Raw genomic sequence first — 71606 nt, forward strand, 5'->3', positions numbered from 1 at the left:
AGAGGTGCGTCCAGCTGCATCTCCTATCAGCCCGAGTTAGGGAGTTGGAGCTGGAGCTGGATGAACTACGGATCATTCGGGAGGCAGAGGCAGAGATAGATAGGAGTTATCAGGAGGTAGTCACACCAAAAATCCAAGAAGTAGGCAGATGGGTGACGGTCCAGAGAGGCAGGGGGAGCAGGCAGAGAGAACAGAGCACCCCTGCGGCCATTCCCATTAACAATAAGTATACCGTACTGGATACTGTTGATGGGGATGACCTACCAGGAATGAGTTGTAGTAGTCCTGCCTCTGGCACAGAGGTTGAACCCTCAACTGGAAAGGGACGGAGGGACGAGAAGAGAGCGATAGTTTTAGGGGATTCTATAGTCAGGGGGGCAGATAGGAGATTTTGTGGGGCAGATCGGGAGTCTCGGATGGTATGTTGCCTCCCTGGTGCCAGGGTCCGGGACGTCTCAGATCGGGTGCAGGCTATTCTTGAGAACGAGGGCATGAACCCAGATGTAGTGGTCCATGTAGGGACCAACGATGTAGGTAAGGTGAGTGAGGGGGTCCTGCTTAGAGAGTTCAGGGAGTTAGGAGTGAAGCTGAAAGGCAGGACCTCCAGGGTGACAATCTCGGGATTGCTACCTCTGCCACGTGCGAGTGAGGCGAAGACTAGAATGATTATGCACATCAATACGAAGCTGAGAGCATGGTGCAGGAAGGAAGGGTTCAGGTTTTTGGATAATTGGTCTTTGTTCCAGGGACATTGGCATCTGTTTCGAAGGGATGGTCTACATCTGAACCGGAGGGGTACCAACATTCTTGCAGGAGTGTTTGCTAGTGCTGCTCGGGGAGGTTTAAACTAGATGTGCAGGGGGCAGGGATCCAAATCCAGACGGTTGGTCAGAAGGTGCATGGGGTTAAATGTGTAGAAGGTTTGGATGATCTTGAGAAGGTCATCAAAATTCAGGGTGCAATTTGCCCGATGGAAGTTCAAGGAGCTGGGTTAGGTGCAGTAGACAGTGTTTTAAGCAAAGAGAGGAGGAATAGGCTCAGAATTCTATACTTGGATGCGCGTAGTGTCAGAAATAAGACAGATGAGCTTGAAGCTCAGAAGAAAATGGGGAACTACGATACTGTTTGGATAACGGAGACATGGCTGCAAGGAAATCAGGCCTGGGAATTGAATGTACCAGGGTATACGTGCTTTCGTAGAGACAGAAATATGGGAAGAGGGGGTGGGGTGGCCCTGTTGGTGAGGAATGAGATTCAGTCCTTAGAAAGAGGTGACTTGGGAACAGGGGAAGTAGAGTCTGTGTGGATTGAGCTGAGGAACAGTAAGGGTAAAAAGACCTTAATGGGTGTTGTGTACAGGCCCCCAAACAGTAGCGTGGATATTGGGTACAAGTTGATTAGGGAGTTAACATTGGCATGTGCTAATGCAGTCGTCATGGGAGATTTCAACATGCAGGTGAACTGGGAGAATCAGGTAGGTGCTGGACCCCAGGATAGGGAGTTTGTGGAGTGTCTAAGGGATGTATCTTTGGAACGGCTTGTGCTTGAGCCAACCAGGAACGAGGCTATTTTGGACTTGGTGATGTGTAATGAACAGGAATTGATAAGTGATCTTGAAGTAAAGGAGCCATTAGGAAGTAGTGATCATAACATGATAAGTTTATATCTACAATTTGAGAGGGATAAGGGCAGATCAGGGGTGTCAGTGTTGCAATTAAATAAAGGAGACTACAGAGCCATGAGGGAAGAGATGACCAAAGTTAAATGGGCGGATGCCCTGGCAGGAAAGACAGTGGATCAGCAGTGGCAGATATTCATGGGCAGAATACAAAAGATGCAAAAGCAGTTCATTCCAATGAGAAGGAAGGATTCAAACAGAGGGAAGGGTCCACAGTGGTTGACAAAGGAAGTCAGAGATTGTATAGCATTAAAGAAAAAGAAGTATGACAGGGCTAAGATGAGTGGGAATACAGATGATTGGGAAAGTTTAAAATCTAAAAAGTTTTAAAAACAGCAGATCTTAACTAAAAAAGCAATACGGAGAGAAAAAATCAGGTATGAGCTTAGTCTAGCCAGGAATAGAAAAGGGGATAGCAAAAGTTTATTTAGCTATGTGAAGAGAAAGAAGATAGTTAAGAACAATGTTGGCCCGTTGAAGAATGAATTGGGAGAAGTTGTTATGGGTAACAGGGAAATGGCAACAGAATTTAATGCGTACTTTAGATCTGTCTTCACCAGGGAGGACACAAGCAATCTCCCAGAAGTATGGATGGGCCAGGGTCATAAGATATCAGAGGAATTGAGACAGATTGACATTAGGAAAGAAACTGTGATGAGTAGACTGGTAGGACTGAAGGATAATAAATCCCCGGGTCCGGATGGTCTGCATCCGAGGGTTCTAAAAGAGGTGCCTCAGGAAATTGCGGATGCATTGGTAATCATTTTCCAATGTTCCTTAGATTCAGGATCAGTTCCTGAAGATTGGAGAGTGGCTAATGTTATCCCTCTTTTCAAGAAGCGAGGGAAGGAGAAAACGGAGAACTATCGCCCTGTTAGCCTAACGTCAGTCGTGGGGAAGATGCTTGAGTACATTATTAAGGACGAAATAGTGTCACATCTTGATGGCAGAAATAGGATTAGGCCGAGCCAGCATGGATTTACCAAGGGCAAATCATGCTTGACTAATCTGTTGGAGTTTTTTGAGGGTGTAACAAGGATGTTAGACGAGGGTAAGCTAGTGGATGTAGTGTACCTAGATTTTCAGAAGGCATTCGATAAGGTGCCACATAGGAGATTGGTGAGTAAAATCAGAGCTCATGGCATTGGGGGCAGGGTTTCAACATGGATAGAAAACTGGTTGGCAGATAGAAAGCAAAGGGTAGCAGTGAATGGGTGTTTCTCGGACTGGCTGGAGGTGACAAGTCGGGTACCACTGGGCTCTGTATTGGGACCACAGCTCTTTACGATTTATGTCAATGATTTAGATGAGGGCATTGAAAACTATATCAGCAGGTTTGCTGCCGGTACTAAACTGGGTGGCAGTGTGACATGCGAAGAGGACGTTAGGAGAATACAGAGAGACTTGGATAGGCTGGGTGAGTGGGCAGATATTTGGCAGATGTGATTCAATGTGAATAAATGTGAAGTTATCCACTTTGGAAGCAGGGACAAGAGGGCAGAGTATTGTCTGAACTGTGTAGAGTCAGGTAAGGGAGAAATGCAAAGAGACCTAGGAGTCCTCGTTTACCAGTCAATGGAGGTGAATGAGCAAGTGCACCAGGCAGTGAAGAGGGCAAATGGAATGTTGGCCTTTGTTACAAGGGGAATTGAGTACAAGAGCAAGGATGTCCTTTTGCATTTGTAGAGGGCCCTGGTGAAACCACACCTGGAATATTGTGTACAGTTTTGGTCTCCAGGTTTAAGGAAGGACATTCTGGCAATTGAGGAAGTGCAGCGTAGATTCACTAGGTTGATTCCTGGGATGGCAGGGCTGTCTTACGCAGGGAGATTGTAGAGATTGGGCTTGTACACGCTGGAATTGAGGAGATTGAGAGGGGATCTGATTGAAACGTTTAAGATAATTAAAGGATTTGATAGGATTGAGGCAGGAAATATGTTCCAGATTTTGGGAGAGTCCAGTACCAGAGGGCATGGATTGAGAATAAGAGGTCAGTTATTTAAAACAGAGTTAAGGAAGAGCTTCTTCTCCCAGAGAGTTGTGGAGGTGTGGAATGCACTGCCTCGGAAGACGGTGGAGGCCAATTTTCTGGATGCTTTCAAGAAGGAGCTAGATAGATATCTGATGGATAGGGGAATCAAGGGATATGGGGACAAGGCAGGGACTGGGTATTGATAGTGAATGATCAGCCATGATCTCAGAATGGCGGTGCAGTCTCGAGGGGCCGAATAGTCTACTTCTGCTCCTATTGTCTATTGTCTATTGTCTATAGCACATATTTGTAGTAAACACAAGATGTTGATTGTGGGAGATTTTAATTTTCCACACGTACATTGGAAAGCTCATTCTGTAAAAGGGCTGGATGGTTTAGAGTTTGTGAAATGTGTACAGGATAGTTTTTTGCAACAATACATAGAAGTACCGACTAGAGATGGGGCAGTGTTGGATCACCTGTTAGAGAATGCGATAGGTCAGCTGCCAGATGAATGTGTTGAGGAGCACTTCGTGTCCAGTGATAACAACAGCATTATCTTCAATATAATTATGGAGAAGGACAGGTCTGGACCTAGAGTTGAGATTTTTAATTGGAGAAATGCTATCTTTGAGGAGATGCGAAGGGATTTAGAGAGAGTGGATTGGGTCAATTCGTTAATGGGAAGGATGTAATAGAGAAATGGAGGTCATTTAACGGCGAAATTATGAGGGTACAGAATCCTTATGTTCCTGTTAGGTTGAAACGAAAGGTTAAAGGTTTGAAAGCACCATGGTTTTCAAGGGATATTAGAAATTTGGTTCAGAAAAAGAGGGATGTCTACAATAGATATAGGCAGCATGGAGTAAAGGAATTGCTCGAGGAGTATAAAGAATGTAAGTGGAATCTTAAGAAAGAGATTAGAAAAACTAAAAGAAGATACGAGGTTGGTTTGGCAAATAAGGTGAAAGTAAATCCGAAAGGTTTCTGCAGTTATATTAAAAGCAAGAAGATAGTGAGGGATAAAATTGGCCCCTTAGAGAATCAGAGTGGTCAGCTATGTGTGGAGCCGAGGGAGATGGGAGAGATTTTGAACGATTTCTTCTCTTCTGTATTCACTAAAGAGAAGGATATTTAATTGTGTAAGGTGTGGGAAGCAAGTAAGGAAGTTATGGAACCTATGACAATTAAACAGGTGGAAGTACTGGCGCTTTTAAGAAATTTTAAAGTGGATAAATCTCCGGGTCCTGACAGGATCTTCCCCAGGATCTTGAGGGAAGTTTGTGTACAGATAGCAGGAGCTCTGACGGAGATCTTTCAGATGTCATTAGAAACGGCGATTGTGCCGGAGGATTGGCGTATTGCTCATGTGGTTCCATGGTTCAAAAAGGGTTCTAGAAGTCAGCCTAGCAGTTATAGACCTGTCAGTTTGACATCAGTGGTGGTACATAAATGGAAGGCATTCTTTGAGATAGTATTTCTAATTATCTGGATAGACAGGATCTGATTAGGAGTAGCCAGCATGGATTTGTGCGTGGAAGATCATGTTTGACAACCCTTATTGAATATTTTGAAGAAGTTACGAGGAATGTTGACGAGAGTAAGGCAGTGGATGTAGTATATATATGGACTTCAGCAAGGCCTTTGACAAAGTTCCACATGGAAGGTTAGTTAAGAAGGCTCAGTCGTTAGGTATTAATGCTGGGGTAATAAAATGGATTCAACAGTGGTTAGATGGGAGATGCTAGAGAGTAGTGGTGGATAATTGTTTAACAGGATGGAGGCCTGTGACTAGCGGGGTGCCTCAGGGATCTGTTTTGGGCCCAATGTTGTTTGTAATATACATAAATATTATGGATGATGGGGTGCTAAATTGGATTAGTAAGTATGCCGATGATACTAAGGTAGGAGGTGTTGTGGATAATGAGGTGGGTTTTCAAAGATTGCAGGGAGATTTATGCTGGTTAGAAGAATGGGCTGAACGTTGGCAGATGGAGTTTAGTGCTGAGAAGTGCGAGGTTCTACATTTTGGCAGGAATAATCAAAATAGAACATACAGCGTAAATGGTAGGGCATTGAGGACTGCTGTGGAACAGAGAGATCTAGGGATAACAGTGCATAGTTCCCTGAAGGTGGAGTCTCATGTAGATAGGCTGGGGAAGAAGGCTTTTGTAACGCTGGCCTTGATAAATCAGAGCATTGAGTACAGAAGTTGGGATGTAATGTTAAAATTGTACAAGGCATTGGTAAGGCCAAATTTGGAATATTGTGTGCAGTTCTTGTCACCGAATTATAGGAAAGATAGCAATAAATTAGACAGAGTGCAGAGACGTTTTACTAGGATGTTACCTGGGTTTCAGCACTTAAGTTACAGAGAAAGGTTGAACCAGTTAGGTCTCTATTCATTGGAGCGTAGAAGGTTGAGGGGGGATTTGATAGAGGTATTTAAAATTTTGAGAGGGATAGATAGAGTTGACGTGAATAGGCTGTTTCCATTGAGAGTAGGGGAGGTTCAAACGAGAGGACATGATTTAAGAGTTAGGGGGCAAAGCTGAAACAAGCTGTGGTTACCGGGGATTCCTGGTTTGGGGAACATAAAACTGGTTTTCGGTGCAGGATAGAGATTCCTACATGGTGTTTTCCCTCCCGCGTGCCGGGGTCGCGACCTCTCGGATCGGGTTTTCAGCAATGTCAGGTGAGAGGGTGAGCAGGTGAGTCGGAGGATAATAGAGATTAACACGTGGCTAAGGCGTTGGGGTGGGAATAAAACGCTGCAGATAGGTGGATCACTGGGGTCTCTTCCAAGGAAGGTGAGAACTGTGCATAAGCGAGCGTTTCAATCCAACCGAATTTAATTGTCATTCAACCATACATCAGTAAATATGAATACAGCCGAACGCGTCAGTGCTACTCAGCATAAATAAACACAATGTGAACAATCACACGCGGCACAAAACACACGTAATACTTCTGCGATTGAAAAATAGCAAGTACGCGGTGGAAATCAGTACTTATACGATCACACTGTGTTGACTGTATATACATTTACTTGTACACACATTTTTGCAAATCTGCAATAGGCTACAACAGAGCTTGTCTTCTGCGGAGGGAACACTGGGGGGCAGCACAGACTCCTGTCTTGAGACCGCACCGCACCTCTCCGTGTTGTGCCGCTCCTGCACTTACTCCGCCCGCGAGCAAAACTCTCAGTTTACACCTGAACCTAAGTAGAACTAATATCCCAGCGTGAGTTTCGCCATTAGAAAGGGGGAGTGGTGGGGTTTACACAGGAGTAGGGTTTTGGAACAAGAATCCCATAACTGACAGTGTAGAGGTTGTTGTGACAGATGTTGTTCAGACCTCAGACAAATTCAGGAAGCAAAAGAGTGAGCCTGCTGGGACTCATATTCTGAGCTGCGTCCATCTCCATGCTGGAAGCATTGTACGAAAGGAAGATAACCTCAACGCCTGGAAGAATGGTATTTCAGCCAATAGTGAGACTTGGTTGCAGGAATGGCAGGACCGTTAGTTCAGCATTCCCGATATCTGCTGTTTTAGTCGTACGAGTACGGGGATAATTAAAGTGAAACGGGTGGCGTTAATAGTTGTTGAATATTTCACGACAATGGTCAGTTAGGACAGAATGGAGAACTCGTCCAGTTGAGGCTTTAAGGGTGTAGCTGAGGAATAAGAAATGAATGAACTCGTTCATGGGGCAACATGATCCACCAGCTAACAGTCCTGGGAGTTTAGAGGAACAAACCTGCAAGAGGTCCCAGACTGTTGCAAGAAGCATATCGCTGTGATCTTGGATGATTTTAGCAGGTATTGACTGTGAGTCCCATACTGTGAAAGGACCAGTGGGATAGTTAGTCAAGCGTTTGGAAGAAAGTTGCCTTAATCAGTACGTATTAAGTCCCAACGATGAAGTGCAATACTTGATCTCCGACTGCGGAATGGGACAAGGCAAGAGACAACTTTGCATCTAGTGATGGTGATGCCATTAGAGACAAGGTCGTTATGGAAAAGGATCGGTGTGACGTCGGATTTAGTTTCCGAATTTGAGGAAATAAAGCTTTATTGGGGTCAGGAGTGATCTGCCAAGTGTGGATCCGGCCAGGCTGTTTTCCGCTGTTCATCGCAAGTTGGAGCGGAAGCGCTATTCAGCCTCAGTGTAGAGTGGAAAGGACCGGACTAAGAAACAGATGGAGGCGTTGAAGGAGAAAACGACTTCAGTGAACAAGATTGGTGTGTCGAGGAACTGACCGAGAAAATAGATAGTATTTGGGACGGGGATTGATGTTTTCAAGTTCCCTAATTCATTTCTGGTCGCCCCGTTACAGGAAGAGTGTGGGTGTCTTTGGAGAGGATACAGAAAGGATTCACTACGATGCTGCCACGAATCGATAGCACAATCTGTAAGCAGAGATCAGATTTTTTTTCCTTCTTTGCTCTGGGGCAGCGAAGGCTGAGGGGCGTCAGAACAAAATGGGAATGAGCAATGCATGACCATGCTCATGGGGCTACATTACAGGCCAGGCAACAGTCCACTCGGATAGAGTTTCATGGTGTGATTGTGAAGGGAAGAAATGAAGCTAATGTCGGATCCGGGAGTGTTTGATTTGACGGGGAAGATGGAGCTTCACTCTGTGTCTGTTAGAGGGAACTTATACAGATTAATTAGGAGGATGTGCTTGCTGTCTTATTGGAAAACAGAGTAGATAAATCCCCTCGGGTATTCCCTCGGACCTTGAAGGAAACTAGTTTTGAAATTGCAGTGGCCCGGGCAGAAATATTTAAAATATCGCTAACCCCGGGTCAGGTGCCGGAGGATTGGAGGATAGCTCATGTAGTTCCGTTGTTTAAAAAAGGCTCAAAAAGTAAGCCGGGAAATTATAGGCCGGTAAGTTTGACATCGGTAGTAGGTAAATTATTGGAAGGAATACTAAGAGATAGGATATATAAGTATTTAGAAACAGTCAGCATTGCTTTGTGCGTGGTAGGTCATGTTTAACCAAGCTATTGCAGTTTTTGGAGTAAGTGACCATGAAAGTGGTTGAAGGGAAGGCAGTGGATGTTGTCTACATGGACTTCAGTAAGGCCTTTGTCAAGTTCCCACATGGGAGGTTAGTTAGGAAAATTCAGTCGCTCGGTGGACATGGAGAGGTAGTAAATTGGATTAGACATTGGCTTAATGGAAGAAGCCAGAGAGTGGTAGTGGAGGATTGTTTCTCTGAGTGGAGGCCTGTGACTAGTGGTGTGCCACAGGGATTATTGCTGGGGCCATTGTTATTTGTCATCCATATCAATGATCTGGATGATAATGTGGCAAATTGGATCAGCAAATTTGCTGATGATACAAAGATTGCAGGTGTAGTGGGCAGTGAGGAAGGTTTTCAAAACTTGCAGAGGGATTAAGCCAGTTAGAAGAGAGGGATAAAAGATGGCAGATGGAGTTTAATGCTGATAAGTGTGGGGTGTTAAATGTTGGTAGGACTAATCAAAGTAGGACATACATGGTAAATGGTAGGGCATTGAGATATGCAGTAGAACTGAGTGATGTAGGAATAATGGTGCATATTTCCCTGACGGTGGAATATCATGCGGATAGGTTGGTGAATAAAGCTTTTGGTATGCTTGCCTTTATAAATCAGAGCACTGAGAATAACAGTTAGGATGTAATGTTAAAATTGTACAAGGCATTGGTGAGATTAAATTTGGAGTATTGTGTACAGTTCTTGTCACCGAATTATAGGAAGGATGCCGACAAAATAACAAGAGTACACAGGGGAATTACTAGAATGTTTCCTGAGTTTCAGCACCTAAGTTACAGAGAAAGGTTGAACAAGTTATGCCTTTACTATTTGGAGCGTAGAAGGTTGAGGGGGGACTTGATAGAGGTATTTAAAATAATGAAGGGTTTAGATAGAGTTGACGTGGATAGATTTTTTTTTCCATTGAGAGTATGGGAGATTCAAACAAGAGGACATGAATTCGAAGATAGGGGTCAAAAGGTTAGGGGCAACTCGAGGGGGAATTTCTATACTGAGAGAGTGGTAGCTGTGTGGAACGATCTTCCAGTAGAAATTGTAGAGGCAGGTTCGATTTTGTCATTTAAAAAATGGACAGGTTTATGGACAGGAAAGAAATGAATGTTCATGGGCTGAATGCAGCTCGGTAGGACTTGGTGAAGTAAGCGTTCGGCACGCACAAGAAGGGCCGAGATGGCCTGCTTCCGTGCTGTAATTTGTTTATGGTTTTATGGTTATATATATCGTTACAAAAGTTTGAGCACCCTGCACGGTCAGTACTTAGTCACACCCACTTTGGTAAGTGCCACACTTTTAAACTCTTTCTGTACCCAGCTAAGAGTCTTTCAATTCTTGTTTGGTGGATTCTTCACACATTCTTCCGTGCAAAGGAAGTTTGGCGAGGTTCTTTGCCCGAATTGCATGCACTGTTCTTTTGAGGTCTATCCACAGATTGTCGATAATGTTTAGTTCGGGGGATAGTGAGGGCCACGGCAAAACATTCAGCTTGAAGTAGTCCGTTGTGGAGTTTGAGTTTAGGGTGTGTTTCAGATGATTATCGTGTTGTAGAAGCCGTCTCTTTTCATCTTCAGCATTTTTACAGACGGTGTGATGGTGCTTCCAGAATTTGCTGGTATTTAATTGAATGCATTCTTCCGTCTACCAGTGAAACTTTCCCCACTGGCTGCAAACAAGCCTGATCGATCCACCCCCGTGTTTAACAGTTGGAGAGGCGTTATTTTCATGAAATTCTGCACTTTCTTTTCTCCAAACATACCTTTGACGGCCACAGGACAGAGGGATGTCAATTCACAACAGAGATTGGGAGGTATTAATTTTGCCAAAGACGGGTGAAGCTGTGGAATTCGTTGCTACAGGCGGCCGTGGACGAGAAGCTACTGGACAGAGAGTCATAGATTCCAGACCAGACAGAGCACGCAGAGAACGGAACGAAAGCTGGACATTGGGAATAAGGGTGGATCAACCATGATCAAATGGTGAGCTGGACAAATGGAGCAAATGGCTTAATTCTACCACACTGTGGTATGATGGTATTTGAAATTCCTGAGATACTGGGTATCAGCATCTCAGTGGGTCTACACTGGGCACAACACATTCATGTGACACGAAGAACGCGTCTTGTTCCTGACAGTACAGCCTCAGATATCCAGGTTTCAGCACTCCCATTCCTCGGAGAGTAGTTCGCTGTCACCTTCCCTATAAGTCTCAGACTGCCAATTATTGTCGGCCAGTGTTCCTTCATGGAATGTCTGTCGGTGAAGGCCTCGCGCCGAGCACTCAGTGCTCAACCGTACGGGATCCGTTTCTTGAGCTGGAGAGAGTGGAGGGAGAGATGTACGATGATGTTGCCGGGATTTGAGTGTCTGAGTTCTGGGGAGAAGGCAAGAATATGTGTCTGCATTCCTAGGAGCGTGGGTATGAAGACAGGAGAGGCGCAGTCTGGGATGGGGAACTGAGAGCCAGTGTGGTGAGAGTGTGTGGAAAGTACGGAGAGAGTAGATACAGAGAATGGTGTCCGAGGGGGAGGGTGGTGGATAGGGAATAACTTAGAGAGAACGAAGGGAAAAAGATAAATGGAAGAGAAAGAGGACATTTTCGGGAGCCGGGAGAGTGTGGCAGAAATGGCAGGTGTGGATCAGAGGGGAGAGGGAGAGTTGTGGTGGAGAATAGAAGTACCAGTAGAGGAGTAGACTGGGCTAAGGAGGGGAAAAGAAGTTGGAAAGAAGTGAAAGGATGGATGTTTGAGAGCGGGGTAGATTGAATGGGGAGAGGAGGGGTGAAGTCACTTGATTGAAGTCGACCCGACAGGCTGTTGACAGGGATGTTGGATCTCTTCAGGAATAGCCGGGTATAAATATGTCGACTCCTCGCAGATTAATCTGTATATACCTTTACAACTGTAACGCCGTGAGTGCAGGTTGCACTCTCTGCAGGTGTACCATTTATAGTACATCTTGTACAGAAGAAAGGAGGGCACATTCCTGTCAAAGAGAGTTAGACAATTCCAATAGAGGCAAAACAGATCCAGCAAACAGGAGACCGTCGCCAAACAGATCTTAGTAATCTCCGCTCTCCCCACAGCTCCTAGTCAGCCTCTAAACTAAACTCATGATACCGCGATCTCCCCACAACCACTGGTCAGTCTCTAAACGAATATCATGACACCGCGGGTCAGTTCCCAAATCAATCCCGACAAGCCTGCATCAGTCAACAAGCTACTCCCACTGCCACACTCTCCCCCCATGGCCCTCTGTCAGTCTCCAAACTTACCCCACTCCCAATCAATCCCGACAAGCCTGCATCAGTCAACAAGCTACTCCGACTGACACACTCTACCCCATGGCCCTCTGTCAGTTTCCAAACTTACCCCACTCCCAAACACTTTCCCTCCGGCGTCGTCTCACTCCCACACCACAGAAATATCACTCTCCCAACCTCACCCGTCTCCGCATTTTCCAATCCAGTAAATAACGAATCGGTGGGCGACAGAGGTGGAAACAACATCCTGTGAAAATAAATCCCTTCGATTAATGTGCATGCAGCGCGCTGGGAAATGTTTCACTGCTAATGTAACGGTTTCTCTGTAGCAGCAGTGTGTTTGTGTTACGACGAGAGAAAATGGGGGCATTAGAATGTGCGCCATCCCATGATGGGAGGGGTTTTCTTTCCTGTGAGCCCGAGAGCGAGGGACTCGCGTGTATTTGTTCGGCAGAAGATGGAGAGAGAATGCCAGAACGGGGTAATCGTAGACTGCAGGCCGGACCGGACTTGGAATGGGGTCGGCAGTCGACCTAACCCGGGGGAAATCGATGGAGAACGGACGGACGGGAAAACAGTGAGCTCCAAGGAGCGCATTAGACTGTTTCGTTAAAATGGGCCCTTTTTCTGTTTTTCCTGTACTGACCCTATAGTCAAATGAAGAATGAAAAAGCTCAATCGCTTAGTTGCAAATGGTATACCGCTCGTCGTATCGTGGGATTGATTTGTAACCGGGCAACAAATCAACATAAACGAGATTTCTCACGTTGGCCGGGCCGGAGGGTTACATTGAGCCTGTCTCCATGTATCACCACGGGGAACGTGAAAAGATTGGACACAGATGAAATCACCTAGTGTTTGATCACAGGAATGTGTGCTGGGAAGGTGGGGAGGGAGAATCACTCTTTGACTGACCCCGGGAGTGTGTGATGGGATGGTGTGGAGGGAGATTCACTCTGGGTCTGAGCCCGTTAGTGTATGTTGGGACGGTGTGGAAGGAGATTCCCTCAGTGTCTGACCCAGGGAGTGTAAGATGGGTCGGTATGGAGGGTGATTCACTCTCTGTCTGACCCCGGGAGGGTGTGACGGGATGGTGTGTTAGGAGATTCACTCTGTGTCTGACCCCGGGAGTTTGTGATGGGACGGTGTGGAGGAACATTCACTCAGTATCTGACCCAGGGAGAGTGTGATGGGACGGTATGGAGGGAGATTCACTCAGTGTCTGACCCCGGGAGTGTGTGATGGGACGGTGTGGAGGGAGATTCACTCTGTGTCTAACCCCGGGAGTGTGTGTTGGGACGGTGTGGAGGGAGTTTCACTCTGTGTCTGACCCACGGTGTGTGTGATGGGACGTTGTGGAGGGAGATTCACTCTATGTCTGACCCAAGGAGTGTGTGATGGGACGGTGTGGAGGGAGATTCTCTCTGTGTCTGACCCCGGGAGTGTGTGATGGGAAGATGTCGAGGGATCTTCTCTCTGTGCTTCACGCCCGTATTCCATCCTCCATCCGTCTCGTACTCGGGACCTCAGTGACACGCGTCTAATATTCTAGCCGATTTTAACTGTCTGCGGGGTATAGAAGGGGGACGGTTAGCCAGGAAGGGGGTTAATTTGTGACGAGATCCTGGGCACCCAGACTCTGCCAGTCTGACCTCCCTCAGCCTGGAGCTGAGACGCTACTGTGTCAGTGTGAGGAGCTCCGACCCACTGTTGCAGTGCACAGGGTGCGGGGGGCAGCAGAAACCTCAAACAAACTCAAGTCAGACACCAAGTCAGGAAGTTACAGCGGTTTATTGATTTCATCATGATAAATGCAAATTAAACAGTATGCGAGCTGCTGACTTGCGGGAATAAATAAGCTGTTGTAGCTATGTACTACGTACAGAGTTAGAGACAACGACACGCTGTCGATAAATCTGTTCCAGACTAGTTTATTCAAACTTCGCAGCGCTGGAATTTCATCCCGAGTGCCCGCACTCTCCGGGCGGAAATGCCGTCAGAAGAGCTCAGGAGCGCTGGCTATTTGTGAGCAGGTGCACCTGCGCAGAAAGTGGGTCGCCACACTGTTCCCGACTCGCTCACAGACACTCGCAATTAACTGACCGGCGACACCGGGTGACCGGTAGATTAATCAGTCCCGTCTATCACCGTCACTCTGCATCGGGGAACCGATGATTATAAAATCACACTTCAGGGCCGTGTCCGGGGTCGCTGCGGATCCAAAGCCATTGCTGAGGTATTTGTCAATTTAACATCATTATATCAGCCAGACAGCCGAATGCCCCGTCCTCAGCAGAGGGGGCAAAAGGATTCTCTCCCGGGACACCAGTGTCCCAGACTGAGCCCCGGGCCCCCGGGCTCCTCCCGTCCGGGTAATTCCCCGGGGTGGCACGCGGGAGAGTCTCGGACCCGCACATCCGGCAGAAGCACGTCACTGCGGGAGCGCTTCCGATTTCACCGAGCTCGAGACCGGAGCCAGTTCCGTTAAGACAGTTGGGAATCAGCCCCGGCTCGCGGCCATTAAAGTTAAGGGCGGGAGTTAAAGGAGAGGGGTGGGGAGAGTTAAAGTGGAGAGGCAGGGGGCAGTTAAAGGGGAGGGCGAGTTAATGGGCAGGGGGGAATCGGCTCCATCCCGCGGGCGGGGATGTTCACACATTCAGATGTTCACAGGATCACTGTCAGTCCGAGTCTGACTCCCCGCAGAGGCTCCAGTTCCTGCAGAGATCTCAGTTCCTTCCTCCCGGTCTCACTGAACCGATTGACCCCATTCAGATGTTCACACGGCCACTTCCAGTCCGGGTCTGACTCCCCGCAGAGGCTCCAGTTCCTTTTCCCCGGTCTCACTGAACCGATTCCCCACCAGCCTGAAACAGATTGGAGAATAAAGATGAAATGAACAGATCACACAACAGTGTCAGTAACAGGGGACCGGGGTTAATGTTTCAACAACACTCACAGACAAATATCACCAGAAAACCCGCGGATCCGCTGATATTTTATCACTTTGAACATCAACACAAACACTTACCAGATCAGCTTCAGACTCTGGAGTGTCAGTATGAGGCGGCGGAGAGCGGGGACAGATCGGTCTGTCAGAGAGTTTTCTCTCAGGTCCAGCCACGTCAGTGATGGTTTTGTACTGAGAACGGAGATGAGATCCTCGGCCCCAGAATCTGTGAGACCGACTCTCCACAGCCTGGAGATGAGAGAGAGTGAGGGTGAAGGACACAGAGAGACAGGAGACGGTACAAATCCCCAGTTTTTATCAGTAACACTATTACTGATCACATTAATGTTCAGTTCCAGACACCCAGTGACTGTAAGCACAGGTCTGGTACGTACAACAGTTTCTGTATTTTACACTCCGGGTTCCTCAGAGCCGCAGACACCAGTTTCACTCCTGAATCTCTCAGTTTATTATTACTCAGGTCCAGCTCTGTCAGTGACGGGTTTGTACTGAGAGCGGAGGTGAGATCCTCGGCCCCAGAATCTGTGAGACCGACATTCCTCATCCTGGAGATGAGAGAGAGTGAGGGTGAAGGACACAGAGAGACAGGAGACGGTACAAATCCTCAGTGTTTATCAGTAACACTATTACTGATCACATTAATGTTCAGTGTCAGACACCCAGTGACTGTAAACACAATCTCCCACAGTCTGGTACTTACCACAGTTTCTCTATTTTACACTCCGGGTTCCTCAGAGCCGCAGAGACCAGTTTCACTCTTGAATCTCCCAGTTCATCAAGACTTAGGTACAGCTCCGTCAGTGATCGATTTGTACTGAGACTGGAAACGAAATCCTCGGCCCCAGAATCTGTGAGACCGACATTGTTCGGCCTGGAAATGAGAGAGAGTTAGGGTGAAGGACACAGAGAGACAGGAGACGGTACAGATCCCCAGTGTTTATCAGTAACACAATTACTGATCACATTAATGTTCAGTGTCAGACACCCAGTGACTGTAGACACAATCTCCCACAGTCTGGTACTTACCACAGTTTCTGTGTTTTACACACCGGGTTCCCAAGAGCCAAAAACACCAGTTTCACTCCTGAATATCCCATTTTATCATAATTCAGGTCCAGCTCCGTCAGTGATGGTTTTGTACTGAGAGCGGAGACGAGATACTCGGCACCAGAGTCTGTGAGACCGACATTGTTCAGCCTGGAGATGAGAGAGAGTGAGGGTGAAGGACACAGAGAGACAGGAGACGGTACAGATCCCCAGTGTTTATCAGTAACACTATTACTGATCACATTAATGTTCAGTGTCAGACACCCAGTGACTGTAAACACAACCTCCCACAGTCTGGTACTTACCACAGTTTCTGTATTTTACACTCCGGGTTGCTCAGAGCCGCAGACAACTGTTTCACTCCTGAATCTCCCAGGTCATTCTCCCCGAGTCTAAACACAAACAGAACAAAGTGATTCAAACCGTGGGTCTGAGGGTAATTCTCTCACGCGGATATTTCAGGAAACATTAAACCCTTCCGTAAATCACTGATCGAAGTTCCCATCACTGTCAATGTCCCTCACTGCCCAGTTCCACGGTATTCACCCAATGTCAGTCATTTAGTCTGTTGCTGTGACCCTGTGAACTCCACATATTCTGTCTCATTCTCCGTTGGCTGGAAAAGTGTTACTGACAACAGAGTGTCAGAAGGGGCAGGGTTGAAGTTGATGTGGACCCACAGTGAGGAAGTTTTGTGAATCAGGAAATGGCGATGGGAGATGGAGGAAGAGACCCCACCTGAGGGAACGGATGGAAAGACACAAGAGGAAAGAGATGGGGGAAAGAGTTCCCACAGGAGGAAGGGGGATGGGGAACAGAGATCCCACAGGAGGAAGTGAGATGGGGAAGAAAGATCCCACAGGAGGACGGGGAATGGGGAACAGAGATACCACATGAGGAAGAGGGATGGGGAACAGCGATCCCACAGGAGGACGGGGAATGGGGAACAGAGATCACACAGGAGAAGGTGGGGTGGGGAAGAGAGATCCCACAGGAGGAAGGGGGATGGGGGAGAGTTCCCACAGGAGGAAGTGGGATGGGGAACAGAGATACCACAGGAGGAAGGGGGATGGGGTAGAGTTCCCGCAGAAGGAAGTGGGATGGGGAAGAGAGATCCCACAGGAGGAAGGGGAATGGGGAAGAGAGTTCCCACAGGAGGAAGGGGGATTGGGAAGAGAGTTCACACAGGAAGAAGGGGGATGGGAAGAGTGATCCCACAGGGTGAAAGAGATGGGGTAGAGAGATCCCACAAGTGTAAGGGGATGGAGAAGAGAGATCCCACAGAAGTAAGGAGATGGGGAAGAGATCGCACAGGAGGAAGAGGATAGGGAAGAGAGATCCCACAGGAGGAAGAGGGCTGGGGAACAGAGATTCCACAGGAGGAGGTGGGGTGGGGAACAGAGATCCCACAGGAGGACGGGGAATGGGGAACAGAGATCACACAGGAGGAAGGGGGATGGGGAAGAGAGATCCCACAGGAGGACGGGGGATGGGGAACAGAGATACCACAGGAGGAAGGGGGATGGGGTAGAGTTCCCACAGAAGGAAGTGGGATGGGGAAGAGAGATCCCACAGGAGGAAGGGGGATGGGGAACAGAGATACCACATGAGGACGGGGAATGGGGAACAGAGATACCACAGGAGGAAGGGGGATGGGGTAGAGTTCCCACAGAAGGAAGTGGGATGGGGAAGAGAGATCCCACAGGAGGAAGGGGGATTGGGAAGAGAGTTCACACAGGAAGAAGGGGGATGGGAAGAGTGATCCCACAGGGTGAAAGAGATGGGGTAGAGAGATCCCACGTGTAAGGGGATGGAGAAGAGAGATCCCACAGAAGTAAGGAGATGGGGAAGAGAGATCTCACTGGGGGAAGGGGGATGGGGAAGAGAGATCTCACTGGGGGATGGGGAAGAGAGATCTCACTAGGGGATGGGGAAGCGAGATCCCACAGGAGGATAGGGGATGGGGAAGAGTGATCCCACAGGAGGAAGGGGGATGGGAAATAGATTACACAGGAGGAAGAGGGTGGGGAAAAGAGATTCCACAGGAGGAAGGGGACTGTGAAGACAGATCACACAGGAGCAAGGGGAATGGGAAGACAGATCACACAGCAGAAAGTGGGATGGGGAAAAATCCCACAGGAAGAAGGGGGATGGGGAAGTTGTCCCATATGTGGAAAGCGATCGGGAAGAGAGATCACATAGTAGGAAGGAGAATGGGGAAGGGAGATCCCAAAGGAGCAAGTGAATGAAGATCCCTCAGGAGGAAGGGGGCTGGAGAAGAGAGATCCCACAGGAGGAAGGGGGATGGGGGAGAGATATCCAACAGGAGGAAGGGGGATGGGGAACAGAGATACCACCGGAGGAAGGGGGATGTGGAAGTGAGATCCCACAGCAGGAAGAGGATGGGCAGAAGATATCCCACAGGAGGAAGAGGGGCGGGGAAGAGAGGTCCCAGAGCAGGAAGTGTATATAGAAGAGAGATCCCGCAGTAGGAAGCTGAATCATGCAGAGATATCCAACTGGAGGAAGGAGATCGGGAAAACAGATTTACAGGGGGAAGGGGATGGGAAAGAGAGATCCCCAGGGAGGAAGGGCGATAGGGAAGTGCGATCCAACAGGAGGAAGGGGGATGGGGAAGAGAGATCCCACAGGAGGAACTCAGATGGGGAAGAGAGATCCCACAGGAGGAAGGGGGATGGGGAACAGAGATACCACAGGAGGAAGGGGGATGTGGAAGTGAGTTCCCACAGGAGGAAGGGGAATGGGGAAGAGCGATCCCACAGGAGTAAGGGGGATTGGGAAGAGAGTTCACACAGGAAGATGGGGGATGGGAAGAGTGATCCCACAGGGTGAAAGAGATGGGGAAGAGAGATCCCACAGGAGGAAGGGGGTTGGGGAACAGAGATACCACAGGAGGAAGGGGGATGTGGAAGTGAGATCCCACAGCAGGAAGAGGATGGGCTGGAGATATCCCACTGGAGGAAGAGGGATGGGGAAGAGAGGTCCCAGAGCAGGAAGTGTATATAGAAGAGAGATCCCGCAGTAGGAAGCTGAATCATGAAGAGATATCCAACGGGAGGAAGGAGATTGGGAAATAGATTTACAGGGAGAAGGGGATGGGAAAGAGAGATCCCCCAGGAGGAAGTGTATAGGGAAGTGCGATCCAACAGGAGAAAGGGGGATGGGGAAGGGAGATCCCTCAGGAGGAATGGGGATGGGGAAGAGATAACCCATTCGGAAGCGGAATCAGCAAGAGAGATCCCACAGGAGAAGGGGAAGGCGATAAGAGATCCCACAGGAGCTAGTTGGGAAGAGAGATCACATAGGAGGAAGGGGGATGGGAAAGTGAGTTACCACAGGAGGAAGAGGGACGCGGCAGAGAGATCCCTCTGGAGAAAGGGGGATGGGGAATAAATTTCCGGCAGGAGGAAGTGGATGGGGAAGAGAGATCTCACAGTAGGAAGCAGAATCAGGAAGAGAGATCCAACAGGAGCAAGGGGATGGGGAAGAGAGATCCCACCGAGTTAAGGAGATGAGGAAGAGATCGCACAGCAGGAAGAGGATGGGGAGAGAGATCTCTCTGGGGGATGGGGAAGAGAGATCCCACAGGAGGATGGGGAATGGGGAAGGAAGATCCCACAGGAGGAAGGTGGATGGGGAAGAGAGATCCCACAGGAGGAAGGGGGATTGGGAAGAGAGTTCTCACTGGAAGAAGGGGGATGGGAAGAGAGATCCCACAGGGTGAAAGAGATGGGGTAGAGAGATCCCACAAGTGTAAGGGGATGGAGAAGAGAGATCCCACAGAAGTAAGGAGATGGGGAAGAGATCGCACAGGAGGATAGGGGATGGGAAAATAGATTTCACAGGAGGAAGGGTAGGTGGGGAAAAGAGATTCCACAGGAGGAAGGGGACTGGGAAGACAGATCACACAGGAGGAAGGGCACTGGGAAGACAGATCACACAGCAGAAAGTGGGATGGGGAAAAATCCCACAGGAGGAAGGGGGATGGGGAAGTTTTCCCATATGTGGAAAACGATCGGGAGGAGAGATCCCACAGGAGCAAGTGAATGAAGATCCCTCAGGAGGAAGGGGGCTGGAGAAGAGAGATCCCACAGGAGGAAGGGGGATGGGGGAGAGATATCCCACAGGAGGAAGGGGGATGGGGAACAGAGATACCACAGGAGGAAGGGGGATGTGGAAGTGAGATCCCTCAGCAGGAAGGGGGATGGGGAAGAGAGATCCCACAGGAGGAAGGGGGATGGGGAAGAGAGATCCCACAGAAGGAAGGGGGATGGAGAACAGAGATACCACAGGAGGAAGGGGGATGTGGAAGTGAGATCCCACAGCAGGAAGAGGATGTGCAGGAGATATCCCACAGGAGGAAGAGGGATGGGGAATAGAGGTCCCAGAGCAGGAAGTGTATATGGAAGAGAGATCCCGCAGTAGGAAGCTGAATCATGAAGAGATATCCAACGGGAGGAAGGAGATCGGGAAAATAGATTTACAGGGAGAAGGGGATGGGAAAGAGAGATCCCCCAGGAGGAAGGGTATAGGGAAGTGCGATCCAACAGGAGAAAGGGGGATGGGGAAGAGAGATCCCACAGGAGGAAGGGGGATGGGGAAAAGTGATCACACAGGAGGAAATGGAATGTGGAAAAGTGATCCTACAGGGTGAAAGAGATGGGGAAGGGAGATCCCACTAGAGGAAGGGGGATGGGGAAGAGATAACCCAGTCGGAAGCGTAATCAGCAAGAGAGATCCCACAGGAGAAGGCGAAGGCGATGAGAGATCCCACAGGAGCAAGTTGGGAAGAGAGATCACATCGGAGGAAGGGGGATGGGAAAGTGAGTTACCACAGGAGGAAGAGGGATGCGGCAGAAAGATCCCTCAGGATAAAGGGGGATGGGGAATAAATTTCCGGCAGGAGGAATTGGATGGGGAAGAGAGATCCCACAGTAGGAAGTAGAATCAGGAAGAGAGATCCAACAGGAGCAAGGGGGATGGGGAAGAGAGATCCCGCAGAGTTAAGGAGATGGGGAAGAGATCGCACAGCAGGAAGAGGATGGGCAGAGAGATCTCTCTGGGGGATGGGGAAGAGAGATCCCACAGGAGGATGGGGAATGGGGAAGGGAGATCCCACAGGTGGAAGGGGAATAGGGAAGAGCGATCCCACTGGAGGTAGGGGGATTGGGAAGAGAGTTCACACAGGAAGAAGGGGGATGGGAAGAGTGATCCCACAGGGTGAAAGAGATGGGGTCGAGAGATCCCACAAGTGTAAGGGGATGGAGAAGAGAGATCCCACAGAAGTAAGGAGATGGGGAAGAGATCGCACAGGAGGAAGAGGATAGGGAAGAGAGATCCCACAGGAGGAAGGGGGATGGGGAAGCGAGATCCCACAGGAGGAAGGGGGATGGGAAAATAGATTACACAGGAGGAAGGGGGGTGGGGAAAAGAGATTCCACAGGAGGAAGGGGACTGGGAAGACAGAACACACAGGAGGAAGGGCACTGGGAAGACAGATCACACAGCAGAAAGTGGGATGGGGAAAAATCCCACAGGAGGAAGGGGGATGGGGAAAAATCCCACAGGAGGAAGGGGGATGAGGAAGTTGTCCCATATGTGGAAAGCGATCGGGAAGAGAGATCACAAAGAAGGAAGGAGAATGGGGAAGAGAGATCCCACAGGAGCAAGTGAATGAAGATCCCTCAGGAGGAAGGGGGCTGGAGAAGAGAGATCCCACAGGAGGAAGGGGGATGGGGGATAAATATCCCACAGGAGGAAGGGGGATGGGGAAGAGAGATCCCAGAGGAGGAAGGGGGATGGGGAACAGAGATACCACAGGAGGAAGGGGGATGTGGAACTGAGATCCCACAGCAGGAAGAGGATGGGTAGGAGATATCCCACAGGAGGAAGAGGGATGGAGAAGAGTGGTCCCAGAGCAGGATGTGTATATAGAAGAGAGATCCCACAGTAGGAAGCAGAATCAGGAAGAGAGATCCAACAGGAGGTAGGTGGATCGGAAGTAGAGATACCACAGGGGGATGGGAGTTGGGGAAGAGAGATCCGACAGGAGGAAGGGGGATGTGGAAGTGAGATCCCACAGGAGGAAGGGGGCTGGGAAGACAGGAGGAAGGGGACTGGGTAGACAGATCACACAGCAGAAAGTGGGATGGGGAAAAATCCCACAGGAGGAAGGGGGATGTGGAAAAATCCCACAGGAGGAAGGGGGATGGGGAAGTTGTCCCATATGTGGAAAGCGATCGGGACAAGAGATCCCATAGAAGGAAGGAGAATGGGGAAGAGAGATCCCACAGGAGCAAGTGAATGAAGATCCCTCAGGAGGAAGGGGGCTGGAGAAGAGAGATCCCACAGGAGGAAGGGGGATGGTGAAGAGAGATCCCAGAGGAGGAAGTGGGATGGGGAACAGAGATACCACAGGAGGAAGGGGGATGTGGAAGTGAGATCCCACAGCAGGAAGAGGATGGGGAAGAGAGGTCCCAGAGCAGGAAGTGTATATAGAAGAGAGATCCCGCAGTAGGAAGCTGAACAATGAAGAGATTTCCAACGGGATGAAGGAGATCGGGAAAATAGATTTACAGAGGGAAGGGGATGGGAAAGAGAGTTCCCCCAGGAGGAAGGGGGATAGGGAAGTGCGATCCAACAGGAGGAAGGGGGATGGGGAAGAGAGATCCCACAGGAGGAAGGGGGATGGGGAAGAGAGATCCCACAGGAGGAAGGGGGATGGGAAAATAGATTACACAGGAGGAAGGGGGGTGTGGGGAAAAGAGATTCCACAGGAGGAAGGGGACTGGGAAGACAGACGAAACAGGAGGAAGGGGATTGGGAAGACAGATCACACAGCAGAAAGTGGGATGGGGAAAAATCCCATAGGAGGAAGGGGGATGGGGAAGTTGTCCCATATGTGGAAAGCGATCGGGAAGAGAGATCACATAGAAGGAAGGAGAATGGGGAAGAGAGATCCCACAGGAGCAAGTGAATGAAAATCCCTCAGGAGGAAGGGGTCTGGAGAAGAGAGATCCCACAGGAGGAAGGGGATGGGGGAGAGATATCCCACAGGAGGAAGGGGGATGGGGAACAGAGATACCACAGGAGGAAGGGGAATGTGGAAGTGAGATTCCACAGCAGGAAGGGGGATGGGGAAGAGAGATCCCGCAGGAGGAAGGGGGATGGGGAAGAGAGATCCCACAGGAGGTTGGGGGATGGGGAACAGAGTTACCACAGGAGGAAGGGGGATGTGGAAGTGAGATCCCACAGCAGGAAGGGGGATGGGGAAGAGAGATCCCACAGGAGGAAGGGGGAAGGGGAAGAGAGATCACTCAGGAGGAAGGGGCTGGGAAGTGAGATCCCACAGCAGGACGAGGATGGGAAGGAGATATCCCACAGGAGGAAGAGGGATGGGGAAGAGAGGTCCCTGAGCAGTAAGGGGAATGGGGAAGAGAGTTCCCACAGGAGGAAGGGGGATTGGGAAGAGAGTTCACACTGGAAGAAGGGGGATGGGAGCAGAGATCCCACAGGGTGAAAGAGATGGAGAAGAGAGATCCCACAGAAGTAAGGAGATGGGGAAGAGATCGCACAGGAGGAAGAGGATAGGGAAGAGAGATCCCACAGGAGGAAGTGGGCTGGGGAGAGTGATCTCACTGGGGGATGGGTAAGCGAGATCCCACAGGAGGAAGGGGGATGGGGAGGAGAGATCCCACAGGAGGAAGGGGGATGGGAAAAGAGATTCCACAGGAGGAAGGGGACTGGGAAGACAGATCACACAGGAGGAAGGGGACTGGGAAGACAGATCACACAGGAGGAAGGGGACTGGGAAGACAGATCACACAGGAGGAAGGGGACTGGGAAGACAGATCACACAGCAGAAAGTGGAATGGGGAAAAATCACACAGGAGGAAGGGGGATGGGGAAGTTGTCCCATATGTGGAAAGCGATCGGGAAGAGAGATCACATAGAAGGAAGGAGAATGGGGAAGAGAGATCCCACAGGAGCAAGTGAATGAAGATCCCTAAGGAGGAAGGGGGCTGGAGAAGAGAGATCCCAAAGGAGGAAGGGGGATGGAGGATAAATATCCCACAGGAGGAAGGGGGATGGGGAACAGAGATACCACAGGAGGAAGGGGGATGTGGAAGTGAGATCCCTCAGCAGGAAGGGGGATGGGGAAGGGAGATCCCACTGGAGGAAGGGGGATGGGGAACAGAGATACCACAGGAGGAAGGTGGATGTGGAAGTGAGATCCCGCAGCAGGAAGATGATGGGCAGGTGATATCCCACAGGAGGAAGAGGGATGGGGAAGAGAGGTCCCAGAGCAGGAAGAGCTGAATCATGAAGAGATATCCAACGGGAGGAAGGAGATCGGGAAAATAGGTTTACAGGGGGAAGGGTATGGGAAAGAGAGATCCCCCGGAGGCAGGGTATAGGGAAGTGCGATCCAACAGGAGAAAGGGGGATGCGGAAGAGAGATCCCACAGGAGGAAGGGGGTTGGGGAAAAGTGATCACACAGGAGGAAAGGGAATGCGGAAAATTGATCCTACAGGGTGAAAGAGATGGGGAAGTGAGATCCCACAGGAGGAATGGGGATGGGGAAGAGAGATCCCACAGGAGGAAGGGGGATGGGAAAGAGAGATCCCACTGGAGGAAGGGGGATGGGGAACAAAGATACCACAGGAGAAAGGTGGATGGGGAAGAGAGTTCCCAGAGGAGGAACCGGGATTGGGAAGAGAGTCCACACAGGAAGAAGGGGGATGGGAAGAGTGATCGCACAGGGTGAAAGAGATGGCGTAGAGAGATCCTACAAGTGTAAAGGGATGGAGAAAAGAGATCCCACAGAAGTAAGGAGATCGGGAAGAGATCGCACAGGAGGAAGAGGATAGGGACGAGAGATCCGACAGGAGGATGGGGGCTGGGGAAGCGAGATCGCACTGGGGGATGGGGAAGCGAGATCCCACAGGAGGATAGGGGATGGGGAAGAGAGATCCCACAGGAGGAAGGGGGATGGGAAAATAGATTACACAGGTGGAAGGGGGGTGTGGGGAAAAGATATTCCACAGGAGGAAGGGCACTGGGAAGACAGACGAAACAGGAGGAAGGGGACTGGGAAGACAGATCACACAGCAGAAAGTGGGATGGGGAAAAATCCCATAGGAGGAAGGGGGATGGGGAAGTTGTCCCATATGTGGAAAGCGATCGGGAAGAGAGATCACATAGAAGGAAGGAGAATGGGGAAGAGAGATCCCACAGGAGCAAGTGAATGAAGATCCCTCAGGAGGAAGGGGGCTGGAGAAGAGAGATCCCACAGGAGGAAGGGGGATGGGGGAGAGATATCCCACAGGAGGAAGAGGGATGGGGAACAGAGATACCACCGGAGGAAGGGGGATGTGGAAGTGAGATTCCACAGCAGGAAGGGGGATGGGGAAGAGAGATCCCGCAGGAGGAAGGGGGATGGGGAAGAGAGATCCCACAGGAGGTTGGGGGATGTGGAACAGAGATACCACAGGAGGAAGGGGGATGTGGAAGTGAGATCCCACAGCAGGAAGGGGGATGGGGAAGAGAGATCCCACAGGAGGAAGGGGCATGGGGAAGAGAGATCCCACAGGAGGAAGGGGAATGGGGAACAGAGATACCACAGGAGGAAGGGGGATGTGGAAGTGAGTTCCCACAGCAGGAAGAGGATGGGCAGGAGATATCCCACAGGAGGAAGAGGGATGGGGAAGAGAGGTCCCTGAGCAGGAAGGGGAATGGGGAAGAGAGTTCCCACAGGAGGAAGGGGGATTGGGAAGAGAGTTCACACTGGAAGAAGGGGGATGGGAGGAGAGATCCCACAGGGTGAAAGAGATGGGGTAGAGAGATCCCACAAGTGTAAGAGGATGGAGAAGAGAGATCCCACAGAAGTAAGGAGATGGGGAAGAGATCGCACAGGAGGAAGAGGATAGGGAAGAGAGATCCCACAGGAGGAAGTGGGCTGGGGAAGAGAGATCTCACTGGGGGATGGGTAAGCGAGATCCCACAGGAGGAAGGGGGATGGGGAAGAGAGATCCCACAGGAGGAAGGGGGATGGGAAAAGAGATTCCACAGGAGGAGGGGGACTGGGAAGACAGATCACACAGGAGGAAGGGGACTGGGAAGACAGATCATACAGGAGGAAGGGGAATGGGGAAGTGAGTTCCCACAGGAGGAAGGGGGATTGGGAAGAGTGTTCACACAGGAAGAAGGGGGATGGGAAGAGTGATCCCACAGGGTGAAAGAGATGGGGTCGAGAGATCCCACAAGTGTAAGGGGATGGAGAAGAGAGATCCCACAGAAGTAAGGAGATGGGGAAGAGATCGCACAGGAGGAAGAGGATAGGGAAGAGAGATCCCACAGGAGGAAGGGGGATGGGAAAGAGAGATCCCACTGGAGGAAGGTGGATGGGGAACAGAGATACCACAGGAGGAAGGTGGATGTGGAAGTGAGATCCCGCAGCAGGAAGAGGATGGTCAGGAGATATCAAACAGGAGGAAGAGGGATGGGGAAGAGAGGTCCCAGAGCAGGAAGAGCTGAATCATGAAGAGATATCCAACGGGAGGAAGGAGATCGGGAAAATAGGTTTACAGGGGGAAGGGTATGGGAAAGAGAGATCCCCCAGGAGGAAGGGTATAGGGAAGTGCGATCCAACAGGAGAAAGGGGGATGCGGAAGAGAGATCCCACAGGAGGAAGGGGAATGGGGAAAAGTGATCACACAGGAGGAAAGGGAATGTGGAAAAGTGATCCTACAGGGTGAAAGAGATGGGGAAGTGAGATCCCACAGGAGGAATGGGGATGGGGAAGAGATAACCCAGTCGGAAGCGGAATCAGCAAGAGAGATCCCACAGGAGAAGGGGAAGGCGATGAGAGATCCCACAGGAGCTAGTTGGGAAGAGAGATTACATTGGAGGAAGGGGGATGGGAAAGTGAGTTACCACAGGAGGAAGAGGGATGCGGCAGAGAGATCCCTCAGGAGAAAGGCGGATGGGGAATAAATTTCCGGCAGGTGGAAGTGGAAGGGGAAGAGAGATCCCACAGTAGAAAGCAGAATAAGGAAGAGAGATCCAACAGGAGCAAGGGGGATGGGGAAGAGAGATCCCACAGAGTTAAGGAGATGGGGAAGAGATCGCACAGCAGGAAGAGGATGGGGAGAGAGATCTCTCTGGGGGAGGGGGAAGAGAGATCCCACAGGAGGATGGGGAATGGGGAAGGAAGATCCCACAGGAGGAAGGGGGATGGTGAAGAGAGATCCCAGAGGTGGAAGGGGGATGGGGAACAGAGATACCACAGGAGGAAGGGGGATGTGGAAGTGAGATCCCACAGCAGGAAGAGGATGGGCAGGCGATATCCCACAGGAGGAAGGGGGATGGGGAAGAGAGATCCCACAGAAGGAAGGGGGATGTGGAAAAGTGATCACACAAGAGGAAAGGAAATGTGGAAAAGTGATCCTACAGGGTGAAAGAGATGGGGAAGGGAAATCCCACAGGAGGAATGGGGATGGGGAAGAGAGATCCCACAGTAGAAAGCAGAATAAGGAAGAGAGATCCAACAGGAGCAAGGGGGATGGGGAAGAGAGATCCCACAGAGTTAAGGAGATGGGGAAGAGATCGCACAGCAGGAAGAGGATGGGGAGAGAGATCTCTCTGGGGGAGGGGGAAGAGAGATCCCACAGGAGGATGGGGAATGGGGAAGGAAGATCCCACAGGAGGAAGGGGGATGGTGAAGAGAGATCCCAGAGGTGGAAGGGGGATGGGGAACAGAGATACCACAGGAGGAAGGGGGATGTGGAAGTGAGATCCCACAGCAGGAAGAGGATGGGCAGGCGATATCCCACAGGAGGAAGGGGGATGGGGAAGAGAGATCCCACAGGAGGAAGGGGGATGTGGAAAAGTGATCACACAAGAGGAAAGGAAATGTGGAAAAGTGATCCTACAGGGTGAAAGAGATGGGGAAGGGAAATCCCACAGGAGGAATGGGGATGGGGAAGAGATAACCCAGTCGGAAGCGGAATCAGCAAGAGAGATCCCACAGAGATAAGGAGATGGGGAAGAGATCGCACAGCAGGAAGAGGATGGGGAAGAGAGATCTCTCTGTGGGATGGGGAAGAGAGATCCCACAGGAAGATGGGGGATGGGGAAGAGAGTTCACACAGGAAGAAGGGGGCTGGGGAAGAGAGATCTCACTCGGGGCTGGAGAAGAGAGATCCCACAGGAGGAAAGGGAATGGTGAAGAGAGATCCCAGAGGAGGAAGGGGGATGGGGAACAGAGATACCACAGGAGGAAGGGGGATGTGGAAGTGAGATCCCACAGCAGGAAGAGGATGGGCAGGCGATATCCCACAGGAGGAAGAGGGATGGGGAAGAGAGGTCCCAGAGAAGGAAGTGTATATAGAAGAGAGATCCCGCAGTAGGAAGCTGAACAATGAAGAGATATCCAACGGGAGGAAGGAGATTGGGAAAATAGATTTACAGGGGGAAGGGGATGGGAAAGAGAGTTCCCCCAGGAGGAAGAGAGATAGGGAAGTGCGATCCAACAGGAGGAAGGAGGATGGGGAAGAGAGATCCCACAGGAGGAAGGGGGATGGGGAAAAGTGATCACACAGGAGGAAAGGGAATGTGGAAAAGTGATCCTACAGGGTGAAAGAGATGGGGAAGGGAGATCCCACAGGAGGAATGGGGATGGGGAAGAGATAACCCAGTCGGAAGCGGAATCAGCCAGAGAGATCCCACAGGAGAAGGGGAATGCGATGAGAGATCCCACAGGAGCAAGTTGGGAAGAGAGATCACATAGGAGGAAGGGGGATGGGAAAGTGAGTTACCACAGGAGGAAGAGGGATGCGGCAGAGAGATCCCTCAGGAGAAAGGGGGATGGGGAATAAATTTCCGGCAGGAGGAAGTGGATGTGGAAGAGCGATCCCACAGTAGGAAGCAGAATCAGGAAGAGAGATCCTACAGGAGCAAGGGGGATGGGGAGGAGATATCCCACAGAGATAAGGAGATGGGGAAGAGATCGCACAGCAGGAAGAGGATGGGGAAGAGAGATCTCTCTGTGGGATGGGGAAAAGAAATTCCACCGGAGGAATGGGGAACAGAGTTACCACAGGAGGAAGGGGATGAAGAAGAGAGATCCCTCAGGAGGAAGGGGCTGGGAAGTGAGATCCCACAGCAGGAAGAGGATGGGAAGGAGATATCCCACAGAAGGAAGAGTATTGGGGAAGAGATGTCCCAGAGCAGGAAGTGGATATGGAAGAGGGATCCCGCATTAGGAAGCTGAATCAAGAAGAAATATCCAACGGGAGGACGGAGATCGGGAAATAGGTTTACAGGGGGAAGGGGATGGGGAAGAGAGGACCCACAGGAGTATGCGGGATGGGGAAGAGAGATCCCACAGGAGGATGCGGGGATTGGGAAAAGAGATACCACAGTTATGGAGGGATGGGGAAAGAGAGATCCCACAGGTTGAAGGGGGATAGGGAAGAGCGATCCTACGGGAAGAAGGGGAATGAGAAGGAGAGTTCCCATAGGAGCAAGGTGGATGGAGAAGAGAGATCCCACAGGACGAAAGGGGCTGGGGAAAAGAGATCCCGAAGGAGGAAGTGGGATGGGGAAAAGAGATCCCACAGGAGGAAGGCAGATGGGAAGGGAGATCCCACAGTTGGAAGCAGAATCAGGAAGAAAGATCCAACAGGAGGTAGGGGGATGGGAACGAGAGATACCACAGGAGCATGGAGGATGGGGAACAGAGATCCTGCAGGACGAAAATAATGGGGAAGAGGCGACCCACAGTAGGAATTGGATGGGGAAGAGAGATCCCGCAGCAGGAAGCAGAATCAGGAAGAGAGATCCAACAGGAGGTAGGTGGATCGGAAGTAGAGATACCACAGGGGGATGGGAGATGGGGAAGAGAGATCCCACAGGAGGAAGGGGGCTGGGGAAGAGAGATCTCACTGGGGGATGGGGAAGCGAGATCCCACAGGAGGAAGGGGGATGGGAAAATAGATTACACAGGAGGAAGGGGGGTGGGGAAAAGAGATTCCACAGGAGGAAGGGGACTGGGAAGACAGAACACACAGGAGGAAGGGGACTGGGAAGACAGATCACACAGCAGAAAGTGGGATTGAGAAAAATCCCACAGGAGGAAGGGGGATGGGGAAGTTGTCCCATATGTGGAAAGCGATCGGGGAGAGAGATCACATAGAAGGAAGGAGAATGGGGAAGAGAGATCCCACAGGAGCAAGTGAATAAAGATCCCTCAGGAGGAAGGGGGCTGGAGAATAGAGATCCCACAGGAGGAAGGGGGATGGTGAAGAGAGATCCCAGAGGTGGAAGGGCGATGGGGAACAGAGATACCACAGGAGGAAGGGGGATGTGGAAGTGAGATCCCACAGCAGGAAGAGGATGGGCAGGAGATATCCCACAGGAGGAAGAGGGATGGGGAAGAGAGGTCCCAGAGCAGGAAGTGTATATAGAAGAGAGATCCCGCAGTAGGAAGCTGAATCATGCAGAGATATCCAACTGGAGGAAGGAGATCGGGAAAACAGATTTACAGGGGGAAGGGGATGGGAAAGAGAGGTCCCAGAGCAGGAAGAGCTGAATCATGAAGAGATATCCAACGGGAGGAAGGAGATCGGGAAAATAGATTTACAGGGGGAAGGGGATGGGAAAGAGAGTTCCCCCAGGAGGAAGGGGGATAGGGAAGTGCGATCCAACAGGAGGAAGGAGGATGGGGAAGAGAGATCCCACAGGAGGAAGGGGGATGGGGAAAAGTGATCACACAGGAGGAAAGGGAATGTGGAAAAGTGATCCTACAGGGTGAAAGAGATGGGGAAGGGAGATCCCACAGGAGGAATGGGGATGGGGAAGAGATAACCCAGTCGGAAGCGGAATCAGCCAGAGAGATCCCACAGGAGAAGGGGAATGCGATGAGAGATCCCACAGGAGCTAGTTGGGAAGAGAGATTACATAGGAGGAAGGGGGATGGGAAAGTGAGTTACCACAGGAGGAAGAGGGATGCGGCAGAGAGATCCCTCAGGAGAAAGAGGGGTGGGGAATAAATTTCCGGCAGGAGGAAGTGGATGGGGAAGAGAGATCCCACAGTAGGAAGCAGAATCAGGAAGAGAGATCCAACAGGAGCAAGGGGGATGGGGAAGAGAGATCCCACAGAGATAAGGAGATGGGGAAGAGATCGCACAGCAGGAAGAGGATGGGGAAGAGAGAACTCTCTGGGGGATGGGGAAAAGAAATTCCACAGGAGGAAGGGGGATGGGGAACAGAGTTACCACAGGAGGAAGGGGATGAAGAAGAGAGATCCCTCAGTGGGAAGGGGCTGGGAAGTGAGATCCCACAGCAGGAAGAGGATGGGTAGGAGATATCCCACAGGAGGAAGAGTATTGGGGAAGAGATGTCCCAGAGCAGGAAGTGGATATGGAAGAGGGATCCCGCATTAGGAAGCTGAATCAAGAAGAAATATCCAACGGGAGGACGGAGATCGGGAAAATAGATTTACAGGGGGAAGGGGATGGGGAAGAGAGGACCCACAGGAGTATGCGGGATGGGGAAGAGAGATCCCACAGGAGGATGCGGGAATGGGGAAAAGAGATACCACAGTTATGGAGGGATGGGGAAAGAGAGATCCCACAGGTTGAAGGGGGATAGGGAAGAGAGATCCTACGGGAAGAAGGGGAATGAGAAGGAGAGTTCCAATAGGAGCAAGGTGGATGTAGAAGAGAGATCCCACAGGACGAAAGGGGCTGGGGAAAAGAGATCCCGCAGGAGGAAGTGGGATGGGGAAGAGGCGACCCACAGTAGGAATTGGATGGGGAAGAGAGATCCCGCAGCAGGAAGCAGAATCAGGAAGAGAGATCCAACAGGAGGTAGGTGGATCGGAAGTAGAGATACCACAGGAGGATGGGAGATGGGGAAGAGAGATCCCAAAGGAGAATGGGGTTGGGGAAGCGAGATCCCACAGGACGATGGGGGATGGGGAAGGGAGATCCCACAGCAGGAAGGGGGATGGTGAAGAAACATCCCACAGGAGTGAGGGGGATGTTATAGAGTGATCATACGGGAAGAAGTGGAATGGAAATGAGAGATCCCACAGGAGGAAGGTGGATGGGGAATTTCAACATGCAGGTGAACTGGGAGAAACAGTTTAGTGCTGGACCCCAGGATACTGAGTTAGTAGAGTCCCTACGGGATGCATTCTTGGAATAGCTTTTACGAACAGGGACAAGGCTAATCTGTATTTAGGCTTGTGTAATGAACAGGATTTGATAAGCGATCTTGAAGTTAACGAGCCATCAGGAGGTAGTGACCATAACATGATATGTTTTTATCTGCAGATTGAGAATGATAAGGGCAGCTCAGAGGTGTCAGTGTTGCAGTTGAACAGGGGAAACTATGTAGCCATGAGAGAGGACGTATAGCCTAGACTAGCAGAAAAGACAGTGGAACAGCAATTGCAGGTATTCTCAGGAATAATGCACAAGGTGCAAAATCAGTTCATCCTCAGAGAAGGAAGAATTCAAAGGGGGAAAGGAGCCACAGTGGTTGACAAAGGAAGTCTGAGACTGCATAGCATTAAAAAAAGGAAGTATGACAGAGCTAAGGTGAGTGGGAGGACAGATGATTGGGAAGTTTTTAAGGAAAAACAGAACTTAACTAAAAATGCAATACGGGGAGAAAAAAAAGAGGCAAGCTAGCCAGGAATATAAAGGAAGATAGCAAAAGCTTTTTTTAGATATGTGAAGAGAAAGAAGATAGTTAAGAACAATGTTGGGCCCTTGAAGAATGAATTGGGTGAAATTATTATGGGGAACAGAGAAATGGTGGAAGAATTTAATGAGTACTTTATATCTGTTTTCACTAAGGAAGACACAAGCAATCTCCCAGATGTATGGATGGGCCAAGGACATAGGGTAACAGGGGAAAGGAAGCAGATTGACCTTAGGAAGGAAACAGTGATGAGTAGACTGATGGGACTGAAGGCTGACAAATCCCCAGGTCCAGATGGTCTGCATCCTAGGGTACTAAAGGAGGTGGCCCTGGAAATTGTGGATGCATTGGTAATCATTTTTCAATGTTCCTTAGATTCAGGATCAGTTCCCGAGGATTGGAGAATAGCTGATGTTATCCAACTTTTTCAGAAAGGAGGGAGGGAGTAAACAGAGAACTATCGACCTGTCAGCCTGACATCAGTGGTGGGGAAGATGCTAGAGTCCATTATTAAGGATGAAATAGTGGCATATCTAGATAGCTGTGATAGGATTGGGCTGAGCCAGCATGGATTTACCAAAGGTAAATCATGCTTGACTAATCTGTTGGAGTTTTTCGGGGATGTGACCAGGATGTTAGACGGGTGAGATCCAGTGGATGTAGTGTACCTCGATTTTCAGAAGGCATTTGATAAGGTCCCACATCTGTGATTGGTTGGGTAAAATCAAAGCTCAGGGCATCGGGGTGGGGGGGGGAAGACATTGACATGGATAGAAAACTGGTTGGCAGATAGAAAGCAAAAGGTAACAGTTTCTCAGAATGGCAGGTGGTGACTGGTGGCGTGCATTTCAGACCCCCACAACTCTCTGGGTATTAGGACCACAGCTGTTTACAATTTACATCAACGATTTAGATGAAGGCATTGAGAATAACATCAGCAAATTTGCTGATGATATTAAGCTGGGTGGCAGTGTGACTTGTGATGAGGATGTTAGGAGAGTTCAGAGTGACTTTGATAAGCTGAGTGAGTGGGCAGATAATTGGCAGATGACGTTCAATGTGAATAAGTGTGAGGTTATCCACTTTGGGAGTAAGAACAGGAAGGCAGATTTTTATCTGAATGGTGTAGAGTTGGGTAAGGGAGAAATACAAAGAGATCTAGGAGTCCTTGTTCATCATTCACTGAAGGTGAATGAGCAAGTACGGCAGGCAGTGCAGAAGGCTAATGGAATGTTGGCCTTTATTACAAAGGGAATTGAGTACAAGAGCAAGGAAATCCTCTTGCATTTGTACAGAGCCCTGGTGAGACCACACCTGGAGTATTGTGGACCGTTTTGGTCTCCAGGGTTAAGGAAGGACATCCTGGCTGCAGAGGAAGTGCAGCGTAGATTAACGAGGTTAATTCCTGGGATGTCTGGACTGTCTTACACAGAGAGGTTAGAGAGACTGGGCTTGTACACACTGGAATTAAGGAGATTGAGAGGGGATCTGATTGAAACATGATTATTATGGGATTGGACAAGATAGAGGCAGGAAATATGTTCCAGATGCTGGAAGAGTCCAGTACCAGAGGGCATGGTTTGTGAATAAGGGGTAGGTAATTTCGGACAGAGATAAGGACAGATTTCTCCCAGAGAGTTGTGGGGGTCTGGAATGCACTGCCTCGGAAGGTAGTGGAGGCCAATTCTCTGGATGTTTTCAAGAAGGAGCTAAATAGGTAACTTATGGATTGGTGAATCAAGTGATATGGGGACAAGGCAGGAACCGGGTATTGATAGTGGATGATCAGCCATGATCTCAAAATGGCAGTGCAAGGTCGAAGGGCCGAATGATCCACTTCTGCACCTATTGTCTATTGTCCCACAGGAGGAAGGGGGATGGGGAACAGAGATACCAAAGGAGGAATGGGATGGGGAAGAGAGATCCCACAGGAGGAAGGGGATGGGGAAGAGAGATCCCACAGAAGGAAGGAGGATCGGGAAGAGAGATCCCACGGGAAGAAGGAGGACGGGGAAGAGAGATCCCACAGGAGGATGGGGGATGTGGAAGAGAGATCTCATAGGACGAAAGAGATGGGGAAGAGGGAACCCACAGCAGGAAGCAGAAACAGTAAGAGAGATCCCACAGGAGGTAGGAGGATGGGAAGGAGAGATACCACAGGAGGAAGGGGATCCGGAAGAGAGATCCCAGAGGAGGATGGGAGATGGGGAAGAGAGATCCCACAAGCGGAAGGGGATGGGGAAGAGAGTTCCCACAGGAGGAAGTGGATGGGGAAGCGAGATCCCAAAGGAGGACGGGAGATGGGGAAGAGAGATCCCACAGAAGGAAGGGGGATGGTGAAGAGAGATCCCACAGGAGGAAGGGGATGGGGAAGAGAGATCCCATAGAATGACGGGGGATGGGGAAGAGAGATCCCTCAGGAGGATGGAGATGGGGAAGAGTGATCCTACGGGAAGAAGTGGAATGGAAATGAGAGATCACACAGGCGGAAGGCGGGTGGGGAATTTCAACATACAGGTGAACTGGGAGAAACAGTTTGGTGCTGGACCCCAGGATAGGGAGTTTGTAGAGTGCCTACCGGATGCATTCTTGGATCAGCTTGTACAAGAGCCGACCAGGAACAAGGCTATTCTGGATTTATTCTTGTGTAATGAACAGGATTTTAAGCGATCTTGAAGTAAAGGAGCCATTAGGAGGTAGTGACCATAACATGATATGTTTTTATCTGCAGTTTGTGAAGGATAAGGGCAGCTCGGAGGTGTCAGTGTTGCAGATGAACAAGGGAAACTATGAAGCCATGTGGGAGGAGCTGGCCAAAGTTGACTGGACGGATATCCTAGCAGAAAAGACAGTGGAACATCAATGGCAGGTATTCTTGGGAATAATGCACAAGGTGCAAAATAAGTTCATCCCCCAGAGAAGGGAGGATTCAAAGGGGGAAAAGGGACCACAGTTGTTGACAAAGGAAGTCAGAGATTGCATAGCTTTAAAAAAGAAGAAGTATGACAGAGCTAAGGTGAGTGTGAGGACAGATGATTGGGAACAACAGAACTTAACTAAAAAGACAATACGGGGAGAAAAAAAATGAGGTACGGATGCAAGCTAGCCAGGAATGTAAAGGAAGATAGCAAAAGCTTTTTTAGGTATGGGAAGAGAGAGAAGATATTTCAGAACAACGTTAGGCCCTTGAAGAATGAATTGGGTGAAATCGTTATGGGAAACAGAGAAATGGCAGAATAATTTAATGAGTACTTTAGATCTGTTTTCACTAAGGAAGGCACAAGCAATCTCCGAGATATATGGGTGGGCAAAGGACATAGCGTAACAGGGGAAATGAAACAGATTGACATTGGGAACGAAACGGTGATGCGTACCCTGATGGTACTGAAGGCTAACGAATCCCCAGGTCCAGATGGTCTGCATCCTAGTGTACTAAAGGAGGTGGCCCTGGAAATTGCAGATGCATTGGTAATTATTTTCCGATATTCCTTCGATTCAGGATCAGTTCCTGAGGATTGAAAATGGCTAATGTTATCCCACTTTTTAAGAAAGGAGTCAGGGAGAAAGCAGCACTGTCGAACTGTCAGCCTGACATCGGTGGTGGGGAAGATGCTAGAGTCGGTTATTAAGGATGAAATAGTGGCATATCTAGATAGCAGTTATAGGATTGGGCCGAGCCAGCATGGATTTACCAAGGGTAAATCATGCTTGACTAATCTGTTGGAGTTTTTCGAGGATGTAACTAGGAAGTTAGACTGTTGAGTTCCAGTGGATGTAGTGTACCTCGACTTTCAGAAGGCATTTGATAATGTCCCACATAAGAGATTGGTGGGTAAAATCAAAGCTCAGGGCATCGGGGGGAAGACATTGACATGGATAGAAAACTAGTTGGCAGATAGAAAGCAATGGGGAGCGGTGAATGGGTGTTTTTCGGAATGGCAGGTGGTGACTAGTGGGCTGACACAGGGCTCGGTATTGAGACTACAATTTATATCAACAATTTAGATGCAGGCATTGAGAATAACATCAGCAAATTTGCTGATGATAGTAAGCTGGGTGGCAGTGTGACATGTGATGAGGATGTTAGGAGAATTCAGGGTGACTTGGATAGGCTGGGTGAGTTGGCAGATACTTGGCAGAAGACTTTTAATGTGAATAAGTGTGAAGTTATCCACTTTTGGAGTAAGAACAGGAAGGCAGATTATTATCTGAACGGTGTTGAGTTACGGAAGGGATAAATGCAAACAGATCTAGGAGTCCATGTTCATCAGTCACTGAAGGTGAAAGAGCAGGTGCAGCAGGCAGTGCAGAAGGCTAATGGAATGTTGGCCTTTATTACAACGGGAATTGAGAACAAGAGCAAGGAAATCCTCTTGCATTTGTACAGAGCCCTGGTGAGACCACACCTGGAGTATTGTGTACAGTTTTGGTCTCCAGGGTTAAGAGGAAGTGCAGCGTAGATTCACAAGGTTAATTCTTGGGATATCTGGACAGTCTTATGCAGAGAGGTTAGAGAGACTGGGCTTGTACACACTGGAATTAAGGAAATTGAGAGGGAATCTGATTGAAACATATAAGATTATAAAGTGATTGGACAAAATAAGGCAGGCAATATGTTCCTGATGTTGGGAGAGTCCAGTACCAGAGGGCATGGTTTGAGAATAAGGGGTAGGTCATTTAGGACAGAGCTAAGCAAAAACTTCTCCCAGAAAGTTGTGGGGGTCTGGAGTGGAGACCAATTCTCTGGATGCTTTCAAGATGGAGCTTCATAGGTATCTTATGGGTAGGGGAATCAAGGGATATGGGGACAAGGCAGGAACCATTTATTGATAGTGGATGATCAACCATGATCACAAAATGGCGATGCAGGCTCGAAGGGCCGAATAGTCTACTTCTGCACCTATTATCTATTGTCTATTGTTCCACAGGAGGAAGTGGGATGGGGAAGAGAGATCCCTCACGAGTAAATGGGATGGGGAAGAAATCTCCGGCAGGAGGAAGTGGATTGGGAAGATCCCACAGTAGGAAACAGAATCAGAAAGATAGATCCAACAGGAGGTAGGGGGATGGGGACGAGAGTTACCACAGGAGGGATCCGGAAGATCATTCCCACTGAAGGAAGGGAGATGGGGAAGAGAGATCCCACAGGAGGTAGGGGGATGGGAAAGAGAGATCCCACAGGAGTATTGGGGATGTGGAAGAGAGCTCCTACAGGAGGAAGGTGTATAGGGAACAGAGAGCCCACAGGAGAAAGGGGGATGGGGAAAAGAGATCCTGAAGGAGGAAGGGGGACTGGGAAGACAGATCCCACAGCAGCAAGGGGTATAGGGAATAAACATCCCACTGGAAGGAGGGAATGAGAAATGAGATTTCGCACGAAGAAATGGGACGGGGAAAAGAGATCCCAGTTGGGGGCAAGGGGTAGAGAGATCCCACAGGAATGTGGATAGGAAAGTTAGATCCTACGTGAGGAAGGGGAATGGGAAGGCAACATCCCACAGGAGGACGTGGATGGTGAATAGATCCCACAGGACGAAAGAAATGGGGAAGAGAGATCCCACAGGCGGAAGGAGAAAGGGGAAGAGAGATACCACAGGAAGAAGTGGATGGGGATGAGAGATCCCACAGGAGGATGGGGATGGGGAAAAGTGATCTCACAGGAGGAATGGGGATGGGGAAGAGGGATCCCACACGAGGAAGGCGGATGGGGAAGAGAGATCCTACAGGAGGAAGAGGATGGGAAAGCGACATCCGACAGAAGGAAGAGGGATGGGGAAGAGAGATCCCACAGGAGGATATAGAAGAGAGATCTAACGGGAGGAAGGAGATCGGGATAAGAAATCTACATGGGGAAGCGGATGGGGAAGAGGGATCCCACAGGAAGAAAGGAATGGGGAAGACATATCCCACAGGAGGAAGGAGATCGTGAAAAGACATCCCTCAGGAGGAAGGTAAATGGGGAAGAGACATCCCACAAGAGGAAGTGGGATGTGGAAAGGTGATCCCGCAGTAGGAAATGATATGGGTAAAAGAGATACCACAGTTATGGGGGGATTGGGAACAGAGTTCCCACAGGTCGAAGGGGGATAGAAAAGAGAGATCCTACGGAAGAAAGGGAATGAGAAGGGAGATCGCACAGGAGGAAGGCGGATGAAGAAGGGAGATCCTAAATGAGGAATGGGGATGGGGAAGAGAGATCCCGCAGTACGAAGCTGAATCAGGAAGAGAGATACCACAGGAGGAAGGGGATCCGGAAGAGCATTCCCACTGAAGGAAGGGAGATGGGGAAGAGAGATCCCACAGGAGGTAGGGGGATGTGGAAGAGAGATCCCACAGGAGGATTGGAAATGGGAAAGAGAGCCACAGGAGGAAGGGGTTGGGAAGAGAGATACCACAGCAGGAACGTGGGTGTGGAAGAGACATCTGACAAGAGGGAGGATAATGGCTGAGAGAAATCCAACAGGTAAAAGGTGGATGGGGAATAGTGATCCCACAGGATGAAGGGGGGGTGGGGGCGGGTGGCATTTGTCACAATACATCTCAATCTGATTTACTGCAGTTTACCCAAATCCGTTTACTTTGAAACAGCTCAATGGAACAGTTTCACAGTTCTGAGTGAGAGATAAATCAAGTTACCTCAACTCCTGGCACTTGTGCAGCCCGGGTCCCAGCCGCTGGATTCCTTCACACTGAATGTTGCATTCCTCCAGGTCGAGGTGTTTGATTGTATTACAGAGTCCGATGACATGAGACAGGACCGCGCAGTCAATCGGGGTCAGTGTCATTCCACGGAATGAAAGTGTGTCCATGGATTCCAGTGCGGCCTGAGCCAGTCCACGATTCTGAGACTCAAACAGGTAGTGCAATGTGTTCAGGAGTCTCCTTCTCCCAATGTCATCAGTGTTTCCACTCTGGCGTTTAACCTTGTTCTTCAACCAGTCAATCACCCGACAGGTTGTTTGATGAGGAAATGGACCCAGAAACTCCTCCAGGCCCCGAGTTGTCATTGGGTTGGAGAGACCAGCAACAAAGCGGAGAAATACCTCAAATCGTCCATCTGTCATGATGTGGGCTTCAGGGAGGAATTTCAGGATATCGCCAGGATGTGGATTCAGGAATTGTGCGACTGCAGCTACAAACTCTTGGATGGTGAGGTGTGGGAATGTGTACACCACGCTCTGGGCAGAATCCTCTCTCTCCAAAAGCTCCACCAGGAACCCGGACAGGAACTGGGAAGGCTGCAGACTGTACTTGATCAAATCTCCATCTGTAAACACAATCTTCCTCTCAGACACTCCTCTGTAGGCCATCTGACCCAGCCTGAGAAACACATCACGGGGTCTCTCAATCTCACGGCCATGATTTTTGAGGATGTTGTAAATATAGTAGGAATACAGTTGGGTGATGGTCTTGGGAACTCTCTGCGGGTCCCTGACTCTTTGTGTGAAGAAGGGGCCCAGTGCCAGAGCGAGGATCCAGCAGTAAGAAGGGTTGTAGCTCATAGTGTACAGGATCTCATTCTCCTGCACGTGTTTGAAAACTGCTTCCGCCACCGTCTGATCTTCAAAATACCTGCTGAAATAGTCCTTCCGTTCCTCACCAACAAATCCCAGAATTTCAGTCCAAACACTGATCTCAGCCTTTTCCAACAAATGTAATGCAGTGGGACGGGTGGTCACCAGCACTGAACACCCTGGGAGCAGCTTGCCCTGGATTAAACTGTACACTATGTCAGACACTTCACACCACCACTCGGGATCTGGGCACTGGTGCTTGGGTTCTGTGTCTCTCCGACTGTCCGCAAAATCGATTCTGTGTTTGAATTCATCCAAACCATCGAAAATAAACAGCAATTCCTCTGGTTTCCTCCAGACCTCGCTCAGGATATTCCCAAAGTAAGGATATTGATCCAGAATCAGTTCCCTCAGGTTTATTCTGCAGTTAATGGAGTTTAAATCTCGGAATTTGAAACAGAAGACAAAGTGGAATTGTCGGTATATTTTCCCCGTGGCCCAGTCGTAAACAATCTTTTGTATCAGTGTCGTTTTCCCGATCCCCGGGACTCCGGCCATTGCTACAGAACAACCCGAAGTTAATCGTGTGAAGAATCTTTTCATTTTGTCCCGAAAGCTACGTGAGTAACTATTATGAAATAGATCAGCAATGTGAATTTTCTCCAGCTCTCTGCGGAGATGTTTCTGTCTCCACTCCTCGTGGTCTCTGCCTCTTGCCAGCAGCTCGTGTTCCACCAGTGTCCGATCTCGAACAGTAGAAATGACCGTGAGCTCAGCGTATCGATCAACCAGCTGGAAAACCTTCACCTTCTCCCTCATCAGGATTGTGTTCACTCTCAGTGTTTCAGTCTGTGTCCGCAAAGTCTCCTTGTGTTTCTTTTGAACATCTGAGGACGGACAGAAGTAGGTGATCAAAACCTGATCTGATGAACACGGAACACCCACTTATTTCCCCTAATTAAAAAAATGTTAAGGGCAATGTTTGGGTGAAATCGGGAAATCAGAGATAAGAGTGTGTGAAAATGAACGATGTCCCAGAAACGTCTCTGAACTCATTCAGATCCGCTTTTCAAGTTTGCAGATTCCCCGGTGTTCCAGCGAGCACCAAGTGGACACGTGATTCTGGTGAGGAGAATGTTTTGTGGATTTGATGGTTTCACTGCTTTGACTGCTCAGCTTATGCTGAACTCTGCAACACTGCAGAGTCTCTGCGCCTATTCACCAGGGCACCACCGCTCAGAACAAGAGGGCCTGTAAGGGGTGGGAAGTTCAAGGTGGATATCAGAGGAAGGTTTTTCACTCAGAGAGTGGTTGGTGCGTGGAATGCGCTGACTGAGGCAGATACACAAGTGAATTTTAAGAGACTACCTGACAGATATATGGAGTAATTTAAGGTGGGGGGTAATATGGAAGGCACGGTTTAAATGTCGGCTCAATATTATTGGCCGAAGGGCCAGACAGTTCTATACTTTTCTATGTTCTATATTCTATGCTTCTTTTTGACTGACGGGAAGGTCTGTTCACCAAACTCATTGATTTCTCCACGTGCACATCCGAAGATCCGGACCGTAAAAAGTGTTCTGAAAAAAAGCAAATGGTTATACGTCCGCCAGCCACAGCTCAAGGAGTGTATACTGAACTCTGATAGTCTCAAAACATGCCTCCAAATACAGGTATTCAGGCTCTCAGTGTCATGGCCCTGACCGTGAAATCGGCATTCCAGTTCACGGTTCGGTCCAAGTTCCTTATTCCAGTTTTTCCGAGTTCCCCAGTTTCTGTTGAGGCAGCTGAATCTCATTTGGGCTGGCCTCATGAATAGCTTCAGGATTCAGCCTCTGGCTGCCTGATTGATCCTGTCCAATCCCCCTGCCTGTTTCCCTTCCCTTCACCTTCCGCCTGGAGACCTGCCTTGCCTCGCCTCGCCTCGCCTGGAGCCTTGCCTCGCCTTGCCAGTGTCTGCAGCCTCGCCCTGTTTTCAACTCTCTGACTATGTCCACACCTTCGCTCGTTAGGTTCGGCCGATTTGACTCTACCTATGGTGGGGAAATTCCTCTCTATGTTCACGCCTTCACTCGGTAGGTTCGGCCGATTTGCCGCTACCTAGCCTTGGGGACTGTCGCGTCATGTTCAGGGTTCAGTGTAAATAGTTTCGGCCCTGCGCCCGTACCCAAGCAGGGGTCCCTTCTCTGTGTTCCGTATTATGAGTCCCGGATCTACGTCCTGTACCCAAGGAGGGGACCTGCTCAGTGTTCTGTGTTATGAGTCCTGGCCCTACGTCCTGTACCCAAGGAGGGGACCTGCTCTGTGTTCTGGGTAATGAGTCCCGGCCCTACGTCCTGTGCCCAAGGAGGGGTCCCGGCTCTGTATTCTGTGTGATGAGTCCCGGCCGTACGTCCTGTTCCCAAGGAGGGGACCTGCTCTGTGTTTTGTGTGATGAATCTCGGCCCTACGTCCTGTACTCAAGGAGGGGTCCTGCTCTGTGTTCTGTGTGATGAGTCCCGGCCTCGGTCCTGTGCCCAAGGAGGGGACATGTTCTGTGTTGTGTGTGATGAGTCCCGGCCCTACATTCTTTACCCAAGGAGGGGACCTGCTCTTGTGTTCAGTGTTATGAGTCCCGGCCCTACGTCCCGTACCCAAGGAGGGGACCTGCTCTGTGTTCTGTGTTATGAATCCCGGCCCTACGTCCTGTACCCAAGGAGCGGACCTGCTTTGTGTTCTGTGTGATGAGTCCTGGTCCTACGTCCTGTACCGAAAGAGGGGACCTGCTCTGTGTTTTATGTTATGAGTCCCGGCCGAACGTCCTGTTCCCAAGGAGGGGACCTGCTCTGTGTTTTGTGTGATGAGACGTCCTGTGCTCATGGAGGTATCCCGGCTCTGTGTTCCATGTTCCTGTCTCTTCCACCACCCAGCCTCTAGGTTCTTGTCATGTCCATGTGCCTCGCTCAACACAGGAGTACCTTGGCTTGCCCGGTGCTGGGACTCCCTTGTCCTTTGCTGGGGTTCCCTTGTTCAGGAGTCTCATGCCCAGTCCTGTTGTCTCTCCCTCGACCAAGGTTCTGGGTTCTCGTCCCGTCATCTGCCTCGCTCAGCACAAGAGTACCTTGGCCAGTTCTATGCTAGGATTCCCCCGTCCTGTGCTAAGTTTCCCTTGTCCCGTCCAAGAGTCTCTGGTCCCGTCCTGTGCCTCTCCTCGTCCTGTAGCCTCGGCCTGCCCTCGCCTTGTTCTGGAGTCCGATCCCGAGTCAAGACCCAGGTTCTGGGTCCTTGTCCAGTCTCTGGCTCAGAGTCCAAGGGCAGGCTCCTAGTTCCCAGTTCCATGTCCTGGTTCCGCTATCCTCGTCAAGTCCTAGCCCAGGCTCCTAGTTCCCAGTTCCATGTCCTGGTTCCGCTATCCTCGTCAAGTCCTAGCCCAGGCTCCTAGTTCCCAGTTCCATGTCCTGGTTCCGCTATCCTCGTCAAGTCCTAGCCCAGGCCCGGAATCCTTGACTCGTCCGGGGCCTGTGTCATATCCAGCGTCCTTTCCTCCCCATTTTCCTTGCTTCATTCTCACGCCTAGTCCTGTTCCTGGTAGTTCAGTGTCTGTGTCTTGCTTTTGGGACTACTCCCAATGCCCCCCCGTATGACACTCAGAGTGAAATAAAGACTTTGAAATATCATTTCCATCGTTTACCTTTCAGATGCTTGGGTACTTCAGATAAACCCCGCTCAGTGTCCATGTAGGCGAACTGGCCATCACCTGTTCAAACAGATTAACCTGCATGAGGTCTGTTCTGTGAAATACTGGAAATTCATCAGTATTTACATCTGCAACACACAGTGTATTGTTCGCCCTACCACGTTCCCGTATTTCATTCAGTATTCTTCTCAGCTTCGGTAAATGGTGATGTAGTTTCACAAAGGATTCCCACATCACCTTCCGGGTCCCCGAGCCCTTCTCCATCACCAGATCCAGGAGGAGTTTGGAAGCGCCCGCTCGATTTGCCTTCTCCGCCAGCTCAGTCACGCACTGTAATGAACAATGGGGGAACATATTGAGTAGCGGAGGGATGGGTACAAATCTACCCGGAAGATGGACTGACCCACCACATTCTACTCACTACAGATCACTCACAACCATTGAAGTGTCCATAGCGGGGTAAAGATTTTAAAAGGTGGGAGTGGGGTCAGTCAGGAGTTCCTGCACGCCACAGACGGCGGGGTAACTATCCACATCACGAGTTTTAAGCGGAGCACACCTGGTCTGATTGAGCCAGAATTCAACCGGGGAGTTGAGGTTTTGTGTCAGGGAGGGTTCAGAGCTGAGATGCGGAGGTTGTAGGTAGATTTTGGGTAATATTTTACCTCTTTTTCATTATTAGAACAGTGGGAATGCCAGACAGAATAGTCGAATGCTCTTCCTACAGGGCGCAGCAAGACAGGGGTAGCCTGACAACTGCTCCTTCAGGCATTTCCTCCAGCTGCGGCTTCTTACCGAATGTGCTGAGGAATTTTAGCTCAAACTGGATGAACGCGGCATCACTCGGGAGGCTGACAGATTGACTGACAGACTGTTCAGGGACGGAGATATACCCAAGGCGCAGTCCGTAGGTAATTGTGTAAATGTCAGGAGGGGGGCAGGGGATAGGCAACCACTACCGAAAACTCCTCTGTAACAGGTGTACAGCTTTCTGCTTCGGGGTGTTGCCTAGAAGAGGAAAGCCACTGCGATTATCCCTCTGGCACAGAGTTTGGTTTTGCGACTCAGAAGGGATGAGAAGTGGTGAGCTGCACTGACAGGGGGAGATCATTGGTCAGGAGAACAGGCTGGAGATTCTCTTTACGAGAAGGAGACTGTTGAATGGTGTCTTGCCAACGTCAGGGATATCTTTCGTCAACTCTGACACATTCTTAAGGGCAGTATGAGCTGCCAGAGGTCCTGGTCCACGTTGGTACCAATGACAAGAGTAGGAAATGTGATGAGGTCCTGCAAACTCCAGGGCTGTGTTCGCACGATTGATTTCTCGCACGATTGCGAGTGAAATCTGAAATAGGACGATAATACTGTCTAACGTGTGGCTGAACATGGAGGGCTACAGATGTTTAGATGATTGGGTTCTCTTTCGAGGAAGATGGGACAAGTGATAGTTTTGCACCTGAACTGGATGGGGACTGATAGCCTTGTGGAAAAGGTTGTTAGCACTGAATAGGGATGGGAGAGATGTTAAGCTAGAGTTGCAGGGGGATGAAGAACCAGAATGGATAATGGAGCGGCTGTGTAGGAAATATGTTGCTAAGCCATCTTACAGAGTCAGGACACTAAAGGATGAACATGGTGAAACTAATGTTCCTAGTTGCGTATTATTTCAATCCAAGGTTTACTGTAGGAAAGGCAGATGAGCTTAGAGCGTGGATCAGCACACTGAATTCCAAAATTGCAACCATTGATGTGATTTGTTAGGAAGAGGTGCAGGTCTGACTGTTCAGCATTCCAGCTTTCCTTTGCGTTAGACATGATTCAACAGAGCAGGAGGAATTAAAGAAGGAATTGAAAGATTCTTTGCTGGCTACAGAAAGAGTTTATAAGCTGTGATACTTGCCAAAGGGGGTGTTACTAAGTACTGACCATGCAGGGTGCCAAATTTTGCATGTATCTGCATGCATGTATGTATTCAGGATATACACAGAGTATTTAGAGTGAGGCAAAATTGCAGTTAAATCATCGACGCTATATAAATTACAGATGAGGAGGTGTTTGCTGTTTTGAGGTAGATTAGGGTGGACAAAACCCCAGGGTTTTCCTTCGCATCTTTTCTGAGGCTAGTGCAGAGAGTGCAGGAGCTCCAGCAAAGAAATGTAAAACGTCCGATGCGAAAGTGTTGAGTGCTAGATAATGTTCTGCTGTTTGAGAAAGCTGTAGGAATAAGCCAGGGAATTTCAGGTTGGTGAGTCTGACACCAGTGGTGGTAAAGTTATTGGTAGTTATTCTAAGAGACTCGATATAAGTATTTGGATGGGCAAGGATTGATTAGGAATTGTCAATACTGATATGTACCTGGTAGATCCTGTTTAACCAATCTTAGATATTCTCGGGTAAATTACCAAGCAAGTAATGAACTCAGTGGATGTTGTCTACGTGAACTGCAGCAAGACCTTTGACAAGTCCATCATAGGAGCCTGGTCAGTACGATTAACTCGCTTGGCATTGATGACATGACAGTAAGTTAGTTTACATATTGGGTTTGTGAGAGAAGCTAAGACAGGTAGTGGAAATTTGCTTTCTGACTGGAGGCTTATGAGTAAGTGTTGTGCTTCGGGGACCTGTGCTGTGTCTGATGTTGTCTGTCATTTATATCATACATCAACACTGTATGATAATGTGGTAAAGAGGGTCAGCAAACCTGTGGATGACACCATAGTAGGGACAGCGAGGAAGGTTATCAAAGCTTCCAGCGAGACTTAGAATATCTGGAAAAGGGTGGATTAAAATTGTCAGTTAGAATCTAATGAGGACAAGTGTGAGGTGTTGCATTTTTTGTGGAAAAAGCACGATAGCACGAATACATTTATTGGTAGGGCTTTGAGCAGTTTGGTAAAACCAAGGTATCAGGGATTAGAGATCCAAAATTTCTTGATACTGTTGTCAAAAGTAGATAGCGTTGTAAAACTTTAAGGGCGTGGGTCTTCATAAATCAAAGTTTTGAATACAGAAATTAGATTAGAGGCATGTTTATTAGAGTTGTTAGGGAGATTTTAAAATAATTTGTCGGGGAGTTGGGAACCAGAGTGTTAGGGTTGAGAATGGGGAAAACATAGACGATAGAAAGGATAGGCAGGAGGTAAGGATAGTAACAGCCTGTGGCTTGAGTTACAGGATAATAGACGCGTTGTGCCTTTAACACAGAGAACAACTAAGGCTCGACTGAAAGTGTTATACTTGAATGCACACAACTACAAAAAATATAATAGACGATCTTGAAATTCAGCTAAATATTTGCAAGTATGACATTCTGGCCATTCCTGAAACTTGAATAAAATATGGCTGCAATTTGGAGCTGAAAGTCCAAGAATATATGGTATATCGGAAAGATTGGATAGTAGGTAGAGGGGGTTGTGTGGACCTGTGTACATGAAAGCATATTGAATCATTAGAATGTGTTGAGATAGGATCGGACAGTGTAGAAACTCAGTGGGTTGAGTTAAGAAATAGCAAGGGGAAAAGGACCCTAATGACAGTTGTATACAGGCCTCCAAACAGCAGCCTGGATGTGGATTAGAAATTACAGCAGGAGATAGAAAAGACGTTGTCAAAGGTCAACGTCATGATAATCGTTGGAGATTTTAAATGATAGTGGATTGGAAACACCAATCCACTATTGGACATCAAAAGAGGTCATTTGTAGTTTTTCTGAGACATGGCTTTTTTAGAACTGCTTGCTGTTGAGTCCACTTGGGGATCGGGAATTTGGAAGATTTTAAAAGCTTGCAGAAGAAAACTAGAAAACTAAAAAAGAACATTTGGCAGGAAAATATGAATTATGAAAGGAAGCTGGGGACTAACGTCAAAGAAGATACCTAAAGTTTTTTTTTAGTATATAACGTGTAATGAGAGTTGTGGGTGGATATGGGACCAATAGAAAATGACTTTGTAACTATTGCAGTGAGACACGCAGAGATGGCAGAGGAACTGAATGTGTATTTTGCATCAGTCTTCACAGTAGAAGAAGTCCGCAGTATACCGGACATTCAAGAGTGTCAGGGAAGTGAAGAATGTGTAGTTTAAATTACGACTGGGAAGGTGCTCAGGAAGCTTAATTGTCTGAGAATGGATAAATCTCTTGGACCTGATGGAATGCACCCTCAGGTTCTGAAGGAATTAGCCGGTGACATTGAGGAGACTTTGACAATGGTTTGTCAATAGTCGATAGATTCTGGCATTGTCCACGATGACTGGAAAATTGCAACTGTTTAAGAAGGGTGGGCGAAAGCAGAAAGGATACTATAGACCTGTTAGCCTGACATCAGTTTTTGGAATAGATTGCTGGTGAACCACAAAAGGTTCACACTTCACTGCCAGGCTCCATGAGGGGTCCAGTGTCAGCAGACAGCTGGGAATTGGCAGGGAGGAGCAGACAGCAAATTCTGATCTTCTGTGCACGTGTGGTAATGTTGAGAAAGCGGTTTGGATTGAAATTGCCGGCTGTCTCCTGTGGAATGTCGAGTTCGGTATGGTCTGGCTGGCAATAGGTGAATGCACTCCAGTATCAGAAAGACGACTGGAAAGCTGTTTATTTGTAATTCTGTGTTAGCTTTAGATGCTTGGAATATTTTCAGTGATACCGATTTTGCTCTTTTCAATGATAATAGTACATGTGGTGGTAGTTACAAACTCACAGTGGAACAGTCACAAGGATCAGAAAGTAACGGAACAAAGAGGCATGTTGGGATATTAACCAACAAAACGGATCTGCAGTTTAACAGAGACGAGATTCAACTCTGCCTGGTTCAATTGATGATGGGGTTTAAGCTGGACCCGAGAAATGAGCTGACAAATTAATCACTATATATTTGATTTGTGAAAAAGCCCGAGGTTTATCAGGAGAATACAGGCTAATGAATGGCCCTTCAGGTCGAGCATTAGGCGCATGATGTGATGTCAGACAGCGAGGTGTAAAGTGGTTCTCTGTTCACTTGCAAAGTCCGTCAAGAGTCACACACTAATGTCACCTGTCAATCATTGTCTGCATCCTAACCTGTCCAAAACTGAAAGTGTTTGGAAAATTGGTCAGGGGATTGTAGTGGTGAATTTAGGCTCAGTGTATCTGCAAACGAAAACACTTTTCTTGATGTTGACCAGAAACATTGTGGGATGTTCATAGCCCAGAGGTGCCGTTACACCGGTTCAGTCGGTCTGATAAATTCAGTAGAATCTAAACTCAGTGTACTTCCCTCTCACTTACGTGATACTCTGGCCCGGTGAAGTGATCATCGCCCATTAACATGAATCCGACTCCCTCCACACCCTCCTCAATCGCCTGCTCCAGTCGCTCCTTGTAGAATCTCGTCAACCGGAAAAGTTGGTGATCCTCACAATTTGACAGGAAGGCGGAGAAGGCCGAGTTCAGATCTGTAGTCAGTCACAGAACATGAAATAGTAGATGTACACGATGCCAATTTAAACCAGTCCCTTCTTCAGGAACATGGTCAATATCCCTCCGTTCCCGGCCTACGCATGAGTTCAAACGTTTCTTCGATGCTGCCGAGAGTCCGTTTCTAGTCCCTCCCTCATTCCAGAAACTGATCTATTTCTAAGGACAACATGCTTCCTAGATCCCTTTTGAACTTTCCCTTCTAACCTTAATCCTATTCGCTCGGGTATTTAACATTTGCCCTGAGTTACAGACTAGCTACCTTAGCTATGCCTATCATGAGTTCACACATTTCTCTGAGGAAAGGTCTCAGTGTCCACCGGTCCGGAGAAAGCAACCCAAGTTTGTTCGACCTCTTCTGGAAGCCAATATTCTGTAATCATTGCTACACACATCTGCATTCTCTCCAGACACTCCACATGATTCTCGCGATGTGTTTATCAGATCAGTGCACAATATCGAATGTTTTTCTTAACCAAAATTCTTCCAGATACAACACAATTTTCAAAAATGCATACTCACACCTCCCACTTGCCGTTGCACGCTGCCAATTGTGTTGCCAATTTCAGGAAACTAAGCACATCCATCACAAGACCCGTCCGTACATCAATCTTGCTAACGGTCCCAGCAAACACTGTGCACGTTACTCGCGAACGAGTAACCTCCCAAAGTTCAACTCCTCATATTTGCCCTAATTCATTTTACCTGGTGACTGTCTGTTCATATTTATAATTGGATGCTGAACATTTCGACAACAGTCTCAAATTTACAAGACAGCGCCAACTTCTGTAAATCGACGAATCAGTCCACCCATGTGATTATGTAATCGTTTTGCGTAATGCATAGTTTATTACTAATTTATATACATCAGACACAACGCATGGCGAAGCAGTGACCCTTGCGGACACGACTAGTCAGAGACCTTCACCCAAAAGAATGCTCCTCTAGTCCTGACTCTACTTTATGTCAGCGAGACATCTTTGAAATCAATATACAAAGTCTCTGCTTAACATTCCTGAACCGGAAATCTCGATTGTTGATATCCCTCTTGAGATGCGGCCTCACCTGCTGTCCGTCCAGCATTGTGTGTGTTGCCTTCTCTACTTACTCTCTTGTTTCAATTTTATCCCGTTCACCATATATTGGTAGCTCACTCAGATTCCCTGTTTAAAATTTATCCTGCTCGCTGTCTCCTGCACCTAGCCCATTCTCCCACAATATACCGTTCTTTAACTCGGCCACAGAAAGCAGACTGCGGGAAACAGCCCGCACCTCCACTGTCCGACAACCCAAAAATCCGGGGAGAATTCAGCATTTCCCTTCCCAAAGAGAAAACAACATCTGTTTCTCTCACTGGCTGTCGGAGGCGTTTCCCACATCAGGGCGTCCCAAATACTGACAGGAATTCCATCTGCTCCCTGGACTGTTACATTGCCCGCTGGTGTATTGCTGTCTGAGTGTTACCCACACCCGCCTTATTCAAGAGCTCCTTCTCCTTTCAGTCAGGTGAAGATTTGCCCGGAGTTATTCGGCTATTTCCGTTGTTAGGTCCCTGCGCTGGACCTGATGAATTGTTCCATCGCTCAAGGCCGCTTTACCAGTGCGATCAAAGACACCGTTTGCTATCACTGTTTGTGCCCCTTTAGCGCCCACGTTTATTACTCTGAATTATTGATGATTCGACTAGACGTGTACCATGATGACAGAGTTTTAACGAGAAAGAGCCCAGTGAGCATACCTGTGTCCATTTTGAATCTGACTGACGTTGCTTGCTTGCCGTCTGCTTGTCCGCCTTCCGGGTGGAAGGAAGTACCACCTGCTGGCTATTATCTGCAGCAGAAATAAACCAGAGTGAGTCGGTTCCTCTGCCCTTCATAATTTAAAACACTTCTCTAAGGTCGCTGCTCAGTTTCCTACATTCCAGGAAGTAAGGACATAGAGTGGCATCCTCTCCCCAGCACTGAGGCCTTCCGGCCCTGACAGCACACTCACAAATCAGCCCTGCACTGCTTCCACTTTCATCAGGGAGTAAGGACATAGAGTGGCATCCTCTCCCCAGCACTGAGGCCTTCTGGCCCTGACAACACACTCACAAATCAGCCCTGCACAGCTTCCACTTTCATCAGGGAGTAAGGACATAGAGTGGCATCCTCTCCCCAGCACTGAGGCCTTCTGGCCCTGACAACACACTCACAAATCAGCCCTGCACAGCTTCCACTTTCATCAGGGAGTAAGGACATAGAGTGGCATCCTCTCCCCAGCACTGAGGCCTTCCGGTCCTGACAACACACTCACAAATCAGCCCTGCACAGCTTCCACTTTCATCAGGGAGTAAGGACATAGAGTGGCATCCTCTCCCCAGCACTGAGGCCTTCTGGCCCGGACAACACACTCACAAATCAGCCCTGCACTGCTTCCACTTTCATCAAGCCTTTTCAAACGGGGTGGCTGGAACTATAATTTGTATTGCGAACACAGTCTCACCAACGACTTATAAAACGGCCCGATTGTGGTTAACAGAACTCTTTGCAGTTGGAACTACCCGGTTTCAATTTCTGAAAGTTTTTGAGAGTTTGCAGTTTCTCACCGCGATCGTATGGTTATCCTCCGGATGATCCAGTTTCACCCGAGTCTTAAGACGTGCCGGTGGGCAGCTCGTAAATTGTCCTACGACAAGGTTAAATCAGGGGACTTACTGGGCTGATGTTATCTCACAGAAAATAATGTCCCAACTCCTGCACTCAGGGCCCTGACTGCTGAAGGACAGCGTGGCAAGCACCGCTTCACAGCCCAGTTTCGCCGCAGTGAGTGAACTCATCTGTCCCTCTGGTCTCTGGCAATCTCAGACCATGAGCCGCTTGTTGCAATATTCAGAATGAAACTGAAGACCAGAATAGTGTTAGAAATATAGCAATATAGAAACCATAAATCATTAAATAACAGTAAGTGGGATCAGTCCAGGAGTAGCCTATGGGCTCAGGGTGCCTGACACTCCGAGGGAGGAATTGTAAAACTGCCGGATGAAACATTAACAGCCTCAGACATGCGGGTGATGCGACTCCAATGGCTGAAAGTGAGAAGGATCTGCGGAAGCTTCTAATGAGCGTGAGAGAAGAAAGTGGGAAAGTTGACTTGTTCCTCAATACACCGGCCAGCCCTGTCAACTTCGTGGTAATAAATGGAAAGGAAGTAGAAGCAGTAACAGATTTTGTCGGTTCAAAGATTTGTATAGATGGTAACTGCAGCCACGAAATTAAAAAAAAACAAACAAAAAAAAAAAAAAAGCTCTTGTTTCCGGACAGGGCAGCAATGGGAAAATTAGATAAAATTCTAAAGCGCAGGGACATGACATCGTTTACGAAGAACCGTAGAGTCGGGTCTATGGTATTTCCAGTTGCGATGTATGGCTGTGAGAGCTGGACTGTTAGTGAGGCTGATTATAAAACAATCGACGACTTTGAAACTGGATGCTGAAGGAAAGTGTTAAGAGTGCATCCGACAGCAAGAAGATCGGACAAGCCAATGCTTGAAGAAGTAGAGCCAGACAGCTGACGAGGAGGCTTGAAAATCTCCAGTGGGTTGGCCACGTGTGGTGCGCGCGAGGGCAGTGGGCGGGGCGGTGAGCTGGAGCGCGCGAGGGCAGTGGGCGGGGCGGTGAGCTGGTGCGCGCGAGGGCAGTGGGCGGGGCGGTGAGCTGGAGCGCGCGAGGGCAGTGGGCGGGGCGGTGAGCTGGTGCGCGCGAGGGCAGGGGGCGGGGCGGTGAGCTGGTGCGCGCGAGGGCAGGGGGCGGGGCGGTGAGCTGGTGTGCGCGAGGGCAGGGGGCGGGGCGGTGAGCTGGTGCGCGCGAGGGCAGTGGGCGGGGCGCTGAGCTGGTGCGCGCGAGGGCAGTGGGCGGGGCGGTGAGCTGGTGCGCGTGAGGGCAGTGGGCGGGGCGGTGAGCTGGTGCGCGAGGGCAGTGGGCGGGGCGCTGAGCTGGTGCGGCAGATGTGGAGGCTGCAGAGTCAGGGATGGGGAACGGGGAGCGCGTCCCTCGGTCCCGTACTGTGCTGGCCAGCTCACTGAATGAGTCAGAAGTTCGACACCTTAATACAGCTGGGGCACACGTTTAACACACAAAGCTGAACGCAAATCATTAAATCAAGCAAACCTCTTGTGTTCAGATCAACTATATAAATAACATAATATCTCCTTTCACATGCTAGTAAGCTCACATTAATTGAATTGTCAGAGTTTTTTCAGTCAACGCAACAAAACCCATAATTGGACTACCCGTCTAATCGAAACTGCCGTGTAGATAATGAGAACACGGCTGAACTGATCTAAAATGTCATTACGTATTCCCCCATGCGGATCCCTGCATCACTTCAAGACCGTCTTTGCTTCCACTGGCCATTGTGGAGAAGAGGTCAAAACACCCTCAATCGACACAGGAGCAATAGATGTATTGGTCTGAAATAGGAAATTCCGGAAACAGAGACGGTGCTTGCAGTTTGCATCTCGCACCCTTGCATTGAAACTGTTGGGCGCTGACCGGTGGTAAATGTCACTCGTGCAAACAGAAAACAGTAGGAACACAAAGAGCACCAGCAGCAGAAGTAGCGTAAAAAAAAAACAAATATCTCCTTGTTCGCTGATCCAAAGCACAGACAACTAGTTAGTTGGAAATAAATATGAAAAAAAAATCGGAAGTTGAATTATTCTCACCTTAATTCCCCAAGAACATTCTGACAGTGTGGGTACTGTGGGCCGTTTCTAGAAATACCCCGCCGTACGCCGCACACGGAACTTTCGTAACCATGGCAACACACAGAATGCTGGAAGGAACTCAGCAGGTCAGGCAGCATCTCTGGATAGGTGTAAACAGACCCTTAATCAGGACTGGAGTGGAAAGGGTAAGGGGGCAGATGATTGACTGATTCGGAAGGTGGGGCTTGTTGTTCTGTGAGACTCGGTGCTCAGGGTCTGTGTGTAACCGGCTGCCTGTCTGTGCACGTTCCTCAGAACAGGGAGCGGCCGTTCCGCTGAAATCCAATCCAACCGGTTCGACAAGACACTGTGGTTCAGATGTGAAGGCAGTTTAATATTGTATTTAACCAATGGCGCGATGTAAAGAACACGACCTGGGGCCTCCAAGGTGACTGGACTGTCTCTCCACAGATGCTGCCTGGCCTGCAGAGTTCCTCCAGCATTGTGTGTGTGTTGCTCGGATTTCCAGCATCTGCTGTTTTCTCTTGTTCGAGAGAGATCGGTGACGGGTCGCTGTCCCGGGGGATATTTCATATGTTTCTACCAGGGTGAAAGGTTCCTTCTGCTCGCACTCAGTTGCACCCAGCACGCTTCTCTTCATCCATCTGGACAATGGACTCGATAGCACGAACACGTCAGGACTCCCTTTTCCCATGAAGTTCACTCCCGATCCCGAACAGAGCCGAGCCTCGCTGAATTGTTGTGCAGAATCATAGACACCACTTACCTCTGATATCGTAACCGGTTGGTGATCAGTGTGGTCCCGGGAAAACAGTCTGATATCGGGGTGTGACGTCAATGGGCCTGGAACCGGTTTGTTCTCCCTGTCCGGAGAGTTGAGTCGATGCTGCTGCTCCCGTGGCCGCTCGGCTGTGAACCCATGGACAGGGCCGGGTGAGCCGGGGTAGAGCGGGACTGCCGCGGTCCGGGTCACACTAACTCTCACCGGCTCAGGACGGGTCTGACAGCAGGAGGAGGCGGGAGTGGGATCAATGAGGCAACCCTAAAGAGGAAAACAAACAGGCTGCGTTAACCTTTCTGTCCGGATTTCCGCGTTGATCGCTGCTTTTTCTTTCATCGCAACAAGTGGGGCAGAGTTTCTCTGTTTAACCCAGCCAGTCCCAGTCTAAAAATTTGATCCAGCCCGGGTTCTGGGAGGGTTTGAATTTCCGCCCCCTGTGTGTAAACAGGACTTCCCGGTGTAGGTATTTTCAGCTCCAACGTCACTCAGCTGTTCAGGTGCGGGGAGCCGCCTTTCTGCTGAAATTAATCCAAACACCTCCGACCATATATATTCACACTCAACTGTAACAAATCTGGACAAAGATTTCCTCAGCGCCTCTCGATTCAGGGGAATTGATAAACATAAGGTGCTGGAAACTCGCGGCAAACAGGGCAACAACTGTAACTGTTAATGTTGCGAGTTCGGGGCCCTGTGTAAATCATGTCAGAGATCATCTCGCTCTTCCCTGCAACAGAAAGGGTTAAGTACGATATTGAAGTGACTTTCTTTGCGCCTGCCTGAGGGTGTTTTTTTTTCAGACCCGGTTGCATTTGATTTCTGGAGTGGGGCCGCTCCCTGTTCTGAGGAATGTGCGTGAACAGGCAACAGCTCACACACAGGCCCTGAGCACCGAGTTTCACAGAACAACAACCCGAACCTTCAAATCAATCCATAATCTGTCCTCTTCCCCCTCCATTTCCAATTTCACTGATGGGTCTCTGCTTGAAGCATTGACATTGTCCAGTTCCATTGATGCTGATCCCTATATCCCCAGGATCGGCGTTCTCTGTAACTCTGCTGATCCAGTTGACCACAATATCGTCCGGATTGTTGGTTTTGCTGGCAAAGAACAGCCGAGCTGATCCCTGCAGCACTCCATTGTACTCAGGCCTCCAGTCAGAGAGGCGACCATCAACGACCACATCGCGGCTTCCCCCACCAAACCACTGTTTAGTTCAATTTACTGCCTTATTTTGAGTGTCCAGCAACTGAATCCTGTTCCCAAGTTGAACTTTGCAAATGTCCACTTAGGTAACATGCACTGTCTTGTCTTTTATAAGAACGCTGAGGCTCGACCTACCAGGCACAACGCCAACCTGACCATCCCGAATCAGTCAAATTCTACCCAAATAATCACAGATCTGGTCCCTTAGAATAGCTTTCAATTACTGTCCAACTACTTATATCAGGATTCCCGGCCTCGAATTTCCTGGTTTATAATTGGAGGTTTTCTGAATCAGTGGAACAACATTATCTATCTTCCGGTCTTCCGCTACCTCACATGTCGCCATGGATGATTTGAAGATCTCTGCTCGGGCCCTGCAATTTCTGCACTTGCCTCCAGAGCATGCAGGAGAGGTCTGGACTGCAATCTCTCAGCAAATCTGCTCCACTGAATCCCACAGACTGTTGGATTGTCTGTAATATAGCCCCATTAATGTGGTCATATCTTTCTTATTCCACAGTTCTGCCCATGAAGTCTTTCCTGACTGAGCACTGCCGGGACATTTTCCCGTCACCCCTCCCCCATTTAATCCCACATGCACTGTCGCATCTAAAACAATGGAAACCCAGAGCAGCCATTCCTGCTCCTCCTGCAACCAAGCCTCACGAATGGCTACAATGTCACCACTCCACGTGTTGATCCATGCCCTGAGCCCATCTGCCTTTCCTTCAATGCTTCTGGCACTGAAATGTACGCAGCTCGGAACATCAGTCGCACCGTGGTTAACCTGCGATTCCTGACTTTGTCTGTGGTCCTAACAACTCAACTCTCTTACTCCCACTCTCACCCCACAATCCTCAGCTTCTCTCCCTAACTCACACGTCACTCCATGTTCACTCCTATCCCTCACACTCTCCCTTGAGCTCACATATTCTCTTCCTCTCTCCTCTCTATCTCCCCCTCTCACCCATTTCTTTCAATCTCCAAGCCTCACTATCCTTCTCACTCAACTAGTCACCAACCGTCCACTCCATTTCTCTCCCTTTATCTCTCCCCTCTCAAGCTCTCTCTCCCATCTCTCTATCTCCCTCTACCCCCCCCTTTCTCTCTAAACCTGCCCCCTCTGTTTCTCTTTCCCTGCTGTCTGCCCTTACACTCATTTTCATCTACAGCTGCCTGTTGATCCTGTTCACACCTCACTCTGCTCCGGCCCCTCACCCTCACCTCGACAGCACTGAAAAGATTCGAAGAATCCGTAACTGGGAACGCGCAGGTTCCAGCTCGGAGGTGATGACCTTCACATTAAGGGATGTAGTCACGATTGGGAGAGCATGGACTGATTTATTTACAAGACCTTTGGAGATTATTTTAACCCAACTGCAGATTATGCGAGTCTGAGGTAAACACAAACAGCAAACATGGCAACAACTGTAAATGGTAACGTCACGGATTCGAGACCCTAGGAAATGTTCTTTAAATTATGCTAAAGTTTCTAACACTCTACGCTGCAGCTGAAATGGTTAAATACGATATATAAAGTGACCTTGTTCACACCCGAAGCAGAGAGAATTGTCAAACTGAATAGATTTGATTTTAGCAAAGAGCCCTTCCCTGTTCTAAGAAATGTGCCCGGACCAGCAGAGCCGGAACGCAGACCCTGAGCTCAGAACAACAACCCGCATCATCCAAATCAATGATCTGGATTCTTCCCCCTTTCTTTCCAATTCCACAGAGGCAGCTCGGCCCGAAACATCAAATTATTATTCAGTTTCATAGATGCTACTTGACCTGCTGAGTTCCTCCAGCATCTTGAGTGTGTTCCATGGGTACGAAAGATCGGCGAGAGGGAGCGTGTGGTGCAGAGGGACGGGCAGCGTGGAATGACTTCAAGCATATCTGCACTGTTGGAGTATTCTTGGGGAATTAGGTGTGAATAATTAAACTTTTGATATTTATTCTGTGCCATCTTTTAATCAGACTGTTGTCTGCATTATGGATCGGAGATTAGGGAGTCAAAGAGTCATAGAACAGTACAGCATAGAAACAGCGCTTCAGCCGAGGAATTTAAACTGCCTAATCTCACCGGTCTGAGTGTGGGCCACAGTCCACCATACCCCTACCCACCAAACGATCGCTTCAACAGCGACATCGTGTGCGCATGCACTATCTTTGCTGGCCGCTCCTTCCATAACCGTCTGAGCCAAGAAGTTTCCGCTCATGTTCCTCTTAAACTTTTCATCTTTCCGCCTTCACCCATGACTTCTGGTTGCAGTCCCTGTGGAAAAAGCTTGCTTGGGCTTACCCTCCCCATATGCCTCATGGTTTCAATAATATCCTCTCAATCTGTCTTTTAACTCAGGTCGCCCAGACCCGGCAACATCCGAATAACTACAGTGTGATGTAGATTGTTGCTTTCGATGACGTAGAACTGATCTCTGCAGCTCACAGTCACAGGGCTCCAGTCAGAGAGGGAACCAGATGCTGCTACTCTCCGGTTTCTCCCACCAAGACAATCTATCACCCAGTTTGTTGAATGCCGTGTGACTGGACCGTCTTGAGAGTCCGCCCATGCGGGACCTTGGCAATTCCCTTCTAAAGTCTATTACGACTATCTCCACCTCCTTGACTTCATCAACTTTTGTTGTAGCACCCTCAAAAATATCTATAAGATTGCAGAGGCAAGACCAAGCACATACGACGCCATGCTGTCTATCCATAATCAGTCAATGTCTATCAAATAATTCATATGTCCTATCCCTTAGAATAGCTCCCAATATCTTTCCCAATACTGATATCAGACTGACATCCCTTTACCATTCTCACAGAGCTTTAGACCTTTTCTGAAACAGATGATCCTTTCTAATCCACATCGGATCCAGGACTTCACGACTTATACACACTCTGTATCCTTGTCCCGAGTAAATTACAGAGGCAGGAAATCCATTTCTTCCATTTCCTCATCTCCCAAATCTCCTTTGGCTCCATGTATGGTTTACTGTTCTAATCCTTCAGAGGACCAATGTTATCCCTTCCAATCCTTTTGTTCTGATCTGTATAATCCGTTAGAACTGGCCTTCACTCAAAGCGTTCATTTAGCACACTTGATTTCTTTCTAATTGTTACGTGGCAATCCGTACACTCAATCATTACCTATCTGCACATAACTACTCTGGTGCGTATGGTAAAATCTGTGGGACTGTATGGGTATGGTAAAATATTGTGGTAAAATCATCCTTTTATAGCGTAACCAGAGACTCTACATCTCTCTCAAAAAGAAAGTTTCCTCAAACCACTTATCTTTTATTCTGATAAGCACATATATACTTCATACTCTCAAAATTTCACCTTTGACTGTCTCCCGCTTATTAGAACGCCTTTGCCGGAAAAAGGCCTGTTCTTTCCACATGGTCATTTCTGATGCCATCAACATTTTCCTTTCCAAATTCTAATCTCAACCCACGCAGATACACCTTTCCATATTTGCTTTGAATCTGGTGGCATTGTGATCACGAGATGCATAGAGTACCCCTACACTCCCCTCTCTTCTTGCCGCCCACCTCACTCATTCCTCTCTCCTATCCTTCCCAGTCACTCACCATTCTTGCTTCACTGCAGTTCTCTCTCACCCCTCCCAATCGCCCGCCTTGTCCACAACTCTTCCTCTCCCTCACCCGACCCTCCTCTTACCCCTCTCCAACTTCTACACACTCATCCTGCCCCTCCTCCTCCTGCTCACTCCATCAAACCGCACTCTTCTCCTTTCCATCAGCCTCTCCCTCCCCCTTACCCTCAAGGTTACAGGAAACATTTAAAAAATACTGTCAACGGTAACTGGGAACATAGCCAAGTTAATGTTGCAGTAAGAAATGCCACGAACTAATTATTTGAAGGAATCCTGAAAATATTTGTAGAATACTTGCAGATGATGCGAGACCGAGGGGAACGTAAAATGCTGGAAACTCGCAGCAAACACTCGCAACACGGTAACGGATGACGTTGCGGGTTCGAGACCCCAGGTTCTTAAGACAAATTAATGGTTCTATCCGCCTTCCCTGCAGCAGAAATTGTTAAATACATTATAAAAGTGAATGCTTTCACACCTGAATGACAGTGAATTGTGGAACCGGTTGGACTTGGTTTCAGCAGAAAGGCCGCTCCCTGTACCGAGGTCCAGCGGATGAAAACACACAGACCCTGAGCTCCGAGTTTCACAGAACAACCACCCGCATCTTCAAAATCAGTCCATGTTCTGCCCTCTTTACTCTTCCTTTCCAGTTCCCGACTGAAAGGTCTTGGGCCGAAAGTTCGACTGATTTATTAGTTTCAAAGATGCTACCGTTCCTGTTGAGTTCCTCTACAATTTTGTGTGTTACCATGGTTGCGAAGATCAGCATGTGGTGTAGCAAGAAGTGGCAGATTGAAAAGACTTCAGAACATATACTAGTTCTTAGAATATTATTGGGGAATATAAGCCGTGAAAAGTTAAATTTCTGCTAATTATTTCTGATCTTTGTTTAATCAACCCGTTTTCTCTGCTTTGAATCAGAGATCAAGGAGACATAGGAACGTAGACGGGACTTGAGAAACTGAGTTACAGAGAAAGGAGGAATAAGTTAGGACTTTATTCCCTGGGGCGTAGGAGAAAGAGGGGTGATTTGATAGAGGTGTATAAAATTATGATGGGTGTAGATAGAGTGAATGCAAGCAGGCTTTTTTCCACTGAGGCCAGGTGAGAAAAAGGAACAGAGGTCGTTGGTTAAGGGTGAAGGAGCAAAAGTTTAAAGGGAATAAGGGGGGCTTCTGCACACAGAAAGTGGTGGGACTGTGGAATGAGCTGCCAGATGAAGTGGTGAATGCAGGCTCACTTTTGACATTTAAGAAAAACCTGGACGGGTAAATGGATGAAAGGTGTTTGGAGGGATATGGCCCAGGTGCAGATCAGTGCGACTAGGCAACAATGAATCGGCACAGCTAAGAAGAGCCAAAAGGCCTGTTTCTGTGCTGGAATCTTCGATGTTTCTATGGTTCTATGGTATTCGGCTCAGCCATTTAAACTGCCTAATTGCTTGAAGCTGTACTGGGCCAAAGCCTTTCGTTCCACTTCCATCCAAGCTATCTCTTAATGTTGAAATCGAACTCGCATGTACATGTGCAGCTGGCAGCTCGTTCCACACTCTCACAACCCGCTTAGTGAAGATGGTTCCTCTCATGCTCTCCTTAACCTTTTCACCTTTTCATCTTCAACCCATAACCCATGACCTCTTGCTTGTAGCTCCAGACAACCTCAGTGGAAACCGAAAGCTTGTATTTATGCTATCAACACCCCTCATTTTGACTACATCTGTGAGATCTTCTTCATTCAAAGGAATGCAATTCGAATCTATTCAAGAAATGCTGAAATACACTATTAAAGTGGTTTTGTTCAGAGTCGAATGAGAGTAAATCGTCGAACTGTCTGGATTTGGTTTCGGCAGAAATGCCGCTCCCCGTTCTGAAGAATGCGCAGGGCCAGACAGCTACTGACACACATACCTGCGCCCCGATTCTCACAGAAAAACAACCCGCATGTTCCAAATCAATCCATCATCTGGCCTCTTCCCAGATCGGCGAGGGGGAGCGGTTGGAGCAGTGGCCGGGGCAGTTTGTAACCACCTCAAAACATACCCGAGAATATCAGCCAATTTTCGTTTTGAATTTAGCTTGAATAATTCAACTTCTGATATTTACTCTGTCCTTTGTGTGATCAACCTGTGGTCTGTTGTGAATCAGTGACCAAGGAATCAACGAGTCAGAGTTAAAGAGTCTGAGAAATGTACAGCACAGAATTAGACCCTTCGGCTGAGCTCTTTAAACTGCCCACTCCCATCGACCTGTACCGGGACCATACCGACCATACCCCTGCCTTCTAAACTATCTCTTAAACGTCGAGATCGAGCTCGCATAAACCACTCGTTCTGGAAGCTCATTCCATACTCTCATCACCCTCTGAGTGAAAAAAGTTTCACATTGTCCGACATTATGTCTGCACCTTAGACCTTAACCAAACACGCCTGGTTGTAGTCCAACCCAATATTAGCGGACCAGACCTGTCTTTTACGCATATTTACTTTGAGTCTAATGGCATTCGGATCACTGACTGGAAAGTGTTCCCCTACGCAAACGTCTCTCATCGGATCTCCCTCGTTTCCTAAAAACAGATCAGGTTTTGCACAATCTCACGTTTGTGACTTCCAGGTACTGATGTACTAAACTAACCGGAACACATTCGACAAACTCTACTCTCCCCAGACATTTTACAGTGTGGGATTCCCAGTCAAAATCTGGGAAGTTAAAATCACCTTTCATCACCTTTTGTTTCTTTCAACAGATTGGGAACTCCACTAATCCAGTCCTCGAAAACCTTCGGACAGGGAACACCTCACTAGGCGAGTTCTCCAGTGATCTGGCCGTCCGGTTCGCATTCCCCGGGTTGTTAAAATTACACCCCCCCATACCTTGTGTGCAGCACTAACATACTTTGCCGCTGGAACATTAGTCTCCTTTCAGTTCAGATACAAGCCGTCTTTTTTGTCCCAGTCCCACCGTCACTGAACCTATTCCAAGATATAACAAATGACTCCTCTGTATAATCCTCTATTTTACTTCCATTCATGTGTCGCCAAACTCCCGTAATCTTTCAGCCAAGTACACCAGCTCTGGCAGCATGAGCGAAGCCCAGAGCATTCTCTGTGTAAGCAAAAGGAAAAGAAAAGCCTTACATCGGACATCCCCTCTACAATTTCCTCCAGTTACCTTAATGTTATATCCCTCATATTATCCATTCATGTCAGGCATGGTTTAATGGCCGGACGAGCGGCCTGTACTGTGCTGTATTGTCCTATCTTCTATGATCATAACACCCTGCAAAAACCTCCGTCACCTGACTTGTTTCATGTCCTGGTAGGAGATTAAGCGTTGTCCTCTCTCATTGGGACTTCTACGTACTTATTACGGGTCCTTCCCTGAACATGTTTGACAAACTCTGTCCCACTGGTCCGTTTTCAGTATGGGACTCAGTCAACAGGTGGAAAGCTGAAATCACCTCCTAACATAATCTTACTTTTCCTGCAACAGCCAGCGATTTCTCGACAGATTTTTTTCCTGTTCATCCAGCGGACTGTTGTCAGGTCTATAATGTAGCCCAATGATTACGGTCATACATTTCTTATTCTTCATTTTCAGCGATAAAGCCTCACTTTGACGAGTTCTCTTGTCTGTTCTGACTGTGCCCTGCGGTGTCATTTTCTCAGCCCTGTAATGTCGCCCCTCCTCCTGTTATTCCTTCCGCTTTCTCTCGTCTAAAACGAGGGAATCCCGAAATATTGTGATTTCCTGCTTGCTCCTCCTGCACACAATTCTCAATAATGTCTACAATGTCATAATTCAATGTATTGATTCATTTCCTGAGCTCAACTGCCTATCTTTAAAGCTTCCTGTCTTTAAATATCCGCAGGTCAGGACACCAGTCGCATCATGCTCAAACTTCTGAGGCGGCCTCACTAGGGCGGGTAGTGCTGTTGTTATTTAATTCAATTGCAAAATCCCTGATCTCACTTTGCAGAATCACCTTCGCATGCATACCGATTTCACGGGTACCAATATGGAACAGGACCTCATGCTGCTCACTCACCCACATGAGAATCATAGAGAATGAATGGTGCGCTGAGAAAACAGGACGGATGGGGAGGAGAGTACAGGCCATAGAAATGGGTCAGATTCAGCCTTTGGAGCAGAACGTGTAAGGTGCCATTTTCCTGGTCCCTATCTCTGAATGGACTGTTTGAAAGCCGAAATCCACTGACCCTTGATTCGGAGTCAGAGACAGACCGAGAATCACTCCATACAATCCCACCACACTTCCCTGTAACATACACTGAGTAACACTCCCTCCGCAACGATCCATCACACACTGCCGGGATTAGACGCAGAGTGCAGCGCCCTCCACACTGTACCAGCTCTCACTCCGGGGTCATACACAGAATGAAGCTCCGTCCACGCCGTCGCATCACCAACTTCCAGGGTCAGATAAACAGCAACGTAACCCAAATATTATCCCATCACACTCCCGGGGTCAGACATGTGAAGTACCTCCCGCACCATCGCAGCACACTCTACGAGAATCAGAAAAAAGTACGAAACCCTCTCCCTCCTCCGTCTCCCCACTCACCAATGCCCAAATTTACGGCTTTCCAGCAGCCTTGAAATGTGTGTGTCTCTCCGAGATGGTGTGTGTGTTTGTGTGAGCGGATTGTGTGCTGCCTTTAGAGGAAGGAAGGGGAGGAGAGAGGAGGCCAGGGAAAGGGTGGTGAAAATGCAAACACTGATGCAAGTGGTGTGGAACAACGTGATCGGCCTGCGCATGCGCATGCAGAGTTGTGGAGAGGTTCAGATCCTGGCGATCGATAGCCAAGGTACGGGGGGAGGTGAAACAACAGCGATCATCTCCCCCTCATACTCCGCACAATTGCCTGTGTCGCAGGGTGCGAGGAGAGTGGGAAGGCGACGTAGATGGGAAGCATTTAGCGGGTGGAGTGTATCAGGGAAGGGGCGGGGCGTATGGGTACGTAACCGATGATGGAGACGGCGAAGTGTGCAGAAGAGGGTGTGGATCACGTATACGGGTTTGCTTGTAGGCAAGGGACGCGTGATGGAGACGGGAGTGGTGTACTGCAGTCTGTGTGCCGGTGACCGGGAATGGTGTAGGAGTAGGGTGACGGAGTCCGGGAGTGGTTTCGGACAGGGAGGGTGTTATGCATACGGGGAGGACTGTACTCGAGTTACAGTGCAGGGCCTGACTCTGTGTTGGTATCGTTGAGTGGTGAGATCCTGCTGTGGTGCAGAGCCTGTCAGTGTGTCAGTGTCACGATGAGGGGCGTGTTCACGTCAGATGTGGGTTGTGGCAGTGACACCGAAACACTTTCAGTGTTCCATTGAAGAACGTCTCCCTATCACAGTGAGGGTTGTGTGTTTCGTTCATAGCTTATGCAAACGGTATTGCCCCACTTGCAATCTAGACTCACTAATATCTGCCGTGTCAGGCTTAGAGGCGTTGACCCCTGACCTGAGCGCAACGGCCCTTCGACCAAAACATCCTGCATTGAAACGCACGCAACTCAGAACATGAGTCCCAGCAGGCTCAACCTTTTGCTTCTTGACTGTTGCTGAGACTTCTGTAAACAACCACTCAACTATCTGTAATGGCGTTCTTGTTTACATGTCCCTGCAACTCTAGTTTATACGCACCACTCTCCCTTCTAATAGGAAAACTTACCGCTGGGATATTAGTTCGATTCCAGTTCAGGTGCAAACTGAGAAAATTGTTCATGAGAGATGAAATGAAGGAGCTGAATAAGGTGGGGGAGGAGTGGCGCGGCCTCCAGGCAGGAGTCTGTGCTCCCCCCAGTGTTCGCTCGGCAGAATAAAATCTGTTTTGTGAACAAATGTAGAATGCAGTGTCATTAGAAATGCCCAGGGTGTCTCAAGCTGCATAAATGTGTGTGTGTGTGTTTGTGTGTGCGTGCGTGTGTGTGTGTGTGTGTGTGTGTGTGTGTGTGTGTGTGTGTGTGTGTGTGTGTGTGTGTGTGTGTGTGTGTGTTTCTAAATTTCTAATTTGGGGCACCCCTGCACATACATAAGTTTGGATACAGAGTCCCTTTTCCCTCCAATACACTGGTGACGTTAACGACCGCATACCATCGAGGAATCTCGTACTCGTCCACAGTACCGCTTTTCCGTTCCCCAAAGAAAGAGAACCCTATCGATAGAGTTCGCCATATTTCACCCGCTTCACTGCAGAGCCACAGAACCATAGTCAGTGCCGGAGACCTGACCCGTGAGCCTTTCCCCTGATTGGTCATTTGCACCTCTCTCCTGCCATCCAGATGTATCCAAGGGGGTTAGTTATTATGGAGCGGGTTTTGCCACAAGGGCTCTCTGCACTGTTTCTGGCTGTTTAACCCCTTTCACCTGCCTGTCTGTCACCCAGTTTCCTGTATCCTACACCCTGGTTGAAAATAACTCTTTATAAGTCCTCCCTATCAGCCCCTCAGCTTCCCGAATGATTCCCGAGTTCATCCCGTTCCAGTTCCATCCCTGTTACGCCGATCGTCACGGCGAGATGCGTGTGGGTGTCACGGGTTGGAGTCGCTTAGCGTCCGGTCGGGGTTGTGTCCATGTCACGGTGAGGTGTGTGTAGGTGTCACAGTGACAACTGTGTGTCTCGCTCACTGCCGATGCTGTTTGTGAAGTTCTTGTACTCCTTTTTGAAGAATCTATCATCAGAGTCGGTGATATAACGCACCCCATTATCTGCCCAGTCGATTAGTTTAAATCTGTCTTTTGCCCCTCTTGCAGAGCAGTGAACGAAAGTCACCTAACAGATCAGACCCTTCGGCCTACAATGCTGTGATATACCAATCGAGTAAATCACTTCTAACTGCACAACAACCATCTCCCTGCATTCCCTTAACATTAACGTCCCTGTCAAAGAGGCATGAAGCCCTCTCTCCCTGAGTTTGTCAATGATTCTCATGCGACCAGTAAAGCCGCCCCTCGACTTTGAATACTTCCTGCTTCATCACGACTAATACACCCGATACCGGGAATGTTGAGCGGACGTTCCAGCCAGCTCTGGAAAGCCGTCTCACTGATGTCTACCCTATCATAATTCCAGCCATTGACCCCTGCCTTTCCTACAATACTTCCTGCAGAGAAACGGGGGCAGCTCAGAACATGACTAACTGCAGGCTCAATCTTTGCCTTCCTCACTTTGTCTGTGGTCTTAACCCCATCTGTCTCAACAAACACTCCACTATTTGTTTCGGCATTCTATTTTTCATCCCCCTGCATCTCTGATTCAATCCCCACCCCTCCTCCTCTTTAACGACAGAACTTCCCAATGGAACATGAGTTCCAGTCCAGTCCAGGTGGAAACAGTGAGATTTGCTCGGAGGTGGAGAAAATGAAGGGGCTGCGCCACGTGGGGGCGCTGTGGCGCAGCCTCCGGGCAGGTGTATGTGCCGCCCTCTAGTGTTCGCACGGCAGAAGACAACCTTTATTGGTCTCTAATCCAGACTTCGGTCGCATTCAGTGGACCCCGGAACTCAAGCTGCGTTGTGGCCTAGATTAAGCCTCATATATTATAGTTGTTTTTCCACCTTGGTTCTGGAGTAACGCTTTTTCGTCCGGCTGCTTTTATGCCTATTCAAGTAAGACTGAATGAAAATTCAACTAGGATTATATTGAAACAGGCCTCATACACTGGTCACACTTTCCTTAGAAGAGAACCCAATGTTCCAACTATCAGAAGCCCTCATTCATACCTCGACACTTTAGCCCCGTGTTAGTAGGTGTTGCCTTCCTATTTCTGGCCACATCAGCACGTACCGAACTTCGCCTGCTCACCCTCCCACTTAATATTGCTGAAGTCCCGCTCAGTGTGGTAGTGTCCCCGACACCTCGGGAGGCAAAATACCATTCAGTAATCCCTCCATCACACACAGAACTAATTTTCTCATTCCCTAACAAATGGTCCCCTCTCATCACACCTCTCCTCATCTCGCCCTCCCCTTCCCTTCTGAACCAAAGTCCAAAACCAGTGCCAGAGACCTGACCTGAGATACTTCCCTCTACTTGGTCATTTGACCCCACCCCGCATCCAAAAGTATACAAGTTGTTTTACCTGTTATTGAGGAGGTTGCCCACAGGGGGCACTCTACTCTACTGTTTAACACTTTTCATCATCCTGACTGTCACCCAGTTTCCTGTCATCTGTACATTAGGTTTAACTTCCTCGCAATATGTCCTCCCTGTCATCCCCTCAGCTTCCCGAATGATCCCGAATTCATCCAGTTACAGTTCCAACGCCTTAACGCCGAATCTGAGAAGCTGCATCAGAATGAACTTCTCACAGGTGAAGTGTTCAGAGACTCTGAGATCTCCCGGCCGTCCCACGTCCTGAAATAGGAGCATTCAACTCTCCTGCCAGGCATGGCCTACTGCTCTAATTGAAGGAAACAATAAATAAACTGAAAACAAATACATCAACATTGTGTCCTGTCTCATGTGTTTTAGTCTTTGCTGATGAATCCGCTTCCCTGATAGGTTGTGGTTCAACGAAACGCGAGGCGCTGTCACAACGACTCCGTCTGTCAAACTCATAGCGAAACAGCCACTTGAACCCCTCTTCCCCTGTGTTTGTCAATGCATCTGATGTGACAGTTAAAGCCGCCCATCTCCCTTGAATTAATTCCTCCTCAACCAAAATCCGGAATGTTGAGCTAACTGGCTTGCCCGCCCTTCAACCACTTCCCACTAACGACTGCAATATCATAATTCCAGTCGCTGGCCCCTACCATGATCTCATCTGTCTTTCTTACAATACTTCCTGCATTGAAATGTACGCAGCTCAGAACATGAGTCCCAGCAGGCTCAACATTTTACTTCCTGACTTTGTCAGAGGAATTACCAACATCTGCCCCCACAACCACTCCACTAACTGTTATGCCAGTCTGGTTTTCAATCCCCTGCAACTGTAGTTTAATCCGCACCATTCCCCCTTTTTAATGCAAACGCCCCACTGAGGTGTGTTGTCCACTGCAGTTCAGGTGTAAACTGAGAAGTTACTCGCTGGGAGAGAAAATGAGGTGGCTGTGCAACGTGGAGCGGTGTGGCGCCCCCTAGTGATCGCCGAGTGCGAGAAACTCCAACTGAATGCACTTCTTACAGGTGACGTCATCGGTGTGACTGGAAATCTCTCTTCCGTCCCATGCCCTGCAATGAAAACATTCAACTCTCTTGCCAGACATTTCTACTGCCTAACTGTGCAATTATAAAGAAGCAAACTATAGATTAACTGAAAAAAGCAATCAATGTCATAATTTCTTGCACTTGCTTAATGAATCGGCTTTATCGCTTTCTCGCTGTTCAAACAAACAAACAAACAAACAAATAAATAAATAAAAGCACTTCGTGGCACTGCTTTCTAATTGTTTCTCATTGAAACCAGTCCTAATGCCAGAATTTTATGAGTAGATGACTCCGACAGTCATACACTGAGCAACGCTCCATCCACAACATCACATTGCACACTCCCGGGGTCAGACACGGAGTGTAGCTTTCTCCACACTGTCCCATCGCCCTGATTAAACCTCCTCCAACAGTGCCCGGTCACTCTCTCCTTGTTAGAGGCATATAGTGAAACTTCTTCTTCCTCGTCTCATCACACACTCGCGATTTAGATATTATGTGTAACTTCCCTCTGCCCAGTCATTTTGAGAAGACTAGAATGTAAACCCAATGCTAATCCGTAAGAGTTCCGTCTCCGGTACGACTGCTGGAGATGTCGTCTTTGGTTTGGGTTGGTGCCGGCTTGTTCATTTCGAGTCTGAGTCTGAATTAATTCCAGACCTGTCTCTGCATTCGGGTTCAACACCATCCAGAGCTGTCTCGGTTCGGAAGGGATCACAGCTTTAGGAGTTTGAGGGGATGTGCTCTCTCAGTGAAGATGAGGAAAATTCTATGGATGCTCGGTGGGGTCTTTCTGACTCGCCGGATCGCCGCCGGGTGTGGATGCTGCAACGCACAGAATAGTAACGGGCTACAGAGGTTTCCAGCCTCAGCCGCCACTCTGACGGTCACACCCCTCCCCACCATCGAGGACATTGTCAAGAGGCAATGCCTCGAGAAGGCGGCATCCATCACTGAGTCCTCTCCCCACTCGGGAGAAGCTCTCTGCGCGTTACTACCATTAGGGAGGAGTCGCAGGAGCCTGAACACCCACACACAACGATTCAGGAACATCTTCTCACCCTGCGCCATCACGTCTCTGAACGCACGAACACACACTCGACATTTTAGCGTTGTTTATTAACGTTTGTAATTTACATTAGCTCTACATATTTTGCCGTGCTGATGAAGCTTAAGAACAAATTGCATGCCGTATACATTTCAGGGCAAAAATCAAATAGCGATTCTGGTGAAAAATATCCGATAGGACAGGACACTGGGCACGCTGGCCTTCACCGGTCAGGACACTGAACACGGGAGTCGAGAGATCACGCTGCAGAGGTACAAAGCGTCGGTGAGGCTTTATGCTTCAGGAAAAATGCCACTGAACTGGAAAAATAGTACATGGAGTTCTCCGGGGATATTGCAGGAAATTGAGGGTTATGCAGAGAGGGAGGGAGTTTGTTACTTTATTCCCTGGATCAGTTTTGTAGACTTACAGAGTTCCATAAACCCAAGAGAGGCGCAGACAGAGGAAATAGGCACAAACGTTCATCCAGGGTTGGGTTATCGAGCACCAGACCGCACAGGATTGACGTGAGAGTGAGTGGAAAGGAGACAGTGTATATTGTGAACACTGAAAGTATAGAGAGACGGAGAGGGACGGCAGAGAGAGGGGTAGAAAGAGGGGGAAGAAAGAGAGAAAGAGTTGGCATAGGGAGAGGACAAAGAGCCGGCGGAGAAAGGGCGAGGCGGTAGGGGGTGGAGAAGAACGGCACGGGCTGGAAATTGCCACAAAGCAGGAGATCAATGGGGACAGAGGTTTGTCGGTGTGTCGTGGGGAGAATGGGGATGCGAGCACTGATGGAGAATGGGATAGGAAGAGGGGACAGAAAAAGTGAGGAGGGAGTTCGAGAGGATGGAACAGTGATAGTTGACGAAGAGAGAATGTGGAAATAGAGGGGAAGAAGTATGAGGTAATAATAAGGTATGTAGAGGGAGCAGAAAGAGCGGGACGCGGGAATGTAGGGAAAGAAGGGGATGGACAGGGAGAGGTGAAGGGGGGGTAGAGGGGGCAGAAAGAGCGAGACTGGCGAATGGATGGAAAGAAGGGGATGGACGGGGAGAGAGGTGAAAGAGGTAGGTAGAGGGAGCAGAAAGCGCGGGACGGGGAAATGGAGGGAAAGAAGGAGATAGACGGGGAGAGAGGTATAAGAGGGGGGTAGAGAGTGCAGAAAGAGCGGGACAGGGTTATGGAGGGAAAGAAGGAAATGGACGGGGAGAGAGGTGAAAGGGGCGTAGAGAGCAGAAAGAGCGGGACGGGGGAATGGAGGGAATGAAGTGGATAAACGGGGAGAGATGTGAAAGAGGGGGAAGAGGGAGCAGAAAGAGCGGGACGGTTGAATGGAGTAAAAGAAGGGGATGGACGGGGAGAGAGGTGAAAGAAGGGGGTAGAGGGAGCAGAAAGATCGGGACGGGGGAATGGAGGGAAAGAAGGGGATGGACGAGAGAGATGTGAAAGCGGCTGGTAGAGAGAGCAGAAAGAGCGTGGAAGGGGAATGTAGGGAAAGAAGGGGATGTGGAGAGAGGTGAAAGAGGGGTGTAGAGGGAGCAGAAAGAGTGGGACGGGGGAATGGAGGGAAAGAAGGGGATAGACAGCAAGAGAGGCTTGTCGGTGTCTGGTGGAGACAATGTGGTTGTGGTAAGAGAAGGAATTGGTGTAGCACGGAACGGCAGAAGGGTGGGCAGGGAATCTTGAAGGATCGGGGAGTGAGAGTGAAGGGGACACTGGGGATAGT

At 49.0% G+C, this 71606-nt stretch overlaps 1 protein-coding gene across 3 annotated transcripts; it reads right to left on the bottom strand.

Moving 5' to 3' along the window:
* Positions 1–13731: 13731 nt before the first annotated feature.
* On the bottom strand, positions 13732–54946 carry LOC132389000 (NACHT, LRR and PYD domains-containing protein 12-like). Of its 3 annotated transcripts, XM_059961415.1 has the most exons (12): positions 54822–54946; positions 51087–51178; positions 49160–49326; positions 44058–44229; positions 43894–43959; positions 39346–41110; positions 16280–16366; positions 15954–16124; positions 15628–15798; positions 15302–15472; positions 14988–15155; positions 13732–14823 (listed from the first exon to the last, which is right to left on the bottom strand). In XM_059961415.1, the coding sequence occupies exons 2-12, from the start codon at positions 51094–51096 to the stop codon at positions 14736–14738; spliced, it is 3036 nt and encodes a 1011-aa protein (XP_059817398.1). In that variant the 5' UTR covers positions 51097–51178; positions 54822–54946; the 3' UTR covers positions 13732–14735. The 3 variants fall into 3 exon arrangements, with proteins under 3 accessions (XP_059817398.1, XP_059817399.1, XP_059817397.1); XM_059961416.1 differs by lacking the exon at positions 54822–54946 and having other exon boundaries at positions 49235–49326; positions 51087–51753; XM_059961414.1 differs by lacking the exon at positions 54822–54946 and having other exon boundaries at positions 51087–51753.
* Positions 54947–71606: the final 16660 nt, after the last annotated feature.

The sequence above is a fragment of the Hypanus sabinus genome, unplaced genomic scaffold (assembly GCF_030144855.1).
Source record: "Hypanus sabinus isolate sHypSab1 unplaced genomic scaffold, sHypSab1.hap1 scaffold_457, whole genome shotgun sequence".
Lineage (NCBI taxonomy): Eukaryota > Metazoa > Chordata > Chondrichthyes > Myliobatiformes > Dasyatidae > Hypanus > Hypanus sabinus.

Coding starts and splice junctions, on each gene's coding strand:
- LOC132389000 (XM_059961415.1), bottom strand. Junction 15,799..15,953: donor TGTAAAACACAGAAACTGTG/GTAAGTACCAGA, acceptor TCTCATTTCCAG/GCCGAACAATGTCGGTCTCA. Junction 15,473..15,627: donor TGTAAAATAGAGAAACTGTG/GTAAGTACCAGA, acceptor TCTCATCTCCAG/GATGAGGAATGTCGGTCTCA.